Source organism: Lemur catta, chromosome 7 (genome assembly GCF_020740605.2).
Source record: "Lemur catta isolate mLemCat1 chromosome 7, mLemCat1.pri, whole genome shotgun sequence".
Taxonomy (NCBI): domain Eukaryota; kingdom Metazoa; phylum Chordata; class Mammalia; order Primates; family Lemuridae; genus Lemur; species Lemur catta.
This window is the reverse complement of record NC_059134.1, coordinates 62,515,520-62,584,773: the sequence shown is the minus strand read 5'-3', so window position 1 is coordinate 62,584,773 and position 69,254 is coordinate 62,515,520. Positions and strand designations below refer to the sequence as shown.

At 49.1% G+C, this 69,254-nt stretch overlaps 3 protein-coding genes across 5 annotated transcripts; 2 read left to right on the top strand and 1 right to left on the bottom strand.

The window, feature by feature from the left end:
• The first annotated feature begins 1,901 nt into the window (after positions 1-1,901).
• On the top strand, positions 1,902-9,487 carry HPX (hemopexin). The gene is made up of 10 exons (XM_045557355.1): positions 1,902-2,033; positions 2,183-2,241; positions 2,341-2,412; positions 2,592-2,713; positions 4,368-4,521; positions 4,791-5,003; positions 5,263-5,394; positions 8,636-8,766; positions 8,850-9,012; positions 9,150-9,487. The coding sequence occupies exons 1-10, from the start codon at positions 1,951-1,953 to the stop codon at positions 9,407-9,409; spliced, it is 1,389 nt and encodes a 462-aa protein (XP_045413311.1). The 5' UTR covers positions 1,902-1,950; the 3' UTR covers positions 9,410-9,487.
• Positions 9,488-17,285: 7,798 nt separating this feature from the next.
• On the top strand, positions 17,286-39,205 carry APBB1 (amyloid beta precursor protein binding family B member 1). 2 transcript variants are annotated; one of them, XM_045557352.1, is made up of 15 exons: positions 17,286-17,412; positions 24,301-25,032; positions 30,600-30,775; positions 30,876-30,932; positions 31,018-31,103; positions 31,213-31,276; positions 31,666-31,815; positions 32,183-32,310; positions 32,410-32,415; positions 32,709-32,823; positions 32,970-33,054; positions 33,328-33,411; positions 38,097-38,212; positions 38,366-38,542; positions 38,625-39,205. In XM_045557352.1, the coding sequence occupies exons 2-15, from the start codon at positions 24,315-24,317 to the stop codon at positions 38,790-38,792; spliced, it is 2,130 nt and encodes a 709-aa protein (XP_045413308.1). In that variant the 5' UTR covers positions 17,286-17,412; positions 24,301-24,314; the 3' UTR covers positions 38,793-39,205. The 2 variants fall into 2 exon arrangements, with proteins under 2 accessions (XP_045413308.1, XP_045413309.1); XM_045557353.1 differs by lacking the exon at positions 32,410-32,415 and having other exon boundaries at positions 17,292-17,412.
• Positions 39,206-39,335: 130 nt separating this feature from the next.
• On the bottom strand, positions 39,336-43,391 carry SMPD1 (sphingomyelin phosphodiesterase 1). Of its 2 annotated transcripts, XM_045557350.1 has the most exons (6): positions 42,900-43,391; positions 41,650-42,422; positions 40,962-41,133; positions 40,651-40,727; positions 40,290-40,435; positions 39,336-40,132 (listed from the first exon to the last, which is right to left on the bottom strand). In XM_045557350.1, exons 1-6 carry the CDS (start codon positions 43,200-43,202, stop codon positions 39,723-39,725), a joined length of 1,881 nt encoding a protein of 626 aa, XP_045413306.1. In that variant the 5' UTR covers positions 43,203-43,391; the 3' UTR covers positions 39,336-39,722. The 2 variants fall into 2 exon arrangements, with proteins under 2 accessions (XP_045413306.1, XP_045413307.1); XM_045557351.1 differs by lacking the exon at positions 42,900-43,391 and having other exon boundaries at positions 41,610-41,779.
• Between the last annotated feature and the right edge of the window lie 25,863 nt (positions 43,392-69,254).

Genomic DNA, 69,254 nt, shown 5'->3' with positions numbered 1-69,254 from the left:
GTGAGAGTCACAGTTGGACATCAATGGTTTGGACGAGTCACTGCTCAAAAATTGCTGAAGAGGGTTGAGGGTTACTGCTGGGAAGAGGCTGAGAGGAAAAGAAAAGATGAGGAGGAGGCTGGGAGCAGCAGCTCTATTGCCCAATTCCCAGCAGCTGGGGTAGAGCAGGTGCACCCAGAGATGCCCTGCAATGGGGAGAAGGTGAACGTGAGGCATCGTACGTAGGAGCTATGGTATTGGCCCTGCTGCCAAGGACTTGGAGAGTCCAGCTTTGCCGACCGACCTATGAGGAGGGAATGATGTTAACAGAACATTTCCGTTTGTAAATCAGGAGGGGACATTGAGCCTGATGGCAGAGGCATGGTGATATGTTGTCCCAGAGGTCCCAGAAATCTTTGTTTTCCTGTTGGGAGGAATCTTTGCAGAGTAGAAAAGGGATCTGAGATTTTTGTTAAGGTTAAGTTGGGGGTGTCAGGGGTATGGAGCCCCCTGAGAGAGATCAGGGCTCTTTCAGGCTTGGCTAGGGAGCAAGAGTCTTGGACCTTCAGCCTGGCCCATAGCTGATTCTAACCACCATTCTCTTCTGACCCAGCAGCCAAATCTCAGATGGAAAGGGGCAGGCTTTGGGAGTGCTCAAGGGAATACTGGGGATAGCAGGTGAGATCCCAGGAAGAGAGGGGTGCAGGGCTGGACACTGGAGAAAGGAACAGGAGCATCAGATGAAGGACAGTAACCCCCAGATTTCAATATGGCCCCTACTATCACCTACCCCCAATTCCTAATATTCCCCTTACCCCAGAAGGGGAGAAATTGTCAAAATTTGGCTGCAACATTAGTCCATACTTGAAATACATTTTTTATTCAACAAATATTTATTAAGCAACTGTCACGTACCGGGCAATATTTTAGAGGACACAGATATAATGGTAAACAAGAAAGATAAAATAAAATAAACAAAGCAAAGAAAAAATTACTTACCAAATGAGTAAATGAAGTAGTTTCAAGTTTCAGAAGGTGACATAAAAGAAACAAGAGTGTGAAATGGCTAGATAAGGTGGTCAGGAAAAGCTTCATTGAGAAGGTAGCATTTAAGCAGGAATCAGCTGTAAATATTGTGAAACCCCAGTTACAGTTCAGTTTGTTCTGTGATGGGTAAATAAAGCATTTCCCCCAAAGGTGGTAGCTGCAAAGAAAGATTAATTACTAGCAGTGGTGGTGCTTTCTGAAGAGAGACACCTCCTCTTCCTGCCCCATTGCTGTCAGCCTTTCCCTCCCAGGCAATCTCTGCAAAGCTCTTTGCCAGTGGATTTTAAGGCTGGGCGTGGGGCTTGGACATCTGGCAACAGTGAGACTTATTGTCCCTGAAACTCATTAGTCCAAGTGTAAAGCTGAAGAGTCTTGGGGATGCCCCTGAAAGGGCCCTGTTGGAGCTTGGGAAAAGCTGTTCTCTGAGTATTTCTAAGAAAAGTTTATCCGTGTGTGGTTACTAAGTGTATATAAGTTATCAGTGTCTCTAGCTGCTGTAGAGTAGGGCTTGACACTCAGTACACAAAAATGTTAGTCCCCTCCTCTTCTCTCTTCCCCCGTTGTAGAGGTATAAACTCAGTCACAGAAAGGTGATTTTAATCTACCCCTTTCCCTAACTTATGGGCACCTGGACCCATTGCCAGTGGGGTGAGAGTCACTGTTGGACATTAGTGGCATAGGCTGGTCTGCTCAAAAGTTGCTGAAGGGGGTTGGGGGCTACTGCCGGGAAGACGGAGTCTTGGACTCAGATTTGTGCCCAGACCCTGACCTTATTTGCAGTGATGTAATCAGTCAATATTGGCTTAGTCCTGGGAGAGACAGCTCATTCCCAGTAGGCTTGGAGGTGGGGGTGGTGCAGCTGCCAGCTCTATATAAGGGGCTCAGCTGGTTGCCAGAGCTGTCCTGTGGCCTCTCCAGCTCAGCATGGCTAGGGCACCGGGAGTACCAGTGGCACTGGGGTTGTTGGGCTTGTGCTGGTCTCTAGCCATTGCCAACCCTCTTCCTCCGTGAGTAAAGCTGAAACTAGGGACAGAAGGAGGGGGTCTGGGGCAGGGTAAGATAGGGCCAGTTCTTAGGCCTGGGTCAAGTTTGGGGCCAGGAGCTAAGGAAGCAGGATTGGTCCCAATGGACCCAGACATCTATCTGTGTTCTCTAGGACTGGTGCCCATGGGAGCACGTCTGAAGGGGGGACCAAGCCAGACCCAGACGTGATTGGTGAGGCCCCAGTTGCCTGAGTCTGTCTGTCTGGTTGTGTCTCTGTATTTTACCATCTTACTGGATTTTTACTTTGCCATCTCCCCACTTCCACCCCAGAACGCTGCTCAGATGGCTGGAGCTTTGATGCTGCCACCCTGGATGACAATGGGACCATGCTATTTTTTAAAGGTAGGAGGGGCAGAGGTTGGGGTATTTGGGACCTCAGACTCGGTGCCCTTCACAGAGGGTGTCTCCATCTGTGGGAGGGCTTAGGAATTGTCTGAAGGTATCACTGACGGCTTCTCTGTAGCTGTCTCAGTAGGCCAAAGGTTTACCACGGGGTCCTTCAGTGAGTCTGGGTTTTTCAGGGGAGTTCGTGTGGAAGAGTCCCAAATGGGACCGGGAGTTAATCTCAGAGAGGTGGAAGAATCTCACCAGCCCTGTGGATGCTGCATTCCGCCGTGGTCACAACAGTGTCTTCCTGATTAAGGTACTGCTGGGCCAAGGTCAGGGCCAGGCCAGAAAGTCCTAGAATCCACACCAGAGACCCTTCCCCAAGTGGCCCTGGCATGGAGCTCATAGCAATAGGTACCAGGTTTCCTTTCCCCTCTGCCTTCCTTTCCCAAAAAAGCTCAAGCTAAGGGAGTGTGTGTGGTATGCATGTGGGCCTGGCAGGCACAACATCCAGTGGCTATTCTTTAGTGCTAATCTTAGTTCTAGACTGCTCTGCTGCACCTCATGCTGTTGGCTATCCTTTCCTTCCTGGGAATTTTTTCCCTTGGCTTCCATGACCTTGCATTGAATCCTCTTCGTAGGGAAGGCAGGTTATTCCCAACACAGTGGCACCTGGCCAAAGGGGCAGGTGGAGTGTGAAATCCAGCCTACTGTGCTCAGCAAGTCCCATGCCCTGGCCCACGCACCTTCTAACTTGCCAAAGGTACTGTGTGGTTGGAGTGGCCCTGACTGCCAGCTTTGCTTTCCCTCCTGCTTCTTTCCTCTCTCTTCTCAGGTGTCTCATCCTGTCCCAGCCAGTCCCTGAAAGTTCCTTGGGGACCCATCCTACCCCTTCTGTACACCCTTCCTGGGTGATCTCAACCCTTGCCTTGGCTCTGAGGACTCTGTGCTGTGGACACCGGATCTAGTCTCTCTCCTGAGGTGCAGATATCTCTTTCCAACTTCCTGGCAGAAATCTCTGATTTAGATGTTCCATGGGCACCTCAAATTCAGCATCTCCAGATCTGGGCTTAGCATATTTCTTATAAACCAACCTCTCCTTTTGTATTTTCTATTTCAGTAAATGGCACCAAAATGTGCCCGGTTACAAGCCAGGTGCACATGGAGTTTTATGATTTGACCTTGGCTGTCTTTTCAGGTTTATCTCCTCCCCTGCCACGTTCACTGTGTGCCAGCCACATGAGACTATATGAAATTCTTTGAGGACAATGTGCTTCCTTCATGTTTGGGCTCTACATGCTGCTCCCTCTGCTGATGACATCCTTTCCTCACTTGTCCACCTGGAAAATTCCTGCTCATTTTTCAACTCTTGGGCCAAATGCTTCCTCTCTGCTGTGAAGCCTTCCATAACTTCTCTAGGCACACTTAGACAATCCCCCTATATTCTCAGTACACGATGCACACTTTCTGCCTTGGTGGTTGCATAACTAGGCATCTTGTAGGAAATGTAGGAATCCTTTCTGCTTTTGTATAGGGAACACCTTGAAATCAAAGATGGTCTTGTCATCCTTAGTGACCCTCACAATACCTGGCATATAGTAGTCATTCAGCAACTGTTTCTTGAATGAATGAATAAATGATTAAACAAATGAATGTATGGATGATTGCAGGATGACTGTTTGTGGATGTGTTTGCCAAGACTGACGGTATTGTAGATAAGTGTGCCACAGGAGTGTCTGCTTATACATAGCCAGATATGTGTGTGTCATAGTAACGGTGACTGAATTTGCACAAACTGAGGGTGTGTATTGTGTAAAAGGACTGCAGATTGCTGTCCACAGATGGACTCAGAACGTGTGAGGCTGCAGGAGGATGTGGTATAAGTGTATTTGATGAAAAATGTTGTGTGTGAATACAGAGTGGCAATAAATTGGCGTACACAGTTAAAAAGAGAGTGTGTTTTGATGCAGGGGGACAAAGTATGGGTGTACCCTCCTGAAAAGAAGGAAAAAGCATATCCAAAGTCACTCCAAGATGAATTTCCTGGAATCCCATCCCCACTGGATGCAGCTGTGGAATGTCACCGTGGAGAATGCCAAGAGGAAGGCATCCTTTTCTTCCAAGGTTAGTCCAGACTGGGATCCAAGAAGCTGGAGTAGTGGTGCCAATAGTGACGGTGGTAGTGGTAGTGATGGTGGTGGTGGAGACATTGTATGGCTCTCTAAGGAAGGGAAATAGAGAAGCCAGTTATGGTCTAGAGGTCAAGTGGTGGAAGGAGAGGAAGTCATTCTGGTGAAGGTACATGGGTATGATTCTGATAATAGTGCCCAGTGTAAGCACAAGGGAGGGCATAACCCGGCCTCACCAAATGTTTGTTGATTGATTGGACAAAGGTAACCGCAAGTGGTTCTGGGACTTGGCTACGGGAACTTCAAAGGAGCGTCCCTGGCAGGCTGTGGGGAACTGCTCCTCTGCCTTGCGATGGCTCGGCCGCTACTACTGCTTCCAGGGCAACAAATTCCTGCGCTTCAACCCTGTCACGGGAGAAGTGCCTCCCAGGTACCCTCTAGATGCCCGAGACTACTTCATGTCCTGTCCTGGCAGAGGTGAGAAAGCCCAGCCCCTGGGACCTGCAGAAATCATCCACCTTCCCCGAGTTTGAGGATCCCATGAGCCCCAGCCCCCACCTTAACTCTGTGTTGTAACACCTTGGCCCCTGCTGTAGCCCCATTTCCATTCGGGGTCTTCCCATTGTCCTCATGTGGGGGAATCCCACACTCCCACTAACCCCAGCCATCTCTTCCACTGCGACCTCACTGACCTCTGGCTTCCCTCTGTGTTCCCCTCACCTGTTTCTCCCCCCAGGCCATGGCGCTGGACACAGGAATGGAACTGGCCATGGGAATAGGACCCACCCTGAGTATATGCGCTGCAGCCCAGACCTAGTCTTGTCTGCACTGTTGTCTGACCACCATGGTGCCACCTATGCCTTCAGTGGTGAGAGATGCCCCCAACTGCCCCATCTCTGCCCTCCCAACCCTTTCACTTGTGCCTCCCATCCCCGGCATATTTCTGTCATTGTCATCACAGTGTCACTCATTTTGTCCCCCTCTGTATCTATCCTTAGCGTGCCTTTTTGCATCCCTCATCTCCTCTGGTGCATATTTCTCAAGCTTGCCTCTGGTTGCCCAGGCCTCTAACTTCATCCGCCTGTCTACCGTCTACTCCCAGGCCTGTGCCCTCTGTGGACTCCTCATGCTCTCCTTGGTGAATGCCCTGCTCAGTCTTCTGGCTCTCCCTTGCTCTCTGGACCTCTTTTTGTCTCTGTTCCTCCTCTCTCTCTCTCTCTCTCTCTCTCTCTCTCTCTCTCTCTCTCTCTCTCTCTCTCTCTCTCTCTCTCTCCTCTTTCTCGTGCTTGAGAAAGCAGGGCCATAGGGACCACACAGAAATATAGAGAAACATTAAGCCATGGAGAGATCACAGAACTTCAAGGCCATGTGGCCATAAAGAGAATGCAACTGAACTTCTAAACGAAAAATATCATGTATGTCCCATGGGTGTTGAGAGAACACACAGCAATGGAGAGAATATCATTATGATAAAAATACCCAGCTGAGGTGAGAACACACCATCTTGGTGAAAACACAAATGTGATCCAGCTACTCAGCATGGGGCTGATCCTCTCCTCTTGCCAACAAATCTTTCTCCTTTCTCTACCTCATGGCTTCTTATCCATTCTCTCTGCTTCTTCACAACTTTGGCTGGCACACAGACCATCATGCATCCACCTTCTCTCCACTTCCTGATCTTTCAGCCTCAGATCCAACTGATAACTCCCTCAGTTGCTCTATATTCCTAGGCAGATTTCCAGAGAGGGAATCTGAATTGTTCAGCCCATATCTTCAGACCAGGCTACATTAAAGTGGTTGCTGGCCAGCCTATGTATTGGCTACTGATGGGTTGGGGGCCCATCGCTTATTTCCTCTGCACAAAGAGCAGCATAGCTCTGGTTCTCAAAACAGGGGCCCTGAGCAGAGTCATTTCAGCAGAAGGGGAGGTGGATATGTCAGTCACCACTACATACTCAGTGCACAGCTATAAAGAGAAATTGTGGCTGCAGCAAGAACACCAAGGATTTACTCAACAAATTATTTACTGAGCACCTGATAGACACTGGGATACAATTCAGATAGCTGATAAAACACCTGCCTTCATAGAGCCTGCTAGAGGGAGAGAGGATGATAAGAAAGAAAAATAAGGAAAGAGAATACTTTCAGGTAGTATTACGAGCTGTGAAGTTGCTTGAGGCCAGGAATTCGATACACATCTGGGCGACATAGCAAGACCCTATCTCTAAAAATTTTTTTAAAAAATTAGCTGGGCATAGTGGTGCATGCCTAGCTACTCAGGAGGCTGAGGTAGGAGGATTGCTTGAGCCCAGGAGTTTGAGGCTGCAGTGAGCTGTGACCATACCATTCCACTCCAGCCTGGGTGACAGAGCAAGACCCTGTCTCTAAAAAATAAAATAAAATAAAAAGCTGTGAAGAAGATAAGACAGGAGAATGAGATAGAGGTGAGGAGAATGAGGGCCCCTCTTCTGAAGAGATTGTGTTTTGAGCTAAGATTTCAGTGATAAAAAGGGATTAGCCACACAAAGCACTGGAGGAAAAGCATTTTGGGGAAGGTGAGTAGAAAATACTTTGAGGAATTGAGAAAGAAGACTGATATGGCTGGAAGGAGCAGGTAGGTGGCTAGACAGAGGGAGGGAGGGAGGCAGGGGCCAGGTTACCTAGGCCTGGTAAGGATTTTCAACCATAAAAGGTAGCCAAGAGAAAGTCTTGAGCAGGGCTGTGATATGTTCTGACTTATTTTTGTTTTTAAAGATCATCCTGGCTTTGTGTGAAGCATCAGTCATAAAGCTATGATTGTGTAAGCAGGGGCCAGCTGGTAGTTCCTGCAGTTTTCCAGATTAGAGGTGTTGAGAGTTTGGACTAGGATGATAGTAACAGAGGTGGTGAGGAGTCATCATGGTATATTTTGAAGGTAGGGCTGACAGCATTAACTGATAGATTGGATATTGGTTGGAGTGGGGAAGTGAAAAGAGAGTTTTCAAGGATGACTCAGCTTTTTGGGACTGGCAACTGGGTGGCTGGTGGTTTCGTTTTCTAAAATTGGAAAAGACTAGGGAATAGGGTAGTGTGTGTGTGTGTGTGTGTGTGTGTGTGTGTGTGTGTGTGTGTGTTTGGTGGAGGCAGAAATCAGTTTGGACATGTTAGGTTTTTGGTGCCTAATGGCACCAAACGAGCATACCAGGTAGGCAGTTGAGTTTGAGCCTGAAGCTCAAAGGAGGGGTCAGTCAGAGATGAGGAGAACAGATTGGGAGTCATCAGCACATAGATGGCATTTGAAACCCCTAGATTAAGTGAGATCACCAAGGAAGTGAGGGTAGAGAGGGAAGAGAAGAGGCCCAAACTAGGGGATTTCAATGTTTAGATATCAGGCTGGAGAGAAGAGAAGTCGAGAAGGTAAGGGGAACACTGGGAGAGTCTGGCATCACAGAGGCCAAGATCCAAAAAAGATATTTAGAGAAGAAGGGAGTGGTGCACAGTCAAGTGCTACAGAGAAGTAGAGTCGATGAAGACAGAGAATTGACCATTAGGTTTGGCAAGTTGGCAGATACTGGTGTCATTTATAAGAACTATTTCAATGAAAGAGGGAAACAGAAGTGTAATTGAAGAGGATTGAGCAAAAAAGGATAAACAGGAGCCTAGTTAATTTCTTAATAGATTGTTATGGAAATGTCCAGAAGAAAATGGGATACTGGCCTGGCTATTCTCTCACTCTCCAGAGTGAGAACACTCAGCGCAAGCTTCTTGTGGTGCTTCCCCTTCAACTTCTGGCCATGCTATCTCATCGTCTCTAACCACAGCTCTGCACGTGGACACCTGAGACCCTCAGGGAGCTCCCATCAAGCACCATGATGTTAGCCTTACCTGGAAGCTCGACCACTGTTCCCCATGCTTGCATTTCTTTCAGGCCCCTGCTGACTCCTGTTCCAACCAGGCCATAATGCCCAACATTGCTGACCAAATCTTGCTCTACTTCTCCCTCTCTCCTGGCCTCTTCTGTCTTGGCCTCTGGCTGCATTCTCTCCCTCTCATGACTGCATCTGCCACTAGACTCTTCTCTGCCTGGGCTTTTACCACCAGCAACTAGAACAACTTATGATGCCCCACAGGGTCCCACTACTGGCGTCTGGACACCAGCCAGGATGGATGGCATAGCTGGCCCATTGCTCATCAGTGGCCCCAGGGTCCTTCAACGGTGGACGCTGCCTTTTCCTGGGAGGAAAAACTGTATCTGGTCCAGGTGTGTGTTGGGAAAGAGGCTTGAGGTGGAGACTGAGATAAAAATATCCAGTTCTGTGCTGATAACTGTCCTTTGTCCTCCAGGGCACCCAGGTATATGTCTTCCTGACAAAGGGAGGCTATACCCTGGTAAGTGGTTATCCAAAGCGGCTGGAAAAGGAACTTGGGAGCCCTCATGGGATCAGCCTTGAGTCTGTGGATGCAGCCTTTATCTGTCCTGGGTCTTCTCGGCTCCATATCATGGCAGGTGAGGGACTTCTGGGTACTCAGGGGGTGACTTGTTCTGCTGCTTCTCCGTGGCAGATCCCCAACAAGGGCATGAGAAGGGCTAGGTCAGGATCCCCATGACATGGAACCATGTTATGTTTGGTGCCTTCTTTCCAGGACGGCGGCTGTGGTGGCTGGACCTGCAGTTAGGAGCTCAAGCCACGTGGACGGAGCTTCCTTGGCCCCACGAGAAGGTTGATGGGGCCTTGTGTATGGAAAAGTCCCTTGGCCCCAACTCATGTTCTGCCAATGGCCCCGGCTTGTACCTCATCCATGGCCCCAATTTGTACTGCTACAGTGATGTGGAGAAACTGAATGCAGCCAAGGCCCTTCCCCAGCCCCAAAAAGTGACCAGTCTCCTGGGCTGCACTCACTGAGGGGTCTTCTGAGCTGAGTCTGGTCCAGCCTCACCTCCCAGTTCCTCATAATAAAGCCAAATTGCTTCTTCACTTGAATCAAGGGGCCTTTGTTGTTGAACAATCCTACTTCTTTCTTTTAATTGAAAAGTTAGCAGCTTCTCTTTTGAGTCTCTCAAGCTCAAATAAGGCTGTGAGAAGCAAGGGAGGGGAGGGCTAAGAGACAAACCTCATTTCTGCACAGATGATTCTTAGATCCAGGTCATAAACTGGCTTTTTGCAGACTATCTACACACAGCGGGGAAAAGAGGACTCCAGCAGATGTGGGGATACCACTGAGGAGGTTGGTGCTGTGGTCCAGGTGGTAGATCATGAAGGCCTGGACACATTGGCAGTGGTGATGAAGAGAAGTGGGCTGATTAGAAATATTTAGAAGTCATAGTCTATAGGACCTGCTGATAGATTGGATGTGAAGGTGAGGGAGAATGAGGGATCTCACCTCCAAACTGCTCTGTGGTCCCTTTTCCTGGTTCATCACTGTTCCTCTTCTTCCCAAACTTTCCATAGTGTCCTCTCAAAGTCACACCCAAGGGCTACTAAGTTTCCCTATATCTTTGCATACTCCATAGTTCATAATCTTCTCTGCCTCTTTGCCTCCAGCTTTAACTGAGAGCATCTCTACCCCAGGGCTCTCTTCCTTTCCCTGTAGCTGTCCCAATGGATGGGAAGCTGTGTCAGCATCTGCATGATTTCCATTCACATCTGCACCATGTTTCTTTCTCTTTCTATGAAGATTAAATTACTCCTCTTTTAGCATAGTGCAAGTAAGGCATATCATTCTCTCTGCTATTCTTATGGCCATCATCCACCACCCTCCTATGTCTTCTCAATTGCTGAAGGCTTTGCAGACTGAAGTTCCTGCTTCAGCCACCCCGTTACTGTGGCCAAACCCTGGCTGTACCTATCACTCACAATTCCTCCACCTGTGGAAACATTCCTTAAATTCCAATATCTCTCTCGTGAGTACAACCTCTTATCCTCATCCTTCTGCCTCCCTTACAACTTCATTCCCACCCTCCTGCTCTTTGACTTTGTTACTCTCACAGTCTTCCATCTCTTAAAAGCTATTTTTTCCTGCCCAAATTGAACATCAAGTTTGATTACCTGAACAACTTTCTTAACAATACTTTTATTTCTCTTCCCCCTTTAACTTCTATTTTACCTAGCTATAAAAAAGAAAAGAAGTCAACGACAAAAAAAAACCAACTGTAGGTCAAAGAAAGAGTGAGAACTTTAGAGTCAGACATATCTGAATTCCAGTCTCAGGCCAGCCACTTACTAACTCTGTAGATTTGAGAAACAACCTCTCTGAGCTCCATGTGTGTGTGCATGTACATGTGCATGTGTATGCAAAGTGGGAACGGGTATTGTATCAATCACTGTTCAATAAGGATACAGAAACCACTCAATATATTCCCAGTAGAGAAGGATTGGATACAAGGAATTAGTTATAAACTTGTCGGTAAGTTTGGAGACACATAAGAGGGAAAACAGTATTAGCCAGAGATCAGGAAGTTACTACAAATCTTCATTTAGAGGTGCAAATGGGAAAAAAGGTACAGCCCCCAAATGAGAAAGCTGGAGTGCACAAATGTGCATCAGCTGCTGATGCCATTGGAGTTTGTATTGCTGATACTGCTGGAACCACCTCCACTTCCGCTGGGCAGGAACTCCTGCTGCTGACGTTGCCAGAGGCAGTGCCAGATATAGAAGGGCTTTTCCCTTTCTCTCACTTTCAGTCTTAACTTCAACAAAGCTGACAAGGGAGTCTGAGAAATGTGGTTTTCAGATTTCCAGCTTTGGTGGTACAGGAGAGATTATAGAAAAGTGGATGTGGAAATGAGCACCGATAGGCAATATCTGCCTCATGTATTCAGATTCATCATAACTTTTGGTTGCAAGCAAAAAAAAAAAAAAAAAAAAAATCACCCAATTTAAAGTGGTATAAGCAAAAAGGGAATTTATTCACTTCTGAACCTAAAAAGTCTAGCGGCAGATTTTGACTTCAGGCAGAGGAAAATATAGGTGTTAACTTGATGTTATCAAGCATCTCTCTCTTTCCATCCCTTAGCTCTGCTTTCTCTGAGTTGGCTTCGTTCTCAGGAAGGCTCATCCTTCCTAGTGGCAAGATGTCCACTAAGCTTACATTCTATCAGCACCTCCTGCCAAATAGTTTCAGAAAAATTCCTGAATCTGATTTTCACTGGCTCAAATTTCATCATATGCCCATCTCTGAATTGATGGGCAGAGGCCATCCTGGGTTAGGAGCCCACCACTGAAGTGGGTTGTGGGACTGGGATGATTCCCATCCGAGCCACATGGACAAAGAGTGGGGAGGGGATGGGTCTCCAGAGAAAACTGATGTGATGTTACCAATAAAAGGGGGAACGGATGGTGGGCAGATAGCAACAACAATGACAACAACAACAGATGTTCATGAGAGGATAATACCTACCTTGTGAGGTTGTCCTTGTTCCCTATCTAACCTTCCTTTTCTTCCTCAGCTAAAGGCTTTGAAAATATTGATATCACTGGGCATGAAATATGATGACCTCTTCCCTGCTCTGACCTTTTAAGTTGCCCTGCATGCACCCTTCTTCTCACCCCATCCCTCCATCTATTAAGGTGTCCAATTCTTCTATGAGCCCTTAGTCCCAAACCTTTCATTTCTCTCATCACTTCTAGAGTCTCCTTCTGTTTCTCATCTTTTTTCCTTATTTTCAAATTGATTTTCTCCACTGGTATCTTTTGGTAGTTTTATACCCATGTTCAAGTTTCTACCATCTTTAAAAAAAAAAGACACAAACAGAATGTTTTTTTTTAACCTGAGAGATGAACTTCATTTTTTTTAAATTTCTTTTTTATTAATATTATCTTTGAGAATCATAATTATACCTTTATGGGATACAATGTAATGTTTTGATATATGTATATAATGTGTAATGATTAAATCAAGCTGATTAATATCCCTCACCTTGGCTACCTATAATTTTTTATGATGAGACATTTGAAATTCACTTTCTTGGTTATTTTGAAATATACAATACATTATTATTGGCTATAGTCACCCTGCTGTGCAGTAGATCTCAAAACCCATTCCTCCTGTCTGTCTGGAACATTGTATCCTTTGATCAACAACTCCTCATTTCCTCCCTCCCCACCCACCAACCCATGGTAACCACCGTTCTCCTGTCTACTTCTATGAATTTGACTTTATTATATTTCATATATAAGTGAGATCATGTGGTATTTGTCTTTCTGTACCTGGCTTATTTTACTTAGCATAATGTCCTCTAGGTTTATCCATATTGTTGAAAAATGACAATATTTCTCCCTTTTTAAGGAAGAATAGTATTCATTTTGTATATTAACATATACTACATTTTCTTTATCCATTCATCTGCTGATGGACATTTAGGTGGATTCCATATCTTGGCTATTGCTAATAATGCGGCAATGAGCATGGGGAGTGCAGATATCCCTTCAATCTATTGATATATTGATTTTAGTTCCTTTGGATATATACCCAGCAGTGGAATTGCTGGATCATATAGTAGTACTATTTTTAGTTTTTTGAGGAACCTCCATACTGTAGAAACAGAATCTTTAACCTCACATCACTTTTCAGCTACTGTCTTTCTTCCAAATTTTTCAAAAGGGAGTTCTGCACTTATTTATTCTATTTCTTCCTTTTCCATTTGCTCAATTCATTGCACTGTGGCTTCTGCCTCCATTTTCTGCTGATACAGATCAGCTCATGAGGAACCATGACCTCCATGTTGCCAAATTCAAAAGATACATTCTTGCCTTGATCTTTTTGGAAATCTTTGCTGTATTTGATGGTGTTGACCACTTCTTTCTCCTTGAAAGTCTTCCCTCCCTTGGATTTCTTCCATGACATTACTCTCTCCTGATTCTTCCCTTACCATTTCTTCTCAGCTTTCTTCTTGGCCTTTTTTTCCTTTGCTGACTTCCTAAATGTTGGCATTCCCAGAGTTCAGTTCTCATTCCTTTTCTCTTCTTACCCTATGTGCTCTTCTACATGTGTGTAAGAGTAGTCCTGTGGAAGAAGGAAGTTGAGATAGTTTTTGCCAGGCCTTGAATCTGATTTATAAATTCCACTTCATGTAATATGTGGGAAGATTTTACTCCTCCTTACAGATTTTCCAAATGAAAACCACCACCCAGAAGAAGGGAGGTTTATCAGAACAACTACAAGAAAAATTACAATATCTGTCTCAGAGCAGTGGCTCACACTTGTAATCCTAGCACTCTGGAAAGCTGAGGCAGGAGGATCACTTGAGCTCAGGAGTTTGCCTGAGCAAGAATGAGACCCCATCTCTACTTAAAAATAGAAAAATTAGGCCAGGCTAGGTGGCTCACGCCTGTAATCCTAGCACTCTGGGAAGCTGAGGCGGGAGGATTGTTTGAGCTCAGGAGTTCAAGACCAGCCTGAGCAAGAGCAAGACCTCATCTCTACTAAAAATAGAAAGAAGTTCTATGGACAACTAAAAATATATATAGAAAAAATTAGCTGGGCATGGTGGCGCATGCCTGTAGTCCCAGCTACTTGGGAGGCTGAGGCAGAAGGATTGCTTGAGCCCAGGAGTTTGAGGTTGCTGTGAGCTAGGCTGACGCCACGGCACTCTAGCCTGGGCAACAGAGTGAGACTCTGTCTCAAAAAAAAAAAAAAAGAAAAATTAGCCAGGCATGGTGGTACGTGCCTGTAGCTCCAGCTACTCAGGAGGTTGAGACAGGAGAATCACTTGAGGCCAGGAGTTTGAGGCTGCAGTGAGCTACGATGACACCACTGTACTCTAGCTGGGGCGACAAAGTGAGACTCTGTCTCAAAAAAAAAAAGAAAGAAAGAAAGAAAGAAAGAAAGAAAGAAAGAAAGAAAAATTACAATATCAAAGCAATACTTACAAGTAGTGGAGAATAAATCTGCCTTTGTTCTAGAAGTGTCTTTACTGTTAATAGACATGAAAGCTCTGTCCTTTCATATAGGCCCAGTGAGTGCCAACTGCCCGGTAATGCTAATTGGCTGGCCTATCAAACCAAATAGCATTAAGCCATTACTCTTGGTAAGTGACTTTGGATGGATTTGCTTCTAATTCAAGTTTTTCCTGATAGGTCCAAGGTAATAATTTTAAAAGATATCTGCCTTATAGGGACCCACATTGGTTAGAGCCATATATGCAGTATCTGAGTTGGTTTGTAGGCTATTGGTCGCTCCTATGTCATAGAAATGATCAGAAGCAGGCAGAGATGACAGTGGACAAAAAAAAAAAAAAAAAAAAAAATGGGCGAAGGGTGCAGGTTGATTCCTCACTGGTCAGGAGGCTTTTTAAACCTAAGAGGAGATCAGGAGCTCAGGAAGACTTGTGTGTGGGCCAAAAACATCAGAGACAAGATGCCTATGTGAACTGCACATTTTCCTTTTTGCACCCTAGCTAATTAGACCCCTCTCCCCATTCTCATCATGTTCTCTGTGTCCTGGTTACCTGAAGATATTTTCCTGAATACTGCAGCCTTCCTGCTCAATGGGTTTGGGAAGACAAGTATTCTGATAAGCTATCTGTAAATGGGTGATATTTCTGGATTGTTTCATTTTCTCAAGCAAAAATCTGGAAGTTATTCTTTTCTCCTCAATTCCATAGCCAGTTGATCACTAGTTTCTGTGAATTCTACTTCTTGAATATTTACTAAACCCATGCAATTTTCTCCATCCCTAGTCCTACCGCTACAGTCCAAGCCATTGTCATCTCTCACTTAGACAACCTTAATTGCTTCCTAACTGGTCTCCTCACTTCCAATTTTGCTCTCCTCCTATCTAGTCTCCCTGTAAGTGATCTTCTAAAATGCAAGTGTGAACATGCCACTCTCCTGCTTCAAACCCTTCAATAATTTTCCATTACCCTTAAAGCTCAAAACCCTTAGCCTGACATATACAAGGTCTTCCTTGATTTGGCCCCTTCCCACCTTTCCAGTTCATCTTATGCCATTCTTCTCCATGATCACACCCGTGCTGGCCTTCCTGCACTTCTCCCGACACTTGGAATGATTTTCTTTTCTCCTGGCTCATCTCTACCTTCTTCATAAAGTGTTACTTCCTGTGAATGCCTGCCAAACCTCCCAGGACAAATTAAGCCCACTCACATACATGTCCTTCAAGGTACTCAACACATTTCTAATTACATGTTTAGTGTCTCTTTCCTTTGTTAAATGTCAAGCTGTAAGATGGCAAGAACTGTATCTTGTTTCTTTACCTGTTCCTAGCACCAAGGACAGTGCCTCACACATTAATTATTTGTTGAAAGAGAATGGGTGAATGAATGAACGAATGAGAATATCTTTCTTTTTATGGGTAACTCTTGCTCATCTTTCCAGGACGCAGGTCAGATGTTATTTCCCCAAATGAGTTATAGTCAAATCTGATTCATCTTTGGATCCCTGGCTTGAGGGCCTGGCTTGAGACCTGACGCATAGTTCATATATCATAGGTATTTATCAAATGATAATCAACTTGTGGCCATAAATTGAAAATTGTTGGAACTGAGTGATGGGTATATGAGGGTTCATTATAGTTTAGTATATAGTTGAGATTTTTCATAATAAAAAGTTAAAATATTTATATTCACCCCAAGTCAAATGAAAGTATATTCGAAGCTGACCTTGAAGCTTCTGGCTTGAGCAAGCTAGTAGTTGGTGGTGCCATTCATTGGAATGGAGACGTGGAGCTGTGTCCAGTCTGAGGGGGGTGTGTGTGCCTGTGTGTGTGTTGGGGAAGGTTCTTTTTCACTCCAGTGAAATTCCTTAGAAAACAAATAAAAAATGATGAAATAATGAATTTAGATTTGGACATCTTTAGTCTTAGGTGCCTCGAGAGCATGTCCAGTCAGTCGTTCAATAGGTTAACAGGTTCAACAAATTAAAACCTCTGCCTCTGCATGAGCCTTTAGGGGCTCTCTGAATGGTAACATAGCCCCTTGTCATCCTTAGATGGCCCCTGGGCCACTGATCTGACCACTGGGCTCCATCCCACTATCCAGCGAGGGTCTGCGGTAAATACTGCACCCCACCATCCCTTCCTTGACATTTTCCATTCACAGTCTCCCCTTCCTTGCAAATTTCTTCCCGGGGAGCGATTTATTCTTGACTTTTGCGAGGCCCTGGTGTCACAGCTTTATGTTCAGCAGCAGGGGTAGGGTGGTAAGAAACATCTGGGTTCCAGTCTGAGTTCAGCACTTATTGTGACTGTGGGGAAGTCGCTTTACATTTCTAAATCTCAGCATCTGCTTCTGAAAAATGAAGATAATAACCGTGGCGGCTGCACACGGCTGATGTGAAGATTAATGCACGTAAACGTTTTAACACAGAGCCTGACACGGCATAAACGATCAATAAATACGAGCTGTTATTATCACCAACGCTGTGTCCTCATTGCCTCCCCACCAGGCGCCAGGCAGTGCTGCGGCAGGAGCGGAGCGGGCTGCAGGCTCGGGGCCCCTCCCGGCGCGGCGGCGGCCCCCGCACGGCCCCAGGCGCTCCAGCTCCGGCCTCGGCCGCGCGTCGCCCCGCGGGGCGCTCGGGGTGAGTCCGTGGGACCGTGGTGGAGGGCGGTGCCGGCTGGGCGGGGGTCCCAGGGAGCCGGGTGCGGGGATGTTGGCTGATCAACGAGGTCGGGCCGTGGGGCTGACCGAGGGCCGAGGGCCGAGGGTCCCCGGGGGGGTGCGGCCCCCGGCTCGCTGCGGCAAGTGGCGCCCCCGCGGGCTCGCGCCCCCGCGCCCGCCCCAAGATGGCGCGCCGCTCCGGCCTCCGCGCGCGCCCCCGCCGCTCGGGGCGCGGCCCCGCGGCCCGCGCGCTCCTGGGCGGGGGATGTTGTGATGGAGAAGCCGCGGCGGAGCCCGAGCCCCGCAGCCTGAGCCACCTCCGCCATCTGGGCCTGGGGCCTCGCCGCGCAGGTAGGAGCTGTCCCTGCCCGGGCCCAGCCCCGGTGGCTGGATCCCGACCTCCAGCGGCGGGAGGACTCTGCAGCCCCTTCCCCGCGACGGGCTGGGGTCCCCCAGCCAGGCCCCATCCCCCCATCCCCGGGCCGCCCTTCCACCGCGCGCCGTCAGACCGCCCTTCTGTCCCCCCCGCCGGGTCCACTTCGGTCCTCGCACCGCCCCCTCCCCTGATCTTTACCTCCTTCCCCTCCGGGATGACCAGGGGGCGAGTGTAGAGGACGCAAGGCGAGGGGCGGTGGGGATGGGGGAGGGGAGGTCAAGGGCCGGGAAGGGATGCAAGGTGGGGTGGGAAGGCAGGCTGGACAGAAGCCAGCAAGGGTCCCAGGCCTGGGATCTGTCAGGCTACATTCTTTTGCCCTCAGTGACCGAGGGGTGTGCCCTGGGGTGGCTGTGTCCCCAGCTCGGCGGGAGGCCTAGCACTCATTAAGAGCAGTTTTCCCAGAGCAAATTCGCAGGTTATTCCGAACCTATTTTGAATCTGCCTGTGTGTCTCTTGCATTCTGAGCCCCTCCAGCTATAGTCCTAGGTCTCTCCACCCTTCAAAGTCAAAACCTTGTCTACACTTGCTGTCTTCATTTCCTTACTTCCCATTCATTCTTAAAACCACTCCACTCCGTCTTCTGTTCCTGACACCCGCTGAACTGTCCAGACCAAGGTCACCGGAGACCTCGGTGTGACAAACTCCAATGGACACTTTCCTTTATCCCCTTTACCTTTTATTAGTATTCGGTGGTGTATGTCAATTCACTCTCCTTGAAGCATTTTCCTGGTTTCTCTCCTAGGGCATTGTCTGCTCCCTCTCAATCTCATTTGCTTCCTCCTTATTCTCTCTTTAGATGCTGGTGAAGCTCTTGGTTCTGTTCTGAGCTGTCTTCTCCAATTCTGCTCTTTCTCCCCAGGTATTTTATTCACTCCCAACGCTTCAAATTTCATATATATGCTAATGATTTCCCAATTTTTGTATCTGGCCCAGACTTCTTTCCTGAAAACCAGACTTATATCCAGCTGTCCTCTTGACATCCCCCTTGGAAGACCAATAGGAATTCCCGATGTACAGATCCCAAACTGAATTACCTTCCCTGGTTTCCTTTATACCCTACTTCCAAATCTATTCTTCCTTCAAATATCAGAAATGGCTACTTTCCAGTCAGTTACCCAAGCTGGAATCCTGGGCAAGATTTGAGATTAACCTCTCTCTCTCACCCTCTGCATCTAATTTCACCAAGTTCTGTCATGTCTACTACCTAAATATTTCTTAAATCTATTTGTATCACTCCATCCCTACTGCCATCAAACTTAATCTGGGCCACCACCCTTTTTTCCTTGCCTGCTCTAATAGCACATTCTTTTGCCTACCTCTCCTTAACTATTCTCAACACAGCACACAGAATGATCCTTTAAAAAATGCATCTATCTGGCTGGGCATGGTGGCTCACAGCTGTAATCCCAGCACTTTGGGAGGCCAAGTCTGGAGGATTGCTTCAGGCCAGGAGTTCAAGACCAGCCTGGGCATCATAGCAATAGCCCATCTCTCTAAAAAAAAAAATTAGCAAGGCGTCGTGGCATGCTCCTATAGTTCTAGCTACTTGGGAGGCTGAGGCAGGAAGATCATTTGAGCCTAGGAGTTTGAGGCTGCAGTGAGCTCTGATTGCACCACTGCACTCTAGTCTGGGTGACAGAGGGAGACCCTCTCTGTAAAAAAAAGCATCTGATGACTCATTCAACAAATATGATTTGAGCCCTAATGTATACCAGGCACTACTTTAGGTATTGAAGATATAATTTGGATCAAAATATACTGGGTCCCCATAGAGCTGACAATCTAGGAGGGAAATCTAATAAGAATAACACTAAAAAATGTGATAAATTTCACAAAGGAAAGCTGTGTGGTACAGCTAAACTGGTCTGGGGAATAGGGAGAGAGGGTCAAGGATGGCTTCTCTGGAAATATGACATTTGGTGTAAGATATGAAGGATGAATAGGAGTTAATTAGGCTGAGAGAGCAAGGGAAGAAGGTCCTGGGCAGAAGGAAAATAACACTTTGTAGGGGGAGCGCATGATGTTTTCGAGGAATCAAAAGAAGGCCACTGAGGATGAAGGGCAGAGTGACTGAAGCTGAGGACAGAGAGAGCAAGGCAGGGCCAGACTGAGTGGGGCAGTTTAGGCTGTGTTAACAATTTTGGTCTTAAGGTCTTTGTCCTTGGTGTCAATTGCTGATGGTAATGGATGTGGAGAGTAGATGAAGTCCAGAAATTTTCTTGGAGAAAAAATGATTGGTACCTGGGGATGGACTGAATATTGGGAATGAGGGAGAAGGACGTACACAACAGGATGAGTAGTCATATCATTCCACAAGCCAGGATCCTGAAAGAGGACCAGTTAGGGGGTGGGAGTGAGAAATGCAAGTGGGCATATTAGTTTCAGAGGCCTTGGAGGCACGCATGTGCAGATGTGGAATAGAAAGTTGAAGGTACATGTTCGGACCTCAGATGAGGGGTCTGAAAGGCAGACGTAAATTTGGAAATCATCAGTGTATATGTAGTAACTGAAGCTGTGGGCATGAATGAACACCTATATTGAATATAGGATGAGAAGGAGAAAAGGGCATAAGAATAGGCCGTGAGAAACTCCAGCATGTAATGGCCGGTAGAGGAAGATGAGCCGGCAAAGGAGTCGAAGAAGCCAACAAACAGTAACCAGAAGGGTAGGGAAAAAAACGGGAAATATAGAGTGTGGAAGCCCTGGGTGAAAGTGGATGAGAGATTCATGGGGTCAGATGCTGCTGAGAGGACAAACAAGAGGAAGACTGTAAGAGTCTGCTGGGTTAAATGACACAGGGGTTGTGCTGACCTCAGTAGGAGCTGTTACTGAGTCGTGCTGGGAGTAGAAGCTGGTTTGGAAGGGGTTGAGGAGTGAGTGGGAGGTGAGGAAATGGCAACACGGAGTAGAGACAATTCTTTCAAGAAGTTTGCCTGTGTGGGGGAGGAAAGAGATGGAGCAGTGAGTGGCTCTGGAACAGTGTCAGGTCAGGAAATGTTTTGTTTTCAAGTTGGGAGTGTATCCTATTGAGAAGGAGGGGTTGATGACATAGAAGAGAAAGTAGATTAACAGTGGTGTAAAATTCCTAAAAAGGCATGTCAGGAGGGATCGAAATTTTAGGTGAAGCAATTGGTTTTAGGAAGAAGGAGAGAAAAAGCTAGGTGCTGAAGTTACTAGGTTTGTATATTTGAGAGTGTTTCTCCAACTGATGCCTTCCCTTTCCTCTGTGAATTGGGGGGAGATCACTCCGTGAGAGGAGTGGTCCAAGGAGAGTTCTGCTCCATTCTCAGGCAGGCCTTCACTAATTCTGGGCTACGGTAATCTCCAGGCTCTTGAAATACCCTGTTCTTCCCCCATCATGATATTCAACCATTCATTCAAAAATTAGGGAGTGCTTATGGGTGCCAGGCACTATTGGCATGACACTGCAAAGTAATGAGTTCTTCAGTGACTGTTTTCCCCTGTGAGCTCCTTGAAGGGAAGAACACTTTCTTTATTATTCATCACTCTCCCCTGTGCCTAGCACAGTGCCTGGCATATAGTAATCTGTCAAATTAGAAGACCCCTTACTTTGAGCAAGACTCAGCACCTAACCCTGTGGTCTGATATCAGCTTCTTCAGGCTTAGCAGCATTTCCTGCCTTGCAGGCCCTGCCCAGCTCCCTGCCTTGAGTGAGAACCCATTCGGCTCTTGGCATCCTTTGAGATGCTCCAGGTAGGGATAACCCCAGTGAGAGTGGAGAGATTGGATGGTACTCCTTCTTGAAGAAATTGGGCAGGTGGTCATCTTTTTGACCTCAGAAAGTGAGGTGATGGAGACCACACTTCTTCCAGCTCCATGCTCGGGCTTCAGCACTTACAGCAGAACTTCCCCATTCCTCCCCGAGTACTTTCTGCCCTAGTGACCAGATTGGCAGGGCAGCCCTGAAGTCAGCCTGGCTCTTCCCTGTTCCAGCCTCACAGTGTGTATGCCATTCTCAGGGCACGCCTCCCAGTGCTAAGGAGGTTGGTCCCAGCCTGACCTCTGAGAAACCTGGCTCCATACACCACTGCTTCAGAGGAGGGCTCACCACGCCTAAGTTCCTCTGAGCGTGGCAAAGTCCTGGGGTCTTCCACCTCCTGAGACTCATGGATATGCCACTGTTGAACAGTCTCTGAGCCAGGATGTTGGTTTAGCTTAACTCCCTCCCTTCCTCTTCCTAGAACTAAGCCCTCACCTTTCCAACACTCCTGCCCCATCTTGCTTCCCTCTCAGGGACGCTTCATTCTCCAGCACCCTCCCTAACACTCCCTTTGCCCATGCCCAGCCCACGGGGCCACACAGCCTTAGTATCTATTCCCGGCCAGTTCCGAGATTCCTAGTTCCTGGTTCCTCCCACCCCATGTCTGTCCCCTCCATCCTTCCTTTCCTTCCACACGGCGGCCTACTCCGTGGCAGGCACACAGCGCGCTCTTCTTGGAAATGGGAATGCGAAATTAAATAAGTCATGGTCTCAGATGTTCTGATAGAATGTGGTACTAGGTACTGTGAGACACAAAGGAGAGAGAGAACAGGAAAGACTGCTTAAGAGCTGTGGCCACTGAGCCTAGTTTTGAAACACAAGCAGGGGTTCGCACAAAGGGAGACAGAATTCCAGGCCGAGGGAGCAGTGTAAACAAAGAGCCAGGGCTGTTAAAGTGTGTGATGTGTTCCAGAATATGCCACACTGCACGTGCATGTGGCTGGAGCAGAAGGTATGAAGGAGGTGGGAAGTGGGAGGAGGCCTGAGAGGTCACAGGGGTCAGCTTCAGGGGTCTTGTGGATGTTCTGCTAATGAGCTCAGACATTATCCTAAAGGCAGCAGTGAGCCCTCTAATTTTTTGAACCAGAGTGACACAATCTGGTTTCCATTTTTGGAAGATTACTGTGGTTCTGGGTGGAGGCAGAGCTGTCTATTTTGTCTTCATTTATGCCAGTGACCATGAGTGTTCTCACTGGCCAGGTGGAGCCACACTGCGCAGACCAGCAATTACACGTGGGGCAGACACGTGGACAGAAACCTTTTTCACTTTACAGATGTACGCATAGCGTTGTGCTTGGGTCTGAGGAGCTAGAAACAACAGAGAGGTGAGCTGTGGCTCCTGCCTCAGGACCACACGCCACCCCTAAGGAGACTGGTGTAGGGGGGTTGCTCAGGCAGCCTGTAGCACCTGTGCTCAGAGAACTGGGGCAGTGGGGAGTCGGGGAGAGCAAGAATTCCTTAGAGGAGGAACAGGGAGACAGGGAACTTTCTCCAGGAGAAGGCTGTGCAGTGGGAGTCAGAACAAAAGCACTGCAGGGTTCTTTGAGGCGATCAGTGAGGGAGAATTGTGAGGGGTGGGGAAGGGCCTGGCAGGAAGGAAGAGAGAACTCTGAGATATCAGGAAGGAGAGAGTGATACAGGAGGGCTATCTGAGGGAGAGGTCTCTGTGGGGCTCAATATGCGTGCAGCAGAGCGGTGGAAGGTCAGGGAGAGTGGGGAAGATGGGGTGGGCCTGAGAGTAATCCCTTGGTGTGGGCTGGAAGGGTAAGAGGGGCTCACATCACTGTGGGGAAGGTGACCCACACAGGGCTTGTGAGGAGGGAGCCCGAGGGGTCAGGAGGGGTGGGCCGTCGTGGAACAGGAGATCCTCATACCTGGAGGGCAGCTGGCGCTTGGTCAGGGTGCCATGAGCCACGCACAGTACTATAACCAGTGCATTCTGATGCTGGCAGAGGAGATGCCAGATGGGGCCCGGAGGAGATGCGGGTGGGGAGAGGACGGGGAAGAGTCATACATTCATTCATCAATATTTGTTGAGTTCCTGCTCTGTGCCAGGACTATGCCAGGCACTGGGCATGCTGTATGGAAAAAAAGGGCAAAATCTTCACTAACGTGGAAATTATAAATGAGGAGACAATAATTAGACAAAGTAAATAATAGATGAGCTTGTCAGATGATGATAGGTGCTAGGGAAGAGTTCGGGGATTGCTGAGGAGGGGCTGCGGTAGCCTGCAATTTTAAAATGGGTGTTCAGGGAAGGCCTCACTGAGGAGGGGACATTTGGGCAAAGACCTGAAGGGCGGGAGGGTCCAGATCAAAGGTTCCTGCAGTGACCCAGGATGGGGCCTTGTGAGGGCTGGCAGGGGGACTGGTACCCGAGGGGAGTGGCTTCATAGAAATCATCACCAAATGTAGCTTCCGCTGGCCAAAGGAGCCATGAACTGGAGCCGAGGGCCCTTCCTCTGGGACCTGCCTTCCTGGTGCCATGCCCTGAGGGGCTGGTTCTATAGCTCATTCCCTCCTGTCCTCTCAGTTGTGTAGGGTGGGCTTAGGGGCTGGTTGAGTTCAGTGATTTACGATGAGAGGGACACAGTCTAGGGGGCTCACAGTGGCGGGGCTCAGGGAAGGCAGTGTGGCAGGAGGAAACGGGCGGTTGGTATCCAGTGTCCAAAACTCATGAGCCAGTCCTATGCTAGCCGTGTCCCTGGCACAGTACGCCCCAGTTGGATGAGCTGGGGGTGGGGACGCACAGAGAGCCATTGTGCGGAGGCTCTGCTGGTGGGAGTGAGGGCAAAGCAGGCGCCAGCTGTGCCATCCCAGAAACCTCAGAGCTGGGGATTTGGGGATGGGGCCGGCTGTGATGGGGGTGATGATGCTGGGACAGAAGTTGAGTCCTGTCATTCTCACAGGAAAATAGCTCATGGGGAGATGAGGAGATGCAGGTCATAGCCCTGGGGCAGAAGCAGGGAGGCTGCCGTCCTGGCCCAGAGGCTCAACAGCATCTCTGCTCCCTACCCTGCAGGATCTGTCACGGCCATGTCTGTTCCATCGTCACTGAGCCAGTCGGCCATTAACGCCAACAGCCACGGAGGCCCTGCGCTGAGCCTACCCCTGCCCCTGCACGCTGCCCACAACCAGCTGCTCAACGCCAAGCTGCAGGCCACAGCTGTGGGACCCAAGGACCTGCGCAGCGCCATGGGGGAGGGTGGGGGGCCTGAGCCAGGCCCCGCCAATGCCAAGTGGCTAAAGGAGGGCCAGAACCAGCTCCGGCGGGCCGCCACGGCGCACCGTGACCAGAATCGCAACGTGACCTTGACACTGGCAGAGGAGGCCAGCCAGGAACCTGAGATGGCGTCCTTGGGCCCCAAAGGCCTGATACACCTGTACTCTGAGCTGGAGCTCTCAGCCCATAATGCCGCCAACCGAGGCCTTCGAGGACCCGGCCTAATCATCAGCACCCAAGAGCAGGGGCCAGACGATGGCCAGGAGAAGGCGGCAGGGGAGGCCGAAGAGGATGATGAGGATGAGGATGATGATGAGGAGGAGGACTTGTCTTCTCCCCCAGGGCTGCCAGAGCCCCTGGAGAGTGTGGAGGTCCCCCCGGGGCCCCAGGCCCTCACAGATGGCCCCCGGGAACACAGCAAGAGTGCCAGCCTCCTGTTTGGCATGCGGAACAGTGCAGCCAGTGACGAGGACTCAAGCTGGGCTACCTTATCCCAGGGCAGCCCCTCCTATGGCTCCCCGGAGGACACAGGTACCTGGTGGAGCTTGTCATGGGCGTGTGGGAGGGCATGAGGGCAGAGGTCAGGCCCCTCCACACAGAGGCCAGCACCAGCCTGATAGGAGCTGCAGAGCTACGTGTGTCCTCAGTCCATAGCAGGCCACGCCCAGGCCTTCTCATTCGAGTGCTTGGGCAGTCTGGTGGGTCTCCCAGCATGCATGCCCTGACGGGTGGATCTGTCCCTCGTAGATGCCCTCATGGTTGTATGTGGACTCGTTTATTGGGCACTTACTAGGTAACGGGCCCTCTGCTCAGTCAGCATTTTTGGATTTAATCCTCACAATAATGCAGTGAGGTCGATGCTGTTACTATGTCCATATTACAGATGACAGAAAAGAGACCTGGGAGGTTTAGTAGCTTTCTCAAGGTCACAGACAGTCTGAGATCACAAGAGAACTGAGGTCTAAACTAGATCCGAGCCAAGGCTCGAGCTCTTGTCCCCCGAGTTACACTGCCACCAGTGCACACAGCACGATGCACTGAGGTGCACTTGGGACAGTCTGCCCTGTTTTAACAGGCCGGGTCTGGAGGGAGCAGCCAGCACCTTCCCACCAGCCAGGGAAGCTACTTGGAAAAACTGGGGATGTCATGTGCTTACGCTCAGCATGCCCCGTGCAGGGCACCACACTGGCAAGGGTACAGTTTTGTCAGGAATGGGATATTGACTAAAAGTTAGAAAACAAAGAAAAAAGAAACATATGCTTCTTTGGGGTGGGAGGAGAATGGATGTTAGGATTCCAAGGACTGGTCATTCAATGTGTCTCATTTAAATAAGTTGAGTCTCCACATTTGCTAATGTCATGTAGAACTAAAGACAGAGCTGGAGAGCAAAGGGCAAAGATAACGGGCTGTGGCCACAGCCCCGGAGTTCCTGGAAGTGTAAGTAAAGATCAGGAAAGCCTCCCATCTTCACCAGGTCAAAGACACCATAGCCAGACCCTAAACTGTGGAACTTTGTAGGGAGCACAGGGTTCCGATGAGCCTGGGGCTGCACACCGTCCCCTTTCAAAAAGCTTCCTATGAGCGTTATCAAACGTTACAAAAGTAGAGAGAACAGAATGATGAGCCTGATTTACCCATGACACAGTTTCAGCAATTGTCAATACAAAGCTGATCTTGCTGCATGTACGCCCTCACCCACCCCTGGGCCCCAGCCTAGGTTATTTTCAGGCACATACTTTCATCTGTAAATGTTTATATATGCATTTCTAAAAGATAAAGCTCTTTAAAACAAAACAAAACAAAAAACACCACAATACCATTATTGTACCTACAAAAAGTTAACAATAATTCCTTAATATCATCAAATATCCAGTCAATGTGTACATTTTTTAAAAGTTTGTGTGTGTGAATCAGTATCCAAATAGGTCTGTGGTTGATATGTCTTTTACTTAAAGTTTCTTTTAATCTATAAGTTCCCCCTCCAACTCTTTCTCTTTATTTTTTTTTGCTTGCATTTTTTTTTTTAATTGAAGAATCATGTTTGTCCTAGGTTTTCCATGGTCTAGAATTTTTCAGACTCTCTCCCTATAGTGATCTTTAACATGTTCCACTTCCTAGGATTTCCAATAAATTGGTAGTTAGTTCTAGAGCCGTGGTCAGATTCAGATTTGAGGGTTTTTGTGTTTTGTTTTTGCAAGAGCTTGTAGGTGGTATTGAATACTGCTATCAAAGACGAAGTCTGATTACGCTCTTGTGCCATTAGTGGCCTTTTGTGGTCATTGCCTTGACTCCCTTTAAAGGGAACAGCCCCTATTCCACTCCAGCTGGTTATTTTTGAGGTCAGGGTTGGGGAAAATGTAGTCTCAGGGGAGTCAGTTCAAGGGAAACTGAAAACTAGGTATTGATGTCAAATACCTTAATTTCTAAACTTTAGCAACTGATTCTGTTTTTTTAAAAGCATTGTACAGGCCACGTAAAATCTGTCTGAGGCTTGCATCAGTCTGTAGGTTGCAGGTTGCTAGTTTGCAGCCCTCAGGGGTGTGAGTCAGCAGCCAGATAGAGGTCTGGTTGCTCAGTGGCCCCTGGGTGGTCACTGTGGTGGCTGCACCTAATTCTGGGAGTAGGAGGACAGAACTGCTGAAGAACTGGGAGTGGTATGCTCGACACAGACAGTGACCTTAGCAAGGGCTTAGGAGTGGCAAGAGGATTCTCAAAGATCATGCACTGGTGGAGACCATGTGCACTGAGGGTAGAGATGTGGGGCCAGCCTGGGGGAGGGGCCAAGTGACTGCTTACTCTTTTGTGACTGTGTTCCTATGACCATGAGGGCCATAGAGGAGGTTTGAGCTCCTGTGGGAATGAGGCTAGAATTGAGAAAAAATTATTTTCTCCTCCCTATCCTAGGATCTCCACAAGTTCTTGATTGCATGCATAAATGTGTGAATGTGTGAATTAAATGAATGAATGATGAATGAATGAACTTTACTACTCTGTACCAGGACTTGTCCTAAATGCCGGAGATGTATACTATGGGGGAAAGATGTTCTTAACCCCGTGGCCCTCACAGCCTGGTGAGGAGACAGAGAAAGAAACAGGTGGTTATGATCATTGCAATGAGCTGTGAGGCAGGGGGAGGTGCAGGAGGGGTCCCTGACCCTGCCTGTGTGTGTGGTGGGGGACAGGGCGGTGCGTCAGTTTTGAGAAATGACCTATATACTGATGTCTGAAGGAGGAGTGGGTGATAGCCAGGTGAAGATCTAGGGGAGGCTGGGCTGGGCAGGGATAAGGGATATGTCCCAAGCCTAGAGAGGGTGGGGGGAGAGAAAGAGAGAGAGAGGAGAGAGAAGAGAGAAGGGGGGTGGGGAGTGGCCAGAGATAGCTGAGAGGCAGACAGTTGGAGGTTCATGACAGTACATAAAACCTGGGGAGGAATTTGGATTTTATCCTAAGGGCAATGAGAAAACAATTAAGAGGATTAAACTGGACAGTAACGTGATTAGTTTAGCATCTCAGAAGAATCATTTGGGCTGTAGTGTGCAGCCCAGATTGCAGGAGACTAGACAGGAAGAGAGAGACCGGTTAAGATGCTGTTGCAGTGATCCAGGTAGAAAAATGCTAGTAGCCTGGACTGTGGTGGTGCCGTGGGTGGAGAGCATTAAGTGAATCACTGATGCCTCAGCCAATGAGTACGCCTAGCTTAGCCGCCAAGGCATTCATAGATGAATGAATGAATGAAGGAATGATACATGAGCATTTCATGCGTGCATGCCTGCAGGAATCAGTGCGGGAGTGAAGGTGTATGTTCCGGAATAAGTGCATGCGTGTGGAAGCAAAGGCCCAGGCGGGCTGTGCTTGAGGGGAGATGTGCCAAGCTCCAGACGGGCCTCCCAGATGGTCAAGGGGGGAGAAACTGCCCCTCCACGACAGGTCGGAAGGATGAAGCTCTTTGAAGTACAGGCCGACAGGGACGGCAGATGGATTAGTGAGTGTGACTCAGTCAGGAGATGGTGGACTGGTCCCCAGATTCCAAAAGTGTCTGACCCTCATGAAGCAGGCTGTGGCTGTGGAGGGCACGGAGGCCCTGGGTGTGGTGTTCCTGGAAGGTTTGGGCAGGAGAGCCCTGAAACCAATGGAGGGTCTCTGGGGAAAAGCAGGGATTCCCTGAGCCTCAGCCAGCCCACTGGAGACCTTACCTAAGGGTCTGAGGTGGGGGCGGGTGGTAGGAGAGGCAGTGATGACTGCCTAGAAGGTGGATGGGCAGGAAGCGCTCCTCCCCATTGGGTGTCTGCGGGCCCACCTCATTTGGAAGCAGAGCCCGGTGAGGGACCTTGCCTGAATAACTCTCACAGCAGGTGTGCAGCCACCTTGGTGTGACCACGCCCACTCCCAGCCCCTCTGTGTCTGGTTGCCCAGCAGCCTGGGTCTTGGGACTGCCTGTCCCTCAGTGCTGCTTCTTGGACCAGTCAGGATTCCTGGTTTCCCTGGCAACGGGAAGCACGTCAGCAGCCTGGGCGCTCCCAGCCGGTCCTGGTGCTGCGGTTGCCGAGGAGACGCTGCAGCCTAGCTGGGCCCTGGCAGGTGAGGGGGGGTGGTGCTGGCAAGCCCCAAGCCCAGCCTCAAGCTTGCTGGGGCCCAGGCCCTCAGGGCCCACCCTTGGGTTCAAACTGTTGGGCAGGTTCTGGGCAGGGGAGGGATCCCTGAAGGCCCTGAAGCCACACCCTGTTTATGCTGAGAGCTGTAGGCTAGGCAGGGCCCCACGCGGCTGGGGTATTCCCAGGGGCTGAGTCTCCTCCTCGTGTCCCTAAGACTGGGCTTGACTGTAACACTAACGTGACCTCTGGAGGGTGGGATGGAGGTTCAGGATTGGGGGAGGGGAGCCAGGGTGAAGAAGAAGAGGTATGAACAGGAGGGGCTGGGGTCTCATGAGCACCCCCTTTCTCCTCCCATCCCACCCCGAGGAGGTTCCCCAGCTTGGTGGTCCTGGCCCCTCCCTAGGGAGCTCCAGGCGGGGGAGGATCTTGCCTGGCAGACGCTCTGCCCTGGTGAGAAGGGGGCGGGATGAGCTTTTCTCTGCAGCCCAGTACCAGGCTGTAAGCCCAGCTGGCTGGGCTGTAGGGGCTGTGAGGAGGGAGGGTGGAGGCAGGAGGGGCTGAGAATGAGCGCCATGTTCTCCCAGGACTTTTTCCTGGCCATCATCCTGCAGGACAGCAGCCCAGGTGAGGCTTGGCATGATGTGGGGCGGGGCTGGCAGGGAGAGCAGAGTGGGTCACAGGGATGGGGTGGTGTGGCTTTGCCGGCAGACAAGGGTGTATGTCACAGATGTACAGTAGGTGTGTATGTACAAGACATGTTTGCCTGCATCTGTGTGGCAAGGGTCAAGGTGTGAATATCTGTGGTGTCTGCACACATGTGGCAGGGGTTGACGTATGTCATGTGTCTGAGTGTATGTTCACCTATATGTGTGGTACCCATACATATGTCCAGGGTCATTGTGGGGTGGCATCTGCACATCTGTGTGGCAGGGGCTGTATATACAGCTGTATGTGCACATACCTCTGTGCTGTCTGCATGAGTGGACGGCTGGACTTAGTGTGTGTTTGCTCTGGCACACGTGTGCACCTGCAGGTGCTACCTGCCATCTGTGCTGGCATTTTCTGTGTATCGCACACCCTGGTGTTTGTGGCTGCACAGGTGTGTGGTAAGGCTTATATATGTTGTGTGTCTGTGTGCACATGTATGGAGCTGGTGTGTTCACCTTCGTGTATGCTGAGATGTAGATATGTATCAGGAGGTTAATTGGGGTCACCCAACCTCCCTCCCTCCCTTCCTTCTTTCCTCCCTGCCTTTCTTCTTCCCCACATGTGGCCACATTAGTCAGTAGCAGGGCCCGGGAGGAGACCTGAGCCGTGTCCCCTACTGGTGGCCCCCCATGTGGTGACTCCAGACTGTAGGCTCGAGGAGGAAGCAGGAAGCATGTTGTGCTGTAGCCCTTCCCCCAGCCCTTCTTCTGAACCATGGGGTCTCAGGGAGGGGATTGGGCACAGGCACCTGCTGTCTGCTTGTTGGGGCTGACCCTCACCAAGCCTCCCACCTGACAGATTCCTTCTGGAACCCCAACGCCTTCGAGACGGATTCCGACCTGCCGGCTGGATGGATGAGGGTCCAGGACACCTCAGGGACCTACTACTGGCACATCCCGACCGGAACTACCCAGTGGGAGCCCCCTGGCCAGGCCTCCCCCTCACAGGGGAGCAGCCCCCAAGAAGAGTCCCAGGTGAGGCTCCCAGGCCTGTTGTTTTTTGACCAGGGGTGGAGGGGGTGTGCTGCTACAGCAGGATGAGCCATCCACTCACTGCTGCCATCCCTTCTCCTAGCTCACCTGGACAGGCTTCACCCATGGAGAAGGCTTTGAGGATGGAGAGTTCTGGAAGGTGGGTGAGGGGACCTGGCTTTACCATGGGAGTAGCTGGAGAAGGGGCATCATTTTGATCCTGATTCCTCAATGCCCTTCCCAAGGATGAACCCAGTGAGGAAGCCCCGATGGAGTTGGGACTGAAGGGCCCTGAGGAGGGGACGTTGCCCTTTCCAGCTCAGAGCCTCAGGTGAGTCACCAGATGCAGTGGGCTGGCAGTGGGATGGATCTATTTGGAAGGGCCTGGGGACAGCTCGGCGTATGGGGGCCCTGTACCAAATGTTACCATCTGCCTTCAGCCCAGAGCCATTGCCCCAAGAGGAGGAGAAGCTTCCCCCACGGAATGTCAACCCAGGGATCAAGGTTTGTTGAAGACCAATACCCGTTCTGCAGGCTGGGGCCCCTCTGTGTGCAGGACAGCCCCTTGTGTTGTGCTCTGGGGATGCCTCTGGTCTCAGTGTTACTCCCAGTTCCTGAGTTAGGAGTTCTTCCATTCTCGGCACAGAGCCCGTATGTCTGAGTTGGAGGCACTTCAGTTGTAACTCAACCAGCCTAGCAGCCTGGTTGGAAGCCCTTCTAGGCCTGGTTTCCTTGTACTAATCGGGGTTTTCTCTGGGATCTCCCTCTCCCTAACCGCATTCTGTTTGGGGAGCTTCTCAGTCTTAGTTCAGACTAAGACTGTGTCCTGTGCTGGAGGCTCCTGCAGTTTTAGCTCAGACCCCTACCTCCTGCCCCTCTTCTGTGTCTGGCAGTGTTTCGCCGTGCGTTCCCTAGGCTGGGTGGAGATGACCGAGGAGGAGCTGGCCCCTGGACGTAGCAGTGTGGCAGTCAACAATTGCATCCGTCAGCTCTCCTACCACAAAAACAATCTGCATGACCCCATGTCTGGGGGCTGGGGGGAGGTGAGGGCCTGAGCCTGGAGGGTGGTGCCTTGGGAACATGAAGGGGATCGGGAGAGATGGGAGATCTGACCTGCCCAGGAGAGGGCTGGGGGCGAGGGGTGTGGGCCCACCCCGAGGGGCAGCCCTGTGGGATGGATGAATGACTCTGGGACCTTGGGCGATGGCAGCCCAACAGCGACGAGGATGATGAAAGGAGTCAAGTGAGAGATGACATGCAACCTTGACTAGGGTGAGGCCCACGGGGGAGTGGTCTGATGCTAGAGCAGGGGTCCCAGAGCAGTGGTTAGTGTCCCCTGAGCTGGAGGTGGGGGAGATCAGCTGCCTTGTCAGCTGGGGTGCCACTGAGAGCCTGCTCCCGGGCCTGCAGGGAAAGGATCTGCTGCTACAGCTGGAGGACGAGACGCTGAAGCTGGTGGAGCCACAGAGCCAGGCACTGCTGCATGCCCAGCCCATCCTCAGCATCCGCGTGTGGGGCGTCGGGCGGGACAGTGGAAGGTGGGAGCAGGGCCTGGGATTCGGGGCTGGGGGCTCATCCGTAGTCAGAGCCCTCCTCTCTAACCCTGTTCTTTACCTCTCTTGTGCTGCCGGACCCAGAGAGAGGTATTATGCCTGTTTGGCTTGAGCGTGCCCCTCCCACACCTGGACCAGATGCCTCCAAGCACCCAAGCTCCCCTCTTTTGCCCTGCCCCCACTCCCTGCTGTGCTCAACCATTACCGCCACCTCAGCATGCCTGCTTGTCCACCCTCCCTCCGGAAGGCAGCGCCTACAGGACACCATCTGGGGGCAGAAGCCTTGGAGGAGCTGTGATGGGCCGGGAGGATGTGGGTGGGGTGGGGGCCAGGCTCGGCACTGGGTGGCGCTGGGAGACACTGAGGTCCCCCTCCCCCAACAGGGACTTTGCCTACGTAGCTCGAGATAAGCTGACCCAGATGCTCAAGTGCCACGTGTTCCGCTGTGAGGCACCCGCCAAGAACATCGCCACCAGCCTGCATGAGATCTGCTCCAAGGCACGGCCCCCTCTGCTCCCCGGACTGTCTGCACCTTTGCTCTACAAGGGTGTGGGTGGGGTAACTGAGTGTGGGTGGCGGGCTCCAGGGTGATTAGGCTCTAATAGATCCTCCCTCACCCCTCTCTCCATTCCTGCCTTCCTCAGATCATGGCTGAACGGCGCAATGCCCGCTGCTTGGTAAATGGACTCTCTCTGGACCACTCTAAACTCGTGGATGTCCCTTTCCAAGGTCAGTGTCAAAACTCCACCAGGGCCAGCCCAACTTTGTTAGCAGCAATGGGCGACCCAAGAAGAGGCACAAGCTCCTGGACAGATATGATAGAAAAATGAACACGTGGAGACTGAATACTCAAATAAGTGGAGGACTTCGGTTAAAGGGAAGCCGGGGGAAGGAAGGAGGTGGCACCTTGGCTGGGCAAGTGTCCAGCTTATGCCCTGCTGGTGGGGACTGGGAGTGAGCAAGGTCTGCCACCACAATTGACCCTCCTCTTCTTTCCCACAGTGGAATTCCCAGCACCTAAGAATGAGTTGGTACAGAAGTTCCAAGTCTATTACCTGGGGAATGTGCCTGTTGCTAAACCTGTTGGTATGTGTGCTCTTTACCCAGGGACCGCCACCTCGATCCCAAAGCTCTGCCCTCACCCTCTGCCTTCCAGTGCTTCCTCTACCAGACTTTCCTCATACTTGGTGTCTCCCTGTCTTTCAAAATGCACCCCACCTTTCTATACCTTTGTCCCAACTGCACTCTGTGTCCTGTCTATAACAGCAGTCAGCACGCCTGTACTGAGTGTCAGCCACGTGACTGGTGCTGAACCAGGCACAGAGGGAGACACTCCTGCATCCCCCGGAAAAGCTCTGGTTGGGTTGGGAGGCAGGTGTTGGATGACTGGAGACACCAGGCAGCAGCTTGGAGCTGGGTTCAGTATCACAGCACCAGCTGTGGGCTGGGAGCGTCTAGAGAAGGAAGCAGTGAGCATAATTGTCACATGCTGTATTGTCGCAAAGCATTTCTTTTTATTATGTCATTTAGTTCTTGATAATCTAATGAGGTTGGGATTATGATAACACCTGTTTATAGATAAGGAAACAAGGGTAGAGACTATCTGGTTAGCTGTTATATTACTAGCATTTTGTAGTAATTATTGATTTGTTCATTCACTTAACAAATAACCTTTGAAGCCTACCGTGTGCCAGGACCTGTGCTAGGCACTAGAAGAACAATGGCCACAGTCCTGCTTTCATAGAGGTTACAGTAGGAAAAAACAGGAAATTAATCACATAATCACACAAATAAATCTATAATTATAAACTGAGTGATTCACTGAAAGAAAGTAGTAAGATGTAAAAGAGGAACATCTGGTCTGGGTGGTCAGAAAAGACATCCCTGTGAAAGTGACATTTGAACTAAGGTGAAAAAAATAATGAACAGAAACGAATGTGGTAAAGTGGGGTGGAGGCAGAGGCAGGACTGGGAAAGATCATTCCAGGCAGAGTGAACAGTGTGTGTGAGGTCGTAGTGGGAGGCACTTTGGTACTTTGGCAGAGGGAAGGCCAGTGGTGCAAGATGAGGCTAAGATCTGGTCAATGGTCAGACTTTCAGGAACCTCATAGGCTACGTTAATGATGTGTTCTTCATCCGAGGGGCAGCAAGGAGCTATCAGAGGGTCTTTAGGAGTGTATTTGACTTAATCAGATTTGAATTTTGTAAAGCTCACTTTGGCTATACCGTGGAGGAGGATGTTAAGCGGGTGGAGGTGGATGTGGGGAGCTCAGTGAGGAGGATCTCTAGTAGCGTGACCAGTAATGAGAGTATCTTGGACAATGGTGGAGCTGAAGAGGAGTATGTGAGTTCAAGAGAGGATTAGATGATTAAAGTCAATAGGTCTTGGTGATAGGTTGAATGTGAGGTGAGGAAGGAGGCATTAAGGATGACTCCTGGGTTCCTAGCTTTTAGGGCTGCTGGGTGGTGGTGCCATTCTCCAAAGGTGGCAAATGCTGGAAGAGGCCAGTTTTCGTGCAGAGATTGTGAGTTCAGTTTTGGACATGCTGAATTTGCTGAATTTGAGGTGCCTTTGGGAAAACTGAGTGGGAAAGTCAAGTTGGCAGCTGGATTTGCAGGTCTGAAGCTGAGAGGAGAAATCTGGGCTAGAGATAGAAGTGTGGGTATCATTGGGTTACAGAGGTAATCAAAGCCATGGGTGTGAAGTAGCGTGACTCCTGACCCTGGAAAGTGTGGGCAGCCTGAAGTGAGAAGGAAAATGAGGGTAGGCCTAGCCTTGAGGCCCTCCAAAATTTAATGGATGGGAGGGGGTGAAATTGCCAAGGACGGTGAGAGCCGGAGAGCAGTGGGAGGAAGGAAAAGGACTGCTTGCTTCAAGGAGTGTTTGGGTATTATGTCAAAAGACATTTAGGAAGAGCTCAAGAAATGTTTGGTGAATGAAGAAACAAACTAGTGAATGAATGAGACTTGCTTCAGATGACATGGCCAGGAAATGTCGACCTAGGGGTCAAACCCTGGTCATCTTCAATCCTCTTCTCTTTCCCTCATAACATGCTGATTTTAATGACATAAATATTATATTCAAAGAGAGAGCGCTTCTTAGAAAATTGGAGATTGAACTGGGGTTTTGAAGGAAGGCTCAAATTTGCAGAGAGGAGTGGGTATTCCAGTTGGGTTCGATAGTGCCACCAAAGTCTTGGAGCTGGAAGTGAGAAAAACATGCTCGGGGAGAGAAGGGAGGCTTGGCTGACCCCCACAACTTTGCTTTTGTTCCCTCCTCCTTCTCACTCTGAACTTCTAAACCCTTGTTGGCTCTTCTAGTTGTTACTCATACTCCCCTATCTGCCCCTTTCCATCCGCCACCTTACACAGGTCCTCACTGTGCCAGATCAGCTGCCTGCGGCCCTGACTACCCCATCAGCTCCATGGGTCTGCCCTGTTTGAGTTATCTTATGTGCCCTTTTTAACCTTTCTTAACAGCGGCTCCTCCTGAAGCTGCAGTATTCATTCATCAATCATTCATTCATTCAACAAATGATTGAGTGCCGGATTTGTGCCAGGCACTACTCCAGGTTCTTGGCATACATTAGTGAACAAAACTGACAAAGATCCCTGCCTTCATGTAGTTTACATTCTAGCAAGGAGAGACAGACAATAAAATAAGTAAGCTGGTGTGTTAGAAGGCAACAATTGACATGAAAAAAAAAAAAAAGGCACAGCAGGATAAGGGGATTGGGAGTGTGAGGCTAGAGGTCAGGGTATAGTTCTCAGTCCTGGGTTGTCACCAAATCTGACAGCCTTTCTAACAGCCTGTTTCCAGAGCATGTTGTTCTACTGCTTTTGCTGCTTCTCTGTGAAACCTCCCAAGACACTGAAGTCGGACTCCACCCCCACAGCCTCATCTATTCAGAAGTTTGACTTTGATGTCCCTCCCACACCGATGAGCATTGAACTTCCCATTGCCCTGGCCTAAATGTCATAAACATCACACCCCTCTGCCTTGCTTTTGAAGCTCTCAGCAATCTAACCTGGCCCATCCACTCCTGCCTGTGTTGTCATCTTTCTGTGGACTCCTTGTCATTTGGTTTTATTAGTTTGGGTGCATTTGCCCATGCTGCCTTGAGGGTGACTTGCTCATGTGTCTGAAGTTCCTTCAGCAGGTAAACCCCGTGTTAGGACTTCGGACATAGGGATGAATTAAACTTGGTCTCTGTTCTTGAGATGGCCGCAGCCCAGTGCGGATAAAGGTTTGTCAGCAGTTACAAGATACTGTGGCAAGAGTTGTCTCAGAGTTGTCCGCTCCCTGCCCTGCAGCAGGAAGGCTTCCCAGGCAGGACTTGAGTGGAGCCCTGGAGCCCTGAAGGATGAGAATCCAGAGTTTCTCAGACAGTCGGGAAGGGGGGGCTACGGGGCACTCCAGACAGAGGCTTTTCCCTCAGCTGCAGTCTGTGTCCCTCGAGGGCATCCTCTTCTCTTGTTTTGTATTCCCCATCTGCCTAGCAGGCCATTTGCCAAGATTAGATGTTAATAAATGCTACAAAAATCATTTGAAGCTCAGGGAGCAATAAAATATGAGTCTTGACAGCTCAGATGAGGCCAGTTTTTGGAGGACTTGCATGCCTGGGAGAGGAGTTTGGCCTTGATCCAGCCAGAGGTAAGATAAGCAAGGCCAAAATGGGAGAGGACTTTCAAGGAAGACATTTGTCTTCTGCTTTGTCCTCTGTCCACAAAAGGTCCACATGGTCTGCTTCTCGTGGGAGCTGAGAGGCACTGGAAGGGGTAGAGGGTCCGGGAGTGGACCATCGAGGCATATGCCTTTTGCGCTGGCACTGTGTGAAGACACAGTAGGTGACACAGCCAGTTCGTGAGCAGAGCAGGGACTAGAACCCATGCCTTGCCATGCCATATGCTTCTGTCTTGGTTTGCTGCTGAGTGCAAGCAAAAGTGGGATGCATGAGCAGAATGTTTAACAGCAGTTCAAGGTGGAGGAGACTTGTGTTATAAGGGAAAGTTGATTGATCTAAAAGTCAGGAACCTTGGGTTCCTTGGCCCTGGAGCACATTTATAGACATTCTTGGTTAGAATTAAGATTTTGAAAGCCCTTCTTTAATAGTTCCAAAAACTAGGAGTATAGAGGAGGTAGCAGAAAGGCATAGCTAAGAACCCAGGCTCTGGAATCAGACTGCCTGAGTTCAGATCCCCATTTCTCAGTGTAGCCTACAGCATATTGCCTGATCTCTCTAAGCTTCAGTTTGCTTATCTTTAAAATGGCAACTAAATAATCTATTGTGAGATTGTTCAGGCACAAATGAGATGATAAGCTGTAATAACTTAGCAGAGTGCAAGTAGATATCTTTAAAAAAAAATTGGGGTCTTGGGAGAGGACTAGCCTGTAGGGGTTGATTTGGGAGTCATTGTTGTGGCATGAAGCAGTGTGGTGTCTGAATGTGATGAGCACAAGATTTGGGGAGGTCAGAACTTTGAGGGGTCAGTCAGCTTAGGAGGCTGGAGGAAGAGGCAGAGGCAGTGAAGAAGACCAAGCCTAGGATTCAAGACAGAAAAAAAGCAGCGAAGTGTCAAGTCACTGAATCCAAGGAGGAGAGCCCCAAGGAAGGGCGACCTGGGTAGCATCATCCTCAGTCCTGTAGGCTGGTGAAGTAGGGATGAGCGAAGGCCCTGGGTTTGACTGAGCAGAACTGGAAGGTCTAGGGTACAGCTAGGGTAGCTTTTCCCTATCCTCAGTGGTGTCACGTTATGTCCATATCTTCTAGGGGTGGACGTCATTAATGGGGCCCTGGAGTCAGTCCTGTCCTCCAGCAGCCGTGAGCAGTGGACCCCAAGTCACGTCAGCGTGGCCCCTGCTACCCTTACCATCTTGCACCAGCAGGTAAAGAGCTGGGGTATGGGAAGGCACAGCTGTGCCTTGCCATGGAGGGGAGGGGAGTGGGGGTGAGGGGAGGAGCTGCCAATAGGTTGGATGTGCCTCAGCAGAACACAGGGGGCCAGAGGGTATTCCTGCTTACTGAGTTCCCTCCTCCAGACAGAGGCAGTGCTGGGGGAATGTCGGGTGCGCTTCCTCTCCTTCCTGGCTGTGGGCAGAGATGTCCACACGTTTGCATTCATCATGGCTGCCGGCCCAGCCTCCTTCTGCTGCCACATGTTCTGGTGCGAGCCCAATGCTGCCAGCCTCTCAGAGGCCGTGCAGGCTGCGTGCATGGTAAGCCCACAGGGTGGTGGGGTGGTGGTGTGCCCCACATGGGGCAGGCTGGAGAGTGACTGTGCCACCTGCCTCTCTGCAGCTTCGCTACCAGAAGTGTCTGGATGCCCGCTCACAGGCCTCCACCTCCTGCCTCCCAGCACCCCCTGCTGAGTCTGTTGCCCGGCGTGTAGGCTGGACTGTCCGCAGGGGTGTTCAGTCGCTGTGGGGCTCTCTTAAGCCCAAACGGTTGGGGGCCCATACCCCATGAAGAAGCCCCCATCCTCCCTCCACCTGCTTGTATCGAGCCCCAGGGAACTAAAGGGTGTGGGGCAGGGAGGGGCCCTAGAGGCTATTCCTAGGCCTCAGGGCCCCCCCAAAGCTGCCCCTCCCCAGTAGCTGGGGTTCCCTGCCTAGGGGCTGGAGAGGGAGAAATCTAATCCCTTCAAGGAAAGTGGTAACACTGGAGTGGTGACAAGAAGAGCAGGAAGCAAGGCCAGCCCCGGGCTCTCCATCCCCATGTGTTTCAGGTGGAGCAGGAGGAACTGGTCCAGGCCAGGCCCCATCCTCCTAGGGCCCAGCAGGGACAGAAGGAGGGGACTGGTCTAGTCATGGGTCCCTTCCTCTCTGGTCTGTGGGCATCTCTGCTGTACTGATATCACTAATAAAGTCTGTCTGCACTGCTGTGTGCCTTCCTGTGCCTACACCATGCCCATCACCCCCATTGCCCTGCACCTCAGTTATGATCTTGCTCCCAAGGTCCCCTTGCCCTGCCTGCTTAGAAAGAAGAAATCGGGATAGTCACAGAGGGGTCTGGAGTCCAAGTCTCTTATCTTTATTTTAACAGCCTGGCAGGGTCAGGCAGCAGCAGCAGTACCGGGTTCCTGGCTGGGCAGCACAGGCCTGGGGGGTAACAGCTCCTGTCTGGTCTGTCCAGGGCAGTGTCAACTTACTCCTCAGCTCCAGGGCCATGAAGGACAGCAGCTCCCAGGCAGTCTAGATACTGGGCACAGGCAGAGCAGCCACCCCCTCCCACTTCCAGCTACACCAGCTCCAGGAAGGGGGAAGGTCCTGTTTCCTGGCGTACCTAGGGGCCCAGGGATGGGCTCTTCCACCGGACATGATTGCCAGGTTGAACCACGGCAGCGCTCTGTGGCCTTCCCTCCTAGAAAGAACTTTCCCAACTCTGGGCCCTGGGGCCCTAGCAGAACAGCTGCCGCGGCCAGAGGCTCTGAACATCCCGGGGGTTCCCATCCGGCACCAGGTGGCGGCAAAGAGCAGGGCTGTCGGCGCGGGCGGAGAGCTGGGCGCACAGAGTAGCCAGGCGGCAGGGCGCGCCGCAGGGCTCCGAGGGCGGGTGGCCCTTATGGTAGAGAAACCAGAAGGTCTGGAAGAGTTGCGTGTCGCTCCGCATGCGATATACCAGGTCATGCCAGGCGGCAGGCAGTGCGTTGGGCAGCCCGTAGGTTTCTCGGGCCCTATAGAGGCGCTGCCAGTGCGGCGTGGCTCCGGGCACATTTGCTTGTGTCAGGTTCAGGATGTAGGTCTCGTGGTCCAGGACCACGTGAGAGCTCCCAGGGTAGTTTCCATCTACTTGGTAGACGCGGTAACCTGCAAGGAAGGAGGGCTGACTGGAGACGAAAGGAGCAAAGGCAAGTCCTGGGAGGGGCCACATATCCTGCTCACCCTTTGCTGACCCCCTGCCCCCGCCCGCGCCCCCCATCCCACCAACTCCAGGATGAGGAAGGCTCCCTTCCGCCTCACTCACCAGGATTCAGGCCGATGTAGGTGGTGGCACTGGGCGCCAGGAAGGCTACAGCTAGCGGCCGGCTCAGAGTCTCCTCGTCATAGAAGACCTCAAATTCATCCACATGAGTGTGGCCAAAGAACTGTCCAGCTAGGGTGTTCTCATACCTGACCAGAAGATACTAATTATATTCAGAAGATTCTAGGGAGGGGGAGGAAAAGATCTGGGGAGATGGATGCTTGCTTTCTCCAACCTGTTCAACTAGCCTCCCCACCACATGGGGTGGCAGGGATGGCGAGATCCTCAAGGGAATTTCCAACCTTGAGACACTTCATCCCCTCACCCCAACCCCAACCCCACTCCCACCCTCATCCCCCTCTACCTTGCTACAATTCGATAATAATTCCAGCTCCAGCTCTTCAGGCAGTGCCCTGGGGGAATGTGGCCAATTATATGCACCTGGAGGGAGAGTTAAGTGTGGTTATCAGGGCATCAAGGGGCCAGAGAGTCCTGGCCAGAGAGGGGAGAAGTGAATGAAAGGGCTTCCAGGGGCAACCACGAGCTGAAGTCCCAGGGAACAGTGGCAGAAAAGCAGGCTTCTCTGTCCACAGGTGCTCTTAGCCCAACCGAGCCTGCTTCTCCCCCAGTTCCCTGCACCATCTCCACCACCGTGTTCCCACCACTCTCCCTCACTTTGTCGCCTCGGTCCTCAGCAGCCTGAAGCTCCCCCACCAGCCACTGGAGCTGTCCCGCAGGATCTGTGGAGTTGATCAAGAGCCAGAAGTTCTCACGGGAACAAAAATTCATATTGAGAGAGATGAGGCGGAGGCCGGGGCACGGGGAAAGGGCGTAGAACCCCCCAATTCTGAAACAAAGTAAACACGAGGAGTCAACACTCGTTCATCATCCTGGTCTTGCCTGCCCAGTCCTGTGCGGGGCATTTGGGTGGGGGGCAGAGGCATGCAGGACATCATCCCCATCCTCAAGGAGCTCACATTCTAGCTGAACACCAACACTGCTAACTATAGGGCCTGTCTGGCAGAAGAGAATGGCTCAGAGGGCAGAGGGCTCTAGGAATTCGGGGGAGAAGCAAGACTGAACTAGAGTGGGAAGCAAAGGCCATGCAGAGGGATCTTCCTGGGACCTGGACGGGGGTAAGGTGGGCCACATGGGGATGAGCAAAGACACAGACTGGGGCATGGAGAGGGTATGCTGCCAGCCCTTCAAAAGATGGTGGCTGGGAAAGTGGGGTCAGATTAGGAGGCGCCAGTGAAGAGCACTGACTCATGCCAGAGCAGTCAGAGACAATGCCCCAGGTTCCCTCCCTTCACTTTCATCCACATTTCTTTTCCCTTCCTGGGTTTCCATGGACCTTGAGTACCTGAGGGTGCGAAGGGCTTCAGCAGGCAGCCAGGGCTCCCATGCCTTGGCCATTGCCTCATAGAGCCAGCGGGAGGAATGGTTGCCCTCAATGAAGGGAGGAGGGAAGCCATTGACAGGTGTGCTTTCATGGTTGCCCACAGCAGGGTACACTGGCACTGGCCCCAAGAACTTCCGTACGAGGGCTGTGATGGTGGTCAGGGCCCGCAGCTGGTCCTGTCGAGACTGCTGCCAGACGTCATGGGCGGGGATGTCTCCTGTCCAGTACACCATATCAAAAGGGCCAGCTGGGCCCAGCCCACTCAGCAGGCTGTCCAGGGTCCTCAGGGGCAGGTCGCACTTGCTGTACTCGCCCCAGTATCCAGCACCTGGTTGGGAGGTGGGCGGCAGGCCAGAGCCCCGGCGGCAGCACAGTGGGTCCGCACAGTTAGGGTCTGTGCCCTCCAGGTAGTCATGATCCCAGTGCAGGTCAGTGAGGAAGAGGACCCGGCTGACAGGGGCACCTGGGGCTGGGGGGTTGGGTGGCTTGGGCGGTGGCTTCGGTGTGGCTGGCAAAGAGATGTTCCAAGATGAGAAGATGTCCCAGTGTCCACAGGTGGAGCCCAGGAGCAGGCCACAGGCCTCAGATGGGCTCAGCACTGAGCGTGTCCACACCTCCACCATGTCATCCTCAAAAAGCTGGACAGCTGACTGGCACACAGTGGGTGGTGCTATCTTTAGCAGCTTGCACAGCTTGATGGCCATGGAGCCCACCCGGGCCACATTGGGCTCCTTCTGTGGTGGGAGGAATGAGTGGTAAGATGTCAGAGAGAGCCGGGGAACCAGGCTAACCCCTGGCCACCACCCCCTGGGCTTCCATATCCAAACTGGGGCTGAGTTGGACTCAGTGCCACCATGGTGAGGAACTTCAGTGCACCCCCTGCCTCCCAGACCTTGTCCTGTGACTGAGGCAGCACCAGGCCATCGTTTCCTCTTTAGCTCAGTGGCCAGTGGCATTTCAGGCCTCTGTGTCAGCTACTGGCTTTCTCAGGCGCTGTCTGCATTCTTTTCCTACTTCACAAAGGTCCCAATGGGATGGTGGTGGCACATAGCCACGGGTGTCCCCAAAGGGGAGCAAACTCGGTAAAGGCTTGTAGATGCTTCCCTCTCCATTGGGAATGCTATGGGACCCCCCAGGGCTCCCACATTGGCCCCAGCCCCCACCCCAGGGCTCCCCTTTGGCCTGTTCCACCCGCAGCCCTTTTAGCTCACCTTCAGCCCGAAGTTGATGGCGGTGAATAGGACTTTGCAGACTGGGCAGGTGAAATTCTGCCACCCAAAGAAGGCATTCCGGAGCTGGGGCACTATGGCATTGAACGCGGCAGGATGGCCTTGGGCAGGAAGAGGGTGGGCTGCCGCTGGGGCCCACAGAACCAGGGACTCAGGCAGAGCCAGCACCAGCGCCAGGCCTAGGCCCACCCAAAGGAGTCGGGGGGCTCCCGAGGAGCTGTCCAGTCCCTGCTCCCGGCCGGACCTGGGGTGGCTCTGACAGGGTGATACTCTGCGGTGGAGCATTGCTGGGTTTCCCAGACAGGGCCGGTTCGACTGTCCAGGCCCCCTGGCCTAGGCCCCGGCTGGCCCTCAGGGACCCGGGTGGCGCTGGGGACACCCGATTACCCTTCGCTGTGGTCGGCTGATGGCCCCGCGGCCAGCCGCAAAGCAGCTCCGCCCCTTCCTCTTCCTCTGGTCCCCAGCAGCTGATCCTGGGGGCGGCAGCGAGTCCTGTCAACGCCGCGGAGGCGGAGCTGGCCGGGTTAGCCGGGGACCGCCCTGGTTCCCGCCCCGTTCCCGCCCCGTTCCCGCCCCTCTCCCCCCACCCCCGCCGGGACCGAGGCCACTGGGGCAGCTGGGGCGGACGGCCGGTCCCTGCGGTTACCAGGGGCTCTGCCTTGCGGTCACGGCCGCCCCAGCCCGCAGCAGCCTGCACCAGCCGCCGCGCTCGTGCTCTGGGGCCCCATGCGGGGCAGCTGGGGTGGGAGGCTCTTCCTTGGCTCCCAGGCGCCTCCTCTGTGCAAATCTGCACTCAGATTCCGGCAGTAACTGCCAGGCCGACGCGGGCATTTCATCGCGAAGGGAGGCGGGGTAATGGAGAGAGCAGGGCCGGACAGGGATCCCTCCACATGGTGTGGTGCCCCTGCCAAGGCAGCGCCTCCCCTTGGTTTCCCATGCTCTGCCACTGGCACCAGCACCCTTCAGAATCTTTGAGTCACCTTTTTTTTTTTTTTTTTTGAGACAGTCTCGCTCTGTCGCCCGGGTACAACGCAGTGGCGTCATCACAGCTCACTGCAACCTCAAAATCCTGGGCTCAAGCTATCCTCCTGCCTCAGCCTCCGCAGTAGCTGGGACTACAGGCGCACACCAGGACGCGCAGCTGATTTTTGTGTTTTATGTAGAGATGGGGGTCTCGCTCTTGCTCAGGGGGTATCGAACGCCTCAGCTCAAGCAATTCTCCCCCCTCGGCATCCCAGAGTGCTAGGATTACAGGCGTGAGCCACCGTGCCCAGCTCTTTGAGTCACTTTTGATGCAGATGAGAAAACTCAGGCTTAGAGATGATGAAGTAACTAAGCAGTAAAGACCATACAGTTGTGACGGCCAAGAACATTGGCTAGAACTTAGGTCCCTCACCGTGTATCCACGATGGTAAAAGCTAACATTTATTGCGTTCTTTACCATATGCCAAGCACTGATCTAGGCACTTTATTTTTATTATTATTTTTTTTTGAGACAGAGTTTCACTTTGTTGCCCAGGCTAGAGTGAGTGCCGTGGCGTCAGCCTAGCTCACAGCAACCTCAAACTCCTGGGCTTAAGCAATCCTCCTGCCTCAGCCTCCCGAGTAGCTGGGACTACAGGCATGCGCCACTATGCCCGGCTAATTTTTTCTATGTATACTTTTAGTTGTCCAGATAATTTATTTCTATTTTTTTAGTAGAGACGAGATCTCGCTCAGGCTGGTCTCGAACTCCTGAGCTCGAGCGATCCACCCGCCTGAGCCTCCCAGAGTGCTAGGATTACAGGCGTGAGCCACCGCGCCTGGCCCTAGGCACTTTATAGTTACTAATCTTCAATTCTCACAACAGCCCTAAGAAGTGCGTACACTACTATTACCTCTGTTTTACAGATGGGGAAACTGAGGCACGGAAAAGTTAAGTGGCAGAAGACCAGTTAAAACCTAAGCTGTTTTGCTAGTGCTTCACCATGATCCACAGAGCTATCAAGTCCTGTCAGTTCTTTTCTTTGAGAATTTTATCCGAGTGAGAAAATTCTTTTCCCCCAGTTCTGGGTGCATCATCTCAGAGTAATCATGGTAATAATTAGCATGTATTTTTAAGATAATGTACTCGGTATTTTTCTAAGGGCTTAGCATTAATTCAATCCTCACAACAAATTCAGGAGGTAGGTATTATAATTTTCTCCATTTTACAGAGGAGGTAAGGAGGATTAAGTAACTGGCTCAACATCCCACAGCTAGCCAGTAAATGCTGGAGCTGGAATTTGAATGCAACATTCTGGCTCTATGCTTTGCTATGTGGGGATCCACTCAGAACTCCTGAGTTGGTATACAGATTATTTTAAGCTGAAGACATTTCAGATTCAATAGACGCAGAAAGGAAACCTTTTTGGAGCTTCCCTTATTCTAACTAAAAGCAAAAGCTTCTGAGAAATGAGGAGTGTCATAAATCTCCTCTTTGGGGAGGCTTCTACTCGCAGGTGGGAAGCCAAGAGTAAGCTCACCATAAGTACCCTCTCCTGGGGAGTTTTATGGCCCTGAAGAGGACAGAAAGCCCACTCATACTGGTATAGATGAAGAATATCACAAACTTTCTGATCTCCCCTTTGTTCTCTTAAAAACCCATTTGCAGTCCCTAAAGAAATCTATTTGTTTTTTTCCTAGTTTTCTCCCTCTCCCCTTTCCCCTACTAAAATACTTGTATAAGCCTTTAACTTCAACCATTTAATGAGCCAGCTACTTCTTTTGTTGATTTCCCTGTGCATACAAATAAACTCTTCTCTTCTGTTAATTTGTCTTTCTCGGTCTAATTCACAGGCCTCCGGCACTGAACCTAAGAGGGTAGAGGAAAAAGTTTTTCCTCCCTGACAACTACTTCTTTGTTATAACTGTAGGCTTGAATCTATAATCTTCAAGGATTAAAATTCTGGCAGAAGGAAAAGGAGGAAGAACATCTGTATAAAGCACGAGGCATGAAAGAGCCTGGTACATTTGCTGTGAAACGTAATCTCCTCTTTCTCATTTCACTGTTGGGGATTTCAAGTAGCCTCATTTCTCCTTAACTGTTACTGCTCTGAATCTCTGTCTTTCCTTTTGGAGGACGCCAATGACCCCAGGGTCCAAATTCTACCTGTTCTCCTAGACTTTAGCTAATATCCCATCTCCTTCATAACATCTTACTTGATCACTTTCTTCTTTCTCATTTGCCCAATCTTCTTTTACCTAGTGTTGTAAAAGAAAATAAAATCTCAGGACCCTCTAAATTTATTATACCAAGGGAGAAGTTAAGCTCTGGAGACTGAGTCAGGTAGCATGTTTGCAATTTTGCTTTTTAGATTATTGTTTAACTCTTCCTCATTGTTCATGTTCTGTAAATGACTAGGAGAGCCTGTGAGACCAGACCTCCCCCCTTCCAATCACTGATATTTGTTATATTAACTGTCTGCCTTATTGTCCTGTACCTAACTCAGACCAGATGGTGCCCAAGACCCCATGACAGTTACATCTTCAGTGTGGAATGTTAAATATACCTTTCCTGAACGAAAAGAAGAATCACCTCAACTAATCAGATCTTTGTGACTATGCATTAAGCCTTACATAGAAAGGTGTTGAAATTCTATTAAATGCCCTTAAGTTTTGTCTATATAAGTGATGACAAACTTCTACCCTTTGGAACATCGACTTCCATTCTTTGGAATCTGTGCTTCCTGGGCAGCCCATCCTCAAACTTTGTCCTTGAACAAACTCTCTTTAAACTATATTCTGCCCCTTTTGATTATTTTAGGTTGACAGTGTTTTTATACATATTGTTGCTCTTGATAGAACCATCGATTGCTGTGTATCATAAGGCTACCCTCCACTGGCTGACTGAATGGACCCCGTATTGGCCAAGGGGGTACCCTAAAACTGAGTTGCTGGCCATGAGAAGAGAGGTCAGACGTTCCTCATCATGTGTCCCTCCCTTCCTGTAGCTATCCTTTGTAACTCATTAACAGGCCTAAGGCTATACAAGACAAACCTACAGGACCTCAATTTATACAACCAATATATACATAACCTAAACATTTGTACCCCCATCATATGCTGAAATAAAAAAGAAAAAAAAAGAATGTTAAAAAAATATATATATATACATATATATATATATATATATATATATATATATATATATATATATATATATATATATGGCTGGTAGCTTGTCTCTGATTAACAGATTTCCTCATCTTTTTTATTTTTGAGATAGTCTTGCTCTGTTGCCCAGGCTAGAGTGCCCATGGCATCAGCCTAGCTCACAGCAGCCTTAAACTCCTGGGCTCAAGTGATCCTTGTACTTCAGCCTTCTGAGTTGCTGGGACTACAGGCTTGCACCACCACGCCCGGCTAGTTTTTTCTAGCTCTTGCTCAGGCTAGTCTCGAACTTCTGAGCTCAAGAGGCCTCCCAGAGTGCTAGGATTATAGGCATGAGTCACCGCCCCAGGCCTCAGACTTCCTTATCTTAATATAAAACATTCCAAGCCTTTAGACAAAGCTTCATTTCTTTAACCAATTACAAGTCAAAGAGTCTTTAAACCCGCCTATAACCTACCCCTCTTTTTAAGATGTCCCACCTTTTCAGGCCAAACCAATGTATGCCTTCCATGTATTGATTTAAGACTTTACCTGTAATTCCTGTCTCCCTGAAATGTATAAAACTAAACTGTAACCCAGCCACAAAGAGTCCACTTGCTCAAGGTTTCTTGGACGTGGCTCCAGGTCATGGTGAAACTGCCCTTACAAATTAATAAAAAGGGATGCAAGGCAAGAACTATGGTAAGGGCCTAGCTAAAAATAAGACACAGGCCTAGCTAAAAATAATGATAATAATTAGCCACTGTCCTGTTTGCTTCCCTGTAATTGCCACTGTGGAGCCACATAGCTGGTGGTCATAAAGATTCTTAGCTTTCTCCATAGATATTAATAATATCACCTTTTTGAAACCTTGGGGTAGTTTCTGAGGTATCTTCCAAGTGCTGCATTCCAGTGGAACAGGTGACCCACCCAGACCAGCATCCTATGTATACTGAGGAACTGACGCGACTGGTTATGTGACCTTCACCCAAGAACCTGGTCAGCAAAGAAGACAATTCTACAACCCTATGGTTCCACCCAGAACCCAGCCAATTAGCAGACTCCATTTCCTATGCCAAACTGTCTTTAAAAACCCTGTCTTCCAAACTGGGGGAGGCGGATTTGAGAAGTTTCTCCTGTCTCCCCGCTTAGCGCTATGCAAAATAAACTTTCTCTGCCATAAACCCTGCTGTCTCAGCATATTGGCTTCCTCTTGGGCAGCAGGCAGATGAACCTGGTTGGGTGGCAACAATGGTCCTCAAATTTGGCTCAAAATAAGCCTCTTTATTTTATAGAGTTTGGCTTCTTTTCTGTTGACATGGATATAGGATCAAAAGCCCTTCTTCCCCTGACCTGAATAATATTGTTCTCCAGGAATCAGGTTCTGAGACAGCAATTAACATATGAGAAATTTATTCAAAGGTGCTCTTGGAAAGAACAACTATGAAAGGAGAGGGAAGGAAGCAGAGTTGATCTGTGATGCTGTCTCATAGAGGCCTCACTGGACCCTATGGGAGTTACAAAGCTGGGACAACCCTTCAGGGTTGTCCTGAAATGAGGTGAGAGGGTTTGTTTCACTTAAGGAAATCCCTGCAAGCGGCTGATAGCTGAGGACTTTCTGTTGAGACCACTCCGAGCAGCTATGGAGAAATAAGTCCTTCATCCCTGAAGGGCGATCCAGGGTGCACATCACAGCAGACTGCCTCTTGTGCCACTGGGACCACCCCCCCTCATAAAAGTTCTGGAAGCAGCTCCTCCAGCATACTTATGAATGTCTCTTCATGGTGGAAACTGAGAAGAAGAAAGGTAGGGGGAAGGATTACAGCTCACTGCACCTGATCTCAGGACAGCAGATGACGCCCATCATTCTTGTCCTCTGGCCATTCTAGCTTTCCTTTGCCCTTAGCTAGCATCTCTGCTTGTTTCAGTGGCTTACCTGATGATGAGACCCAGACTTTCACCCCTAGCGGGTCTGAGTCCTGGGATCCGTGTGCTCCTCAACCTATGGCTGCTGCACTTCTCTTTTTACCAGGGGCAGGGAAGTACTAAGAGGCAGCCAAGGAGACCAGCTGGATGCCAAGCATATTCCCCCGTGTCTCCATGTGTGACAGCTGCCTTACCTACTCCTGACAATTAGGAGCAACTCTACAGCCATGATGGTCATGCCTCTTCTTGCCTGCTGTCCCCTTCACACAAGGAGCCCAAAGTTCCTAGGCAACAGCTATGACCCTTTCCCCTCCTGGACACATTTCCCCAGTGGGAACCAGAACCTCTAAATCTGCAGAGCCTAGAGTTGTGGGGGCAGAAAGCACAAATTTCCCAAGTGGATCACTGGGAGTGATGGTAAGCAAGGTCACTCCTGCCTTCCTCTCTTGGTCCTGGACTCCTCTGTTCTTCTACCTGTCGGGAACACAGCACCTTATCAGGTTGTTGGTTTAAAGTGTATACTGCATGCTGGAAGATGGTACCCTGTCCTCTCTAGATGTCACTTACAAGCTTGTGCTTCCACTGTATGTTCACCAGCTCGTTTCCCTCCCTGTATCCCACTGGCCGTCTCTGGGTGGTGTGATGTAAGGGCACCAGTGGATACTATAGTCACGTGCCTGCTTTACACCTGTTTTGCTGAAAAGTGGTTCCTGGTCTGACACAATGGGATCAAACACTGTTGTTCAAACACTGGTTTGCAAACACCTTGGAAGGCTTTGGACAGTCGTGATGTTTGAGGCCCGGAAGCCATAAAACACAACCCCCTTTCTGAAATATGTATCCTACCAATTTGCTGGAATATGTCTCCATTCCCGCCAAAACAAATTGCTTCACCATCCTTACGGTGGAAGGAGGCCAATGTATTAAATATCAACTGACCACCACAAAGCTGACTGGTCTCCCTGAGGTACGATGCAGTACTGGGGATGTGGCTATTGTTTTTGTTGTTGGCAGGTTGGACATTTGATAGTGGCAAAAGCTATGTGTGCCTTGGAAGCGGGAATCCATGCTATTGGGCCCACGCTAGTGGGCTTCTGCAGGTTCTGTGCTGCCACTTAGCATCTATTTTGGGGAGAACATCCTATCATCTCTTGCTGTCAATGAGTACAGCTCAGTGGTGGCATTTCCTACTGTCGGCCTTGGCCCAAATAGGAAAGCCATTACAAAGCTTCTTAGGGATGCTAATTCTCTCACTGCACATTCCTTATTTCTTCAGTAAACTGTGTATCCTCTAGGCTGTCCCATGGAGCACAGTTGTTTGGTGGGTTTTCTAGCCATATATGGTGTGTACCTTCTGATTGCCCCCCTCTTCTGAGGCTTTTAATCCTGTCAATTATGGTATCTCTACCTCACATCACTATTTCAAGTGCTTTGAATTGCCAGTTAATTACTTTCAACCTTTTATTATTTTGGCCAGGGTGTTGATTGAGCTTAGCAATAGCTGCTCAATTTTCCTATCCTTATAGTTAGTATTTTTCTCATATTTCTCAAAGTTCTGAACCAGCTAATGCATTCCTTTCCACCAGTTTACTGGTGATTACCCAAGGTCCACCTAACCAGGGATGGGGTCTTCATTGTCAGCTGGGTGCTGAGTGATCCGGCCCCTAAATGCTAACACAGCATCTGCTTTCTCAGGACACTCCAACTGTCCTGGGTTACCCAGGAAGGTAAGATGGTGATTAACTTGTAGGAGGCTTATTAGAGAGTGCTCTCCGAATTACCACCTGTGAAGGAAAGGAAGAAAATAGGATTGGGCAGAGGAAGAGGATGAGCTTTGATGCAGTATCTACAGAGGCCTCTGCTGACCCTACAGAATTGTCCCAAGCTGAGGCAAAAGGACTGAGACTTTATTCACCTCTAAATTGATTAGTTATAGCAAGTGGGCTGCCCCAGAAAGGGGATATGGCCTTGAGTGAGGTGACCTTCATCAGTAGAGGCCCCCGTAGGGGCTGACAGTTGTGAGCCATATTCCAGAAGCACCCCCCAACAGCTGGGGGAGTAAGTCCTTCCCAAAGGGAAAACTGGGCCACACACAGTGTCCACTACACTCTTATTCTCAGTGTCTGTCTCAGGAAAGGGCACAATAACTGGGTTGTCCTGTGGCCAATGAGTCATTCTGAACAAGGTTCTGCAGGGCCGGTAGTGAGAGTGATGAGAACAACTTTATTCTTGACTTTCTCTGGGTTTTAGAATCTCTGAAACCTATTGTGGAGATTTTCAGGCTACCGAACAATGAGTAGAACCTGGGCAAGGGAAGAGGAGGCTGGTATTTAAAGATCTAAGTCTTATACAGCCCCTGCCACCATGTCAAATTAGGTGCTGGGCTTGGAGAGTGATTGGCAGAGGGATAAAATTGGCCGCCTGCTTGGGACAGAGAACTTCCTAGATGCTTTTGATCAGGCATCCTCTTAGGGTGCCTACGTTCCATTGTGTCAAGAAACTCGTACAATTCTGTACAGGTAACCAGCCAACTCTTGAGCCGCCTACAAAATTGCAAATTAAATTCATAATTCCAGAGACAGCAGCCTAGAACTAGTGAGGAAAGCTCTCCCTCTTGTGGAATTTTTAGGAAGTATCACAGAGCTAGTAACCTATGAGTTTTAAGGGCACAGACGCAGAGGAAAATCCATCTTCCAACAGGCAATTCCAACGTAATGTATATAAAATCCCCAAGAGTAGGGGCCGAGGTTTAAATTCAGGCCACTTTCTCTATCTGGGAGTCAGGGGAAAAAAAGAATAAATTCAGGCTACCTGAGTTAGAATCCTGGTTCTACCACTCACTAGCTGTGTGACCCTGGACAAAGCATATCACATTTGAGCTTTAGTTTCTTCTAGTGTGACGTGGTGATAATAAATAGTACAAGATTATGAGAATTCAGTGAGACAGAGAGTGCTCAGGGCAATATATAGGGCAGAGGAAATCTCTTCTGATGCAACCTCTTTAAGTTGCATCTTGTATTTCCTCACCAATCGTGCAGTATCTACCATTGTCTTACACATAATAGGTGTTAGATCTATCTGACTGTCATTGATTTAATGAGGTCCAGCTTCCAGCTCTCCCCAGCCTTCCAAGCCCTACCCACATTGTCCATTGTCAGGAGAGAGGAACTCTGTAGCTGCAATGTGGTGGAGGCCAAAGGAAAAAATGTGGGAAAACTTTGAAAAGTCTTTTCTTTCCCTCCTCCTGTGGAAGATGTAGGGAACATTTACTTAACAGACAATAACTCAGCTCCTTCTATTGCCAGGCAGTCTTTTAATCATTCATTCAACACACACACACACACACACACACACACACACACACACACACACACGCACTATTCTGGGTCAGGTCCTGACCAGGAAGCTGGGGACACATCTGTTAGCAGGAAAGGCCTGTTCTACAGGAGACCCCAGCTTAGGGGAGAGACAGGCAAGAATAACCTATATGTGACTGATCACTTTAGGGTAGCCTCTACTTTTGCTCCATGCTCAATCTGAGGACAGATTCAGTTTCTCCAAACAAATCCTTGGTGAGTAATGTAGCTTTTATTGCAGGCTTTATGGAGACAGGGAAAAGGAGGATTACAACACACAGCACAGAAAATTTCTCCATTTTAAATACCTGTTTCCCTCTCCCAAGCCTCTCTCTTTCTGTGTCTTCCCCTACTTCCTCTATGCAATCTCTAAAATCCTGAGGTTTTTTTCTTTCTTTTTGTTTCTTTTTTGTTTCTGTTTTTGTTTTGAGATATTCAGCATGATGGCAGAATAGGAAGCCCTGGACCCCCCTTCCCCCAGGAACATCCAAATTCAACAACATTTCATGAACGAATTCTCTTTGCAAGAAATCCTGAAACCACTTGAGAGGCTCCTGCACCTTGGATGATCATGAAACCAGACACATTGAATCTAGTAGGGAAATTCAAGATACCTTTTCACCAGAATCCCAGCCCTTTATGACTGTGAGGAAACCCCAGCTCCAAGATTCTTCCTGGGGAACAAATAAATTGGACCATGTGTTCAATGCCCCAACTTTTCTGGGGTCTGCCCAGAGAATTGGCTTCTGTCTTATCAGTCTTGGAGTGATGACAGGATCTATCTCCCCCTAGCTACTTGGAGAGGAACAAAGATAATGGTTTGGGGTGGCAGTTGCCTTAACCCCTTATCCTGGCTCAACACAGAGTCAGTGGATAAAAGCTCTAGTTTCCAGCTTCTCCCTAAGGAGGAAAAGAGTTGGTCCAAAGGATCATAAGAAACTACTATCAACAATTATATGCCAATAAAAATGGGAGAAAATACTTGCAAATCATATATCTGATAGGAGGTTCATTTCCAAAATATATAAAGACTCCTATAACTCAATAACAAAAGGTAATAATCCAATTAAAAAACGTGCTAAAGACTTGAATAGACATTTTTCCAAAGAAGATGTATAAATGACCAACAGGTGTTTGAAAAGATACTCAATGTCATTAATCATCAGGGAAATGCAAATCAAACCACAATAAGATATCGTTTCACACCTGTCAGGATGGCTACTATTAAAAAACAAATGGCAGTAATGTTGACAAGGATGTGGAGAAATTCCAGCACTTGTACACTGTTGGTAGGAAAGCAAAACGGTGCAGCTACTATGGAAAACAATATATAGGTTCCTCAAAAAATTAAGAATAGTACTACCATATGGACTAGCAGTCCGTTTATGGGTATTTATCCAAAAGAATTGAAATTAGGATCTCAAAGGGATATTAGGACATCTGTGTTCATGGCAGCATTATTCCCATTATTCCCAAGATGTGGAAGAAACCTAAATGTCCAACAACAGATGAATGGATAAAGAAAACATAGTGTGTGTGTATAAATATATATATATAAAACAATGGAATATTATTCAGCCTTAAAAAAGAAGGAAATTCTGTGATATGCACAACATGGATGAACTTTGAGGACATTCTGATAAGTGAAATAAGACAGCCACAGAAAGGGCTAATGTTTAGAGTAGTGTGTGTGTGTTTGTATCTGAGTGTATGTTTACTTCCAAAGAAGTTTTTAGGAATAAAAAGGAAAGAGGATCAAAGCATAGAGTTTATGTCATTACAATAGCTTGGAACAGAACAAGGAGAGACAGGTAATTCAAATCCCCACCCTTGCCCTGGAGAAACTTGGATCCTGGGGCCTCTGATAGTAAGGGTTGGGGGGTGGGGGTGGGGGGATGGTGATGAGGTGGGTTGGAGGTCTGGAGTGGGGAGGTCAGGCTGTGATGCCAGATGACTTAGTGGCCTACCCCACCCCCGTCAGTCAGTATGAGGAAACTGCACAGAAGCTGCCCCTCCCCTGCACACTTCCACATATGTTGACAGATGATCTTCTAGTCATTCCTGGGAGGAGGCTTTCTAGCCACAGCAGCCTCCATTCTATGTAAGATGAAAGTCACCTCTCTGTGTCCTGAAGCATCGCTACACCCCAACCACCCTGTCCCACGCGGTCACCCCACTTACAATGACTCAGGATACTTGTAAGTGCCACTGAACCAGATGGTCAGGTCTTTGACACGCAGGAGTGTGAGTGTAATGTGGAAGGAAATGCCTCAGTTCTGTACTTGTGTGGGTTTGAACAAGGGTGCAATCCAGTCCCGAAACCTAGAGAATTTTTACGTTTCTTACCATGTCTATTCCTTGAGGAAGCCAATCTGGGCACTTTTCAGCCCCCAAATAGGAATTAAACTAGAAAACCAATACATGTGGTTGTGTGTGCACGTTTGTGGGAGCATGAGCGCATGAGGGGTAGGCTTGGATGGGCACCCATCCACAATTCGATAGCTCTCTGCCACCATCAGGACTTCCAATCTATCTTTCTTCCTTTTTCTTGCTGTTTACCCACCCCCTCCTGGCTTACTGTTCATTTTCTTTTATTTATTTATTTCTTTATTTAGAGACAGGTTCTCACTCTGTCTCCCAGGCTGGAGTGCAGTGGCATCATCATAGCTCACTGCAGCCTCACACTCCTGGGCTCAAGCGATCCTCCTGCCTCAGCCTCCTGAGTAGCTGGGACTACAGGCAGGCCCACTGACCCTGGCTAATTTTTTAAAAACATGTTGTTGTAGGGTTTTACATATTACTCAGGCTGGTCTTGAACTCCTGGCCTCAAGTGATCCTCCTGCCTCGGGCTCCCACAGGGTTACGATTACAGGTGTGAGTCACTCACTGCCTGGCTTTCCTATCCATTTTAAATCATCTTTTGTAATCTAACATTATAATGATCAGCCTCTGTGCTCCTCTCTTCTCTTCCATTTTCATCTGGCAGAGCTCCAGTCTCATATAATCCCAATCACGTCCCTTTTCTACTCTAGAATCTGAGTGGCTGAAATTGTTATGGAAAATTCCATAGCTGGAAAAAGTGATTCGATGATAAAGTCATGATCCTCAGCCTCATGGGCCCTCGGCACAGTCTGGCAATTTCTCTGTTTCTCCAGTCAGCTTGCTCTATCTATTTCTACAATAATTGTTCCATAACTTTGCAGATCTTTTCGTATCTCTGATTCCTCTGCCCCCATACCACCCACTCTCATTTAATGATTTTCCCCTCTATTTTAGGTAATTTAAGAGCCACCCAGACAGAAATTCCTTTGTCTTTGTGGTAACAAATTAAAACCTACTTGCATCTGTAGCCATTCTCTCCCCTTTCCCTTGTGTTATATCCTAACAGCCATAGCAAACACCGTGGCTCCATACTGTGTGGAGCCTTACCTTATTTTACAGATGATGAAACACAGGAGCAGAGACAGTAAGGAACTTGCCTGAGGTCGCACAGCTAGCAAGTGGTGGAGCCAGTTTCCAAAAGAGGAAGTGTTCATCCTACAAAGGGCTGATACCTTTATATCGCTCTCTACCTCACCCAGTTCATTCTACTAAGGAATCTGACTATATTAGGATCTCTCCTCTCTTAGTTAATATCAAGTTCTGCAATGAGTGACAGAAAACTGATAATAACAGCAGCTTTAAACAAAGTCAGCATATATTCCTCCCTCATGTAGACATAGCCCATCCAGGGCTTGTATGACAATATATCACGAGGGACCCAGGCTGCTTTTATCTCGCCTGCCATCCTCAAAATGTGGCTTTCACCCCAGGGCTCACTCACGCTCCAGCAGTCACATCTACATTGTGGCCAGCAGGAGGAGGAAATGGGCAGGTGAAGGGCAGGGCCCTTCCCTTTGAGGACCTTCCGAGAAGTTGCACACATTTCCCCCTTCACTTCCATGGCTAGAACTTGGTCACATTATTTTACAGAACTGCAAGGGAGGTGGAGAAATGTCATTTTTGTTCCAGGAGGCTATTTACCCTGCTGAAATTCATAGACTCTACTACTCTAGAAGATGGGAGAGTGGCCACTAGAGGACGATGGCAGTCCTAGCCACATTCTTCCTCTCTGACATCTTCAACCTCTCCTACTCAACTCAAAAATCCAATCATGATTCTATCTTTAAGAATCAACACGAGACAAACCAAGACAAAGCAAATGCAAGCCTCTCTCTGGACCAACCCACTCTCCTTCACTACCCGTTTCTCTGCTCTCTCTAATAGGAAGCGTCTCAAAAGAGCTCTCCCCACATGCTGTCTCTGTCCACTCACCTCTTCATCATTTTGACCCCCACCAACAGACCAAAGTGGCTAAGGCACCAATGACCTCCCGGTTAACAGATCTAAGAGACCTTTTCCAGTCTCTTTCCTGCATCTGATAGCAGAATTGGATGCATTTGATTGCTCTCACTGTCTTCAACATTCTTTTCTCTGGGCGTGTCTGACACCTCAGTCTTGGCTTCTCTTCCCCCACCCCTGTTTCCTCTCAGCTCCCCTGACTACACCCCAGAGCCCTACTCTGACTTCCTGTGCCTACCCTGCAGGAAGCCACACTGTGCAAGAGGTGCGGGAATCACAGGGTGGCACGTGCTCTTCACACAGTGTCTATTTCACCGTCCTATATATACCTATATCCCTTTGTGGGTAGCAGGACCCTGGTTTTACTGGCTGCCTGCTAGCCCCAGCCTAGCATCAGTAGAGGGGTCAGGATGCAAGGAAAATCATCTGGCCTGATAAACACAATCAGGCTCTCAGCTTCAAAGAGCACCAAAAATTCTGGGTCCTGTTCCTGATACTCGGTCCCCAGTCTTGCCCTCCTTTAGGTTGGCTTTCTGGCTTTATGCTATCTCCTCTCAGACTGCTCCACTCTGACATAACCAGCCCGTGGTACACTTGCATTTTCCCTGGGGTGGGGGTTGGGTTGGATTGGGGGACTTCCTCTTAATCAGGATTACAGATGTGAGGCACTTCCTGTCCTTCCTATCCATTTAAAATTATCTTTTATAATCTAACATTATAATGATCAGCTTCTGTGCTCCTCTCGAGAAACAACTCGTAAAACATTTTATTGCCCTTTGCCTGAACTTTACCTCTGTTACACTTTCTTCTGCTGTTTTTTATTTTCTTTTTTCTTTTTCTTTTTTTTTTTTTTTTAAAGCCAGTCCAATTTAGCAGTGGGGGGTTGAATACCAACTTTAGGGACACTAACGTTAGTAAGTTCTGATAACCCACTGCCATCGGACCAGCCCACTCTCTTCTCCTGAAGAGAAGAAATAGGAATTGTGGCCACGTGGATCCTCATCCAGGCCTGAGGGGACCCACCGGGCAGCACTGTTGCCACCAGCTGGTCCCCAGCACCAGAGGAAGTTACTCCAGAGCAGGGATCCTCTGAGACATAGGGCTGGGCAAGAGCCCTGCTTGTAGGGGTTGTTGGGCTCAGAAAACAATATTCCCAAATGAAGGCCTCAGCAGCAGCCTCAGGAGCAAAAGTTTTCTCTGACCTTCTGTCCTCCTGTCTCTCAGTCCCATTCTCCCCCAAGGTTAGCAGTGGATACTAGAATCCCTCTTCCTCAAGGCAGGTCATAGAAACCAGAACTCCCTTTCCCCAAAGCCAGCCATAAAACCTAAAAATATTGCTCTATTACTCTAACTTTCCCTCCACCTTTCCATGTGAAAACTGGCCATAAAGAAATTATCCGACTTGCCTTGTTTGACTGTAGGTCTTAAGACCCCCATTCCAAAAGAGTCCTGCTCCACTCCCAGAATGAAGGAATGTAATAGGGAGAATGGCCTGAAAAAGGGTAAAAATGTTTTTTGTCTCTCTAAAACCTCCCCTATTCCCTTTGGGAATTGAAACCTGCATCCCTGTCTCAGGCCATTGGTCATAGGGGCAGGGGAGTGTCATTTGTTGTTTTTTTCCCCCAAGGTTTTATTTATTTATTTTAAAAAAGTATTTTTTTGAGACAGAATCTTGCTCTGTCATCCAGCTACAGTGCCATGGCATCAGCCTAGCTCACAGCAAACCTGGGCTCAGGTGAGCCTCCTGCCTTAGCTGGGCTGTAGCTGAAACTACAGGTGTGCCACGAAAGCCTGGCTAATTTTTCTATTTTTTTAGTAGACACAGGGTCTTGCTCCTGCTCAGGCTGGTCTTGAACTCCTGCCCTCGAGCAATCCTCCCATCTCAGCCTCCCAGAGTGCTAAGATTACAGGCATCAGCCATCACCCCTGCCCGTCCTTTGTTCTTTGTACCATAGGAGATGGCTCAAGGGAATTGTCCAGGTGGAGGTCATGAGATTGTCTTAGCAAAAGACGGTATGAATCAAAACCATCAACTATGGCTGGGTGCAATGGCTCACTACTGTAATCCTAGCACTCTGGGAGGCCAAGGCGGGAGGATCGCTTGAGCTCAGGAGTTTGAGACCAGCCTGAGCAACAGCGAGACCCTGTCTCTGCTAAAAAAATAGAAAGAAATTAGCTGGAGAACTAAAAGTATATAGAAAAAATTAGCTGAGCATGGTGGCGCATGCCTGTAGTCCCAGTTGCCCAGGAGGCTGAGGCAGTAGGATCACTTGAGCCCAGGAGTTTGAAGTTGCTGTGAGCTAGACTGATGCCATGGCACTCTAGCCCCAGCAACAGAGTGAGACTCTGTCTCAAAAACAAAAACCAAAAACCAACCAAACAACAACAAAAACAACAAAAAGCCATCAACTAGAGTTGAACAGCAATAGCCTGAAGCTGAAAACCGCCCCTTTAAAAGCTCTGTATTTCTGCTCAGAGGCAGGACATTGGTAATTTAAGACAGAAGTCTGCCAACCTTTTCATTTGCCTGCAAACCACTTGTCCTCATTCTTCTGATGTGGCCTTGGGGACAAGTGCCAAGCTTTTGGTGACAGGAATGCATGGTCAGAGGGGCCAAGAAGAATCTAGACATGCAGGCCTTGCTGGGTTTCTCCACTCAGTCTATTAGCATTAGATCGTGTTCTTTTTGTCCAATCATATTTCTCAGCTGTCCTTACTTCATTAAACCTAAGCATAAAAATGAACAATTTCCCTTTATCTTTCTGTCTTCATTCTGAAGGGCCGTGTGTATACACATTAAATAAATTCGTGTGCCTTTTGTCCAGTTTTTCTTCTGAGAGTTGATGTTCAGCAAACCTTCAGGGAGCCAAGGGCCTTGTCCCCTACAGGGTCTAAGAGCCATACTGGAATATAGGGATTCACTCTTGACCAAGGGAGAAAAATTAACACAAGGGGAATCTAGCTGTCTGTAGAATGATAAAGCATACCTGCTGCATATTTTGGGATCTCTTTCAGTCAGCTTGACACAGAACCTGGCATCCCTACGTCCCCTGAGGGCCAGATGGTCATAGCCACCGCCAGCCCCATATGCTTTTTACAGGTTCATGAGCTACAGGTTTAACTCTCCAGTCCCCATCTCTCTTCTGAGCTTAGACATCTCTAGCTCAACTAGGTCCAAATGGAACTTTTGATCTTTCTTCCTAATTTTGACACTGCTCTGGTCTTCTCTATGTGGGGATAAGGCACCTCAAAATGCCAGGCACTTGGTGTCATCTTTGACATCTCCTCTCCCTTTCCCCCTAAATTTTATTCTTTACCAAGTCCCATCTACTCCTTTTCCAAAATCCTACCTCTGCTGACCATCTCTGCAGCCACTGTCTTAGCCTAAGCTGCTATTTTCTCTTGCTTAGATTCCTTCAGGTTACCCTAACTGGCTTCCCTGCTTCGACTGTTGCTCCCAACCCCATGGTCAATTTCCCACAGCCTACTCTTCTCTTTTGACATTGTATATTGGGTCACTTCACTCCCTTGATGAAAACTAATTAATTAATTAGTTCAATAAATTAGTACAGAGGCCCACAGTGTACCAGGCACTGTTTCGGGTGTTGGGCATACATCAGTAAACTAAACATTCAAAAATTCTAGCTGTCATGGAGTTTACAAAAAAGTAAATAATGCCACAGAGGAGACAAGTGCCGTGGAAGGGTTAGGGAGAGCTGGGGTGGGTGTGCAATTTGAAGTAGAATGGTTAGGGGAGGTCTCACTATATTTGGGTGAAGATACTAAGGAGACAATACAGTAAGTGATATGGCTATCTTGAGGGGAACATTCCAGGCAGAAGGAACAGCAAGTGCAAAGGTCCTGAGGTGGGAACACGCCTGGGCAGTGCTGAGGACAAGCAGGAAAACTACAGTGGCTGGAGAGGCGCGGGCAAAGAAAGGAGTCCTAAGAGCCAAAGTCAGAGAGGTAATGGGAGGCTAAATCATGCAGGGCTTTGAAGGACATTCTCGGGAACCATTTGAACAGAGAGGTGGCCCCTGCCTGTCCCTCCAACCTCAGCTACTCTGGCTCCTTTCCTCTCTCACTACTGGAATCCATGCGTAATGCTGTTCTTTAAACACACTAAAATATTTCCCTTTTATGGACTTCACCCTGGCTCTCCCTTCTCCCTGGAACGCTCTTCCCCTGAGATCTTTATGCCATAGCCCGCCCCTTCACATCATTCAGGTCCCTGCCAAGTGAATCTTCTCTGACCACAGGTTTGAAAATAGGACCCTGCCTTCCTTCTATAACAATTAGGGTCCTACCAGGAAAACAGGAACCATGTTGTGTATTTTAATAAGATAATGTTTAATACAAGGAACTGGCTACATGGGTGATTGAAAAGGCTGAGACTCTAACCAGGAGAGCTGAGGTGACCCAGAGACCAGCAACAGCAGGCAATCACTACACCCCTGAGGCTGTAGGGACAAAGAGGGGAGGTTTTTCCCAGGAACAAGGTCACTCTGTAGGAGGTAGAACCATTGTAGGCTTGTCCAGAGATAGCCGAGGCAGAGGGAAATGTGGAGAAAGATCCTGGCAGCTCCTTTGGTCCTGACTGCTGGTCTCCTACCAGTTCCTCCCATTGGTCAAAGTCACCGGCTAACGCAGGAGCCTGGGAGACGCAGCCTCAGAGATGGGCTCCCTCACAATTCATAGCAGAGCAGGAGAAGAGCAGGAAGGGGACCTGAGGATCAGCACACGCCTCATCCTGTCCTCTTACCCAGCTTTATTCTTCTTCAGGGCACTTACCCCTACTCATAGTCTATTCCATTCTTTTCTGTGCTATTCTATTCTGCAATAATAGGTTCTGTTTTTTTTTTTCCTATTCCAGTGTTTTTATTCTACTCTTCTATTTTACCATTTCTATTCTTTTGTTTCTATTTTATTCTCTTCTTTTCTTTCCTTGTTTATTGTCTGTCTCTTCCACTAGGAATGAACTGCATGAGAGTAGAGACTTTGCTCTGAAGTAACCTGAGCCCCTAGAACAGCGGTTGGCATATAACAGATGCTAAATAAATATGCGTTGAGTGAATGAATAAGTGAATTTACTTACTGTTAAGATCTGCAAGGACAGGAAACACATCTACTGTGTTCATTATTGTATGTCCAATGCCTACCATAGTATCTGGTTGGCACTTGTATAAGTTTTCTGGGGCTATTGTAAGAAATTACCACAAACTTTGTGCTTTAAAACAACAGGAATTTATTTTCTCATAGTTCTGGAGGCCACAGGTTTGAAATCAAGTTGTTAGCAGGGCCACACTTCCTCCAAAGGCTCAAAGGAGAATCCTTCCTTGTTCCAGCTTCTAATAGTTGTAGACATTCCTGGGTTTGTGGCTGTATCACCCCCACCTCTGTCCTCAGTGACCTTCTCCTGAAGCTGTTTCTTATAAGCACACTTGTCATTGGATTTAGGGCCCATCAGATAATCAAGGATTATCCTGAGATCCTTACCTTAATTATATCTGCAAAGTTCCATTTTCCAAATAAGGTCACATTCGTGGGTTCTGGGACATGGGCATATGTTTTGGTGGATGGGTGGGTGGGGCACCATTCAGCCCACTACAGAACTCAACAAATGTTTGTTGGCTGACCAGCTAGACTGACTAGTCTTCCCGCATCTCTTTGTGCCCCTCTCTAATCCATTTTCTATAATGCCACTAGTCTGATCTTTCTGATTAGAATTTTTAAAAAATCATATTAGCTCCTATGTGGAGTTCTTTGGTGGTTTTCTATCCAAGGAGACACACATCCACACTCCGTAGCTCAGCCACGAGGTCTTCCCTCCTTTGGCCCCTGCCTCCCTGTTCAAGTTTCTCTTCCCTCTCCCCACTTTTCACTTTGTTCTCCAGCCTCGTGGGTGTCTGGTTTCCTGAACACTCCGGCCCTCTGTGCATTTGTACATGCAGTTCCTTTTCCCTCAGATGCCTTCCTATCCTCTGCCCCTGTGGCAAACTCCCACTCATCCTTCCAATCTCCGCCTAAATGCCTCTCTGTGCTGCTGTCCTCTGCATGCTGACCCTACCCCCCTATTTGGGTGGTTCCTAACACATGTAGGTACGCATTTGATGCTTGTTTCAATAACTAAATGAACCCAAGTGGGATGGGCCCTGGGAAGGGCAGGGCCTGAGTTGTGCTGGGGTCTGGAAGAAAGGGGATGGGCAGAGTCAGCACTAGGGCCTGAGGCAGGTGTGGGGGGCAGGTGAGGTGCTGTGTCTGAAAGCGTCTGGCCTTTGCGCACTAGGTCTACGAAGGAGGGGTGTGATGGCACAGAGGTGTGTGAACGGTGCTGGAGGGCCAGTGGATGTGAGGCCCAGGTGGTGGTGGCTGGGCTGCCATGCCACAAAAGCTGGTCTTTTCAGGCCAGAGTTCCTGGGATGTGATTGATAACCCTGGCAGAGACTACCCTCCTCATGACCCCTGGGCACAGCCGTGGCCCTGTCTGAAGCAGGGAACCAGGGACCCAGGCAAAACAAAATGGAAAGCTCTGGTGACCAGAGGCCTCTGTTTTGGCTTCTCTGGAGACCGGGGGGAGGGGATGATAGATGGGGACCCAGATGGGACCTGCCAGGCTCTTGGCAATCTGAGAGCCCCCACAAATGCCACTCCATATGCCCACTGGTCCCTGAGTAATGGTCTCTAATAACCTAGGCACAGAGGGTCCTATAGGAGGGGCCCAGGTCACTGAAGGACCTTGGCCATGGAGGCTGATTGAGGGGCCCTGGTCTCTGGGGGTCATGAGCTATAGGTCCTGGTCATTGAATGGCCTGAGTATGAGGCCAGGTCACTAAACCGGGCTGGAGTGAGGTGTCCTCACTACTGTGGATCTTAAGAGAGGGGTTCTGGTTATCATGGGGCCTGAGCAAGAGGCCCTGGTCACTGGGGGTGTGACCTAGGGGCCCTGATCTCTGAGGCCCTGGTCACTGGGGGGTGGCATTGGGGGCTGAGTGAGGAAACTGACCTAGAGGCCATGGCCACTGAAGGACTTGAGCAAGGGGCTGTGGTCACTGAAGCCTGAGTGACGGGCCCTGGTCACTAGGGGCTTAAAGGAGAGGCCACCGCTACTAATCTGGAACTGAGATGAGGACGGATTTTCCGTGCTCCCAATTAGTCCAGTGTGCTGCTTTCTGCGTGTTCTGGGCCCGACCGGCATGGCTCACAATAGCCAGCAGATGGCACTGTGGCTCTGCATGAGGTCTGCCCTCGGATGGGAGCAGCTGCAGGCTGTCCTTGGGCTGAGCAAGCGCAGCTGAGACAGGCTCAGGTGCAGCCTCCAGCAGCTTTGGGAGCTGCAGAGCCTTGGGGGCAGTGGAGTGTTGTAAGACAGACCCTGACCGAACTCTCTGGGGAGATGCCCAAGGCAGACCCCCGGGCAGCACAGAAATCTGTGCTGTGGGTTAGGAGGCCTGGGTGTGTCTTCCACATCTCAGGAGGTAGGACAGGCTTGGACAATAGCTCTGGAGATCAGAACAAACTTTACTCCAAATGTGGCCCAACGTACCAAGATACGCTTTCACCTCTGGATTGATTCAGCTGTCCCTGTTACACCTCAGATGCAAGACAAACTAGACGCACCCTGAACGTTAGAGCTGTCCTTTCCCAGAGCTCTCAGTATTCCAGGCCCTGCAAAACCCAGGAGAATTAGAGTCTGTACCCTGTCACAGCCGGAACTTGTCACAGCCTAGAACTCATCAATACCTCACATCCCAGCACCTGGTCACATTCCAGAACCATGTCACATTCCAGGGCCTATTCGTATCCCAGATGCAGTCACCAAGCAGGGCTCTGTCATTCCTCAAATAACAGCACAGCACATCCCAGGACCTTTCATATTTCATATATAGAACAACTCAGGGCCTGACCTGCCAATATTTACATACTGGCACTTCCTAGGGTCCTGTCACAGCCTATGCTTGGCCCTAAGCTGTGACAGTAGCTGATGTGTGACAGCTGGGATGTGACAAGGCCCAGGGGTGTGATATTGTGTAGATAACAGAGCCCTGAAATGTGCCTGTATTTAAGAAATGACAGAGCCCCAGGCTGTGACTTTATTGAAAGTGTACAGTAACTGGTTCCAAAACTCACACCTGTGGGTTTGGCCATCATCAACAAGTATTCATGATTAGCATCCACAACAATTATGGTGACAAGTGCTATGGGGGATACAGAGTATATAATGCAGTGCTTCTCAAACTGTCTGTGGTGACAAGACCGGTTTCATTTTTAAAATCTGCATTTCAAATCCACTGCAGACTGACACTTGTAAAATGCAATTAAATTACCTGAGTAATAAAATTGAAATAAAGGCAAGGTGCGGTGGCTCACGCCTGTAATCCTAGCACTCTGGAAGGCCGAGGCAGGAAGATTGCTCGAGGTCAGGAGTTCGATACCAGCCTGAGCAAGAGTGAGACCCGGTCTCTACTAAAAAACTAGAAAGAAATTAACCAGACAACTAAAAATATATAGAAAAAATTAGCCGAGCATAATGGCTCATGCCTGTAGTCCCAGCTACTCGGGAGGCTGAGGCAGAAGGTTTGCTAGAACCCAGGAGTGTGAGGTTGCTGTGAGCTAGGCTGACGCCACGGCACTCACTCTAGTCCAGGCAACAGAGTGAGACTCTGTCTCAAAAAAAAAAAAAAAAAAAAAAGGACAACAACCACAAAAAACAATTCAGTAAATATTTATTAAACAAATAATTGGGAGTAAAGTATGCGTTTATTTCTTTTAAACGATTTTGGGTATAGTTAACAGAGAGTAACACAGAGTGTACAGTCAAGTGTTAAAATAATCTTTGCATGGAGCTGAATATGTTGCTGGGAAAAAGATGGCCCTGATATATGTGAATTCAATACACCATAAAGGTGGCATTAGAAATCATTGAAAAATAAATTTATTCTAAACATGGTTCTGGGAAAACTGGTTAGCATCAGAGAAAAAAATAATCTAGATCCTCTCTTCACGTTGTTTACCAAGGAGTTTCCAGATGGACTAAAGAGCTTAAAAAAACTTCTCAGACATGCTAAAATATTTATCAAGTCTCTGGAAGGAAGTAATGTTTCCATCTTAGATGCAATAGAAATGGTCACAAAGGAAAAGATTAACTGACTTGGCTATACAAGTATTTTAAACTTTAGTGTGTCAAAAAATAAAAGATAACCAAAATAAAAAGGCAAACAAACTAGGGAAATATTTGCAGTCAGCTGCATCGAGAACTCCCATAAATTGATGTTAGACGAATACACGGAGGCACCAGTAAACAGGCAGAACATATGGTCGGGTGGTTTCCAAAAGAGAAAAGACACGAAGTGGTGCTTAATCTTAACAATTAAAAGACAGCTCCAGGAAGGAGAGGTCAGTGGTGGCCAAAGAGTCAGGGAGAATTTCTCAGGTGGATTGTGGGCTTGTTCTTGAAGACATAGACTTTAAAGAGATGGAGGAAAGAGGTGCTACATGTTTGTGTGGTCGTCCCTGTTCAAAGGGGCCTCTCCCGGTCCCCTCTGACTTTGCAGAGCTTCTGAGGACTAGAGCTGGACTCTCTCCTTAGTGTCTCTCTGGTTACCACAACCCATCTGTAATGGAAACAACTTTACTCATAGAAGCATACCTCCATGGAACCTCAGGGAGGTCCAGCGGAGGGGTGTTCTGGAAGGAGAGTTCTGTGGCGGTGGGGGTAGGGGAATAGGGGTGGGAAAGGCCCCCGACCCTTCCCATCCCTATCCCCACCCCCCTCCCCAGCAGCCTGAGCATTTTCTGATGTCAAAACTAACTGCCTGTCCACCCCTGCCCCCAACTCCTAATGGGGGTTGGGCTGTTCCTTTTTTACAACTCTCCCAAGGATGTGGACACAGCTTCAATTCCTCTGAACACAGCTCGATGTGGCACTTTCATTTTGAGGGTCTTTTCTTTATACTGTATTACTTTGAATCCATATCTTTCAAAAAATTTAAAGAAGCAATACATATTCACTGGCAAAAGTACAGATATCAATGGCATTTTCTGAAAGTTTTTCTGAGCAACAGAGAGGAAGAGAAAACAGAAAATACAAATAGTTTCCCAACAGTTAAATTTCCAAAGCAGGGCATTCAGATCTCACAGTAAGGTCTGAGACCCTGCCGGGCCTCTGGGCTTTCCCCACACCTCTCCGCTAGGTTCCAGGGCTGGCACAATCCCCACGTCACACTGGGAGGCCACATTGGAGAGGCGTCCTGACACCATTATTGCCTTCAATCCACAAACCCCGATTCATACTTGCAGCTCCTTCCTGCTTGGCCTCCCACTCAGCTCCCTTTCTGGTCTAAGGATCGTGACTCATCCTCAGCTGTGTGCACCGACCATTCTCAATCTTCTCCCATGTGCAGTGGATGACATCCATATTCATACACACTCTCAAAGGTTAAACCCAATTTTATCTAAGCCCAGGAAGAATTTTGGCAGGAAATCAAAGCCAATGGCAAAAATAACCATTACATTCAAATGCAATACGATGATTTGAAATTGGCACTACCACTGGTGTGTTAGCAATCTGCCCACTGTTGCTGGCTGCGCCTGTAGCCCAGGCTTTGGAGAAGCAGCTCCTGAGTGCTGGCTGGGATACCACTCCTGCCCTTCCCCAGTTAATGCGGGGGACATTGCTATAGGGGATAACTTAGTAGTGAGACCTCACTAAACCTCATGCATATATTTTTTAATAATAGTTATTGTGCCTTATTGTATGTCTGTTTACATGACTGTTTTTCCAATTAAACTTTTCTGTTAATTAATGTATCTCTAGTGCTCAACACAATGCCTGACACAATTGGCCAGGTACAGAGGCTCACACCTGTAATTCCAGAGACTCGGGAGGCTAAGGCAGGAGGATTGCTTGAGGCCAGGAGCTCAAGAGCAGTCTGGGCAACATAGTGAGAGCCCATCTCTATAAAAAATAGAAAATTAGCTGGGTGTGGTAGCACATGCCTGTATTCCCTGTTTTCCTAGCTGCTTGAGGCCAGGAGATCGAGGCTGCAGGGAGCTATGATTGCACCACTGCATTCCAGCCTGAGAGACAGAGTGAGACCTTAAAAGAAAAAGACAGTGATTGAGTAACAATTCTACTTTGCTGTGAAGCCTGTAAGCCCCTTGCTCTGACGCTAAGAAATCCTGCCTTTCCTTTTTTCCTCTCTCCCTGGCCAGCCCACCAGCAGCTCCCTCCACTATGTTTCCTAAACGCAGTTTGCTTTCTTGTTTGGCCTGTTTGTGTTAGTCTAATATACTGGTCCAGACCCCTTGGCCCTGTTTCCTGGGCCTCTGTACCCAGCACTTTCTGTCTTTCTCTGGTTCTCAGGGCCAGGGAGATATTCTCAAGAACTTAGAGTGAGAGGTTTCTCAAATTCTCTAGCAGGAGCTCCAAGTTGGCTCTCTACCTCAATTTTGAATCCTTGACAATGGATTTATGCCTTATCTATTTCTTTTATATCACCCAGAGCATGTAGCACAGGCCTAGAAACAAGTTAGGTCCATCTCCTTTGTAACATGTATCACATGTTCTATTAAACAGATAACCATGTGGTTCATCTAAGAGCTGTGTGACTAGTTCATTTGGAGTTAAGTTCCACAAGGACAGGATTCTATTTCATTCACTGTTGTAGCCCTAACACCCAGCACACGACCCAATACACAGCTGAGCTCAATAAAGATGTGTGGTAAGAAAGCATGAATGAAGAATCGACCGCATCATTGACTTGTTATGCCTTTGATAAACTGGGGATGGTTTTGTCTCTCCAGAAAGAGGCCTTAATGCTGAAGGTTCTGTTTGTGAAAGGGGAAACAGACCTTGGGGCAGTTGGCAACCAAGAACCGTGGTTAATGTTTAAAGGGACTCCATGGACAGCTCAGTCAAGTGCAGGGGAGCCCAGCATGGGGCAAAATAGTGAGAAAAAAGGGCTCAGGGAGGGCTGAGCATGGGAACGGGGATGGTGAGTCAGTTTCCTGTATTTGACCCACCAATTTCTCCCATAATTCATGTTTACTTTGGACCCTGTGCTGTGGTTCCCAGAGGCTTCGGGGTAAAAGTGGAAATTGGTTTGTTTATTTGTTATTCTTCATTCATGTGGATTAGTGCATGGCAGAAACATTTCAGAGGGTTATTGCTAATCACTCCTGATTGCTAATCACACGGGCTGGGGTCTGGGTGGCCAGAGCTGGCCTTCTGGGGGACAACCCTGGGATTGCACCAATTAGCCCAGCAGGGCCCACCTTCCTCACAAGACCCGAGCACAGCTGTGTCCCCTCTCTGGACAAAGGGTCCAGGGAGAAAGCAAGAGGCAGAGCCCTGGGGGAAAGAGGCTCTGACAGCTTCTTGGGGGACCAAGGGAAGCAGACGGCTGTTGGGTGGCCTGAAGGGACCTGCCTACCTCTTGTTATGCTCACTAGACTTTAATTAAAGACCTTTGGTCACAGCCTTGAGTGAAGGGCACCAGGTCCCTGAGGGATGGGGCTGGATTGAGACTGTGAAAAGTCTAAACATTTTAAAGAGTATGGTTGATTTCCATGTGTTATTCAAAATAAAACAGTATAAACCATAACA

What these genes read in the sequence shown, in the direction of transcription:
- SMPD1 (XM_045557350.1), bottom strand. Translation starts at nt 43,202, where the DNA reads ATGCTCCACCGCAGAGTATCACCCTGTCAGAGCCACCCCAGGTCCGGC. An exon ending in TATTATCGAATTGTAGCAAG is followed by an intron (nt 40,436 to 40,650) that starts GTAGAGGGGGAT and finishes TCTTCTGGTCAG; the next exon opens with GTATGAGAACACCCTAGCTG. An exon ending in CTACATCGGCCTGAATCCTG is followed by an intron (nt 40,133 to 40,289) that starts GTGAGTGAGGCG and finishes CCTTCCTTGCAG; the next exon opens with GTTACCGCGTCTACCAAGTA.
- APBB1 (XM_045557352.1), top strand. Translation starts at nt 24,315, where the DNA reads ATGTCTGTTCCATCGTCACTGAGCCAGTCGGCCATTAACGCCAACAGC. An exon ending in AGGATGGAGAGTTCTGGAAG is followed by an intron (nt 30,933 to 31,017) that starts GTGGGTGAGGGG and finishes GCCCTTCCCAAG; the next exon opens with GATGAACCCAGTGAGGAAGC. An exon ending in CCGTGCAGGCTGCGTGCATG is followed by an intron (nt 38,543 to 38,624) that starts GTAAGCCCACAG and finishes GCCTCTCTGCAG; the next exon opens with CTTCGCTACCAGAAGTGTCT.
- HPX (XM_045557355.1), top strand. Translation starts at nt 1,951, where the DNA reads ATGGCTAGGGCACCGGGAGTACCAGTGGCACTGGGGTTGTTGGGCTTG. An exon ending in ACAGTGTCTTCCTGATTAAG is followed by an intron (nt 2,714 to 4,367) that starts GTACTGCTGGGC and finishes GTTTTGATGCAG; the next exon opens with GGGGACAAAGTATGGGTGTA. An exon ending in AAAAACTGTATCTGGTCCAG is followed by an intron (nt 8,767 to 8,849) that starts GTGTGTGTTGGG and finishes TTTGTCCTCCAG; the next exon opens with GGCACCCAGGTATATGTCTT.